The 72,089-nt window shown below is 40.1% G+C and overlaps 1 long non-coding RNA gene across 1 annotated transcript; it reads right to left on the bottom strand.

Moving 5' to 3' along the window:
* Window positions 1-22,384: 22,384 nt before the first annotated feature.
* Window positions 22,385-70,588, bottom strand: LOC131090621 (uncharacterized). Its single transcript, XR_009115329.1, has 3 exons — window positions 70,473-70,588; window positions 69,307-69,419; window positions 22,385-22,850 (listed from the first exon to the last, which is right to left on the bottom strand). It is a non-coding gene; the product is annotated as an uncharacterized LOC131090621 (long non-coding RNA).
* Window positions 70,589-72,089: the final 1,501 nt, after the last annotated feature.

Genomic DNA, 72,089 nt, shown 5'->3' with positions numbered 1-72,089 from the left:
ACCTACTGGATAGTGACTCTTGCCATGTAGTAAGTCCCAGAAAAATCTATTTCTAACTGTAGTAAATATGCATTTACCTCTAAATGACTGCAAACACTTATTTTAAAAAGAAACCAAAGCCTTTGATTTTCTTCTTTTTTTTTTGGGGGGGGGGGGGGGGCGGGAGGGGCGATCGTTTATTTGTTTTGTTTTTTTAAGGGTACAATAACTCAGCAGTTACATCTCCCACCTTTTGCTGTTTCCATAAGACATTAAATGCTCTCAGTAGCTTGTCCCAGACTCTGTGCCTAAACACTAAACACACATAAAACGGTCTTGCCTTTCTCAACTGCACAAAGCCTGTTTCTCTCCTTAAACATCTCAAAGCAGATGTCTGTTTACAGATTCTTTTAAATGTTGGCGATAGGACTGGCTTCCTCCCCACCCCACTTTCCCTGTTTCTCCCCATCTCTCCCACCTCTTCCTGTCTTCCAGCCTCTGCTGACTAGCAAGCAACATGCTAGGAAATCCATTCCAGTGCTGATTTCCCTTCCATTTTCACTCCCTCCTCTCTTTCTCTTTCCCTTTCCCTTCTTCTGTGCAAAGCATTTGCAATGTTTAGTTTGTTGGCAATTTAAGTGTCTGCAGATGTCTTAGAATAACAGTGACACATAATCTGGCTGCGCACAGAACAGATAGGGTTACGCAGCTGATGGGAGAATAAAATCCCTTTGAAGAAAAGCCAAGGACACACAGAAGGGAAAAGTGGGTGCCCCTGTCTAGAAATCTACTCCACAAACAGGGCATGGGCCTCTATTCTCGTGTTAAGAGCCTATTAAGCATTAGGGTGTTGCTGTTGCCCGTGTGGCTTGTTTCATGCCACGCTCTGAATACAGCCCAGCATCTCCCCTCAGTCTCCAAGGGGGGAGGCTTCTGTTGGGACAGCAGGCTCAGCCAGGCATGATGGCAGGACAAGGGGACCGGCTGGAGCAAAAGGCTTTTGGATTGGGAAATACTCTGTCAGAGAAAAGGGAGAGGTTGGGAGAGGGCAGAAAGGGGAGAAGGAGGCGGAGAAGGGGAGCGGGACAAAGCAGGCTGCTGGGTATTCAAGGCATCCTAAACCCTCAATAGGGCATTGTCCCCAGGCGGGGGGGACCAGGGGCTGCTTCCCCCGGAGGTGGCCAGCTGAAAGGTAGCCTGGGGGGCCCAAGGTGGCCCTGGAGGCACAGCCCCCCTGCAGCTAGGCAAGTATGGAGCTTCTTCCCCAAAATTCACGTGGTGCTGGCTGCGTTTATTCAGGCCCAAGCGACCAGCTGTCAGGAGCCAGTGAATGACGAGAGATTTTTTAATGATGGCGCTTTCAACCATAATGATCAGTTTGTGTTGCTTTCCATTTTCAAAGCTGTTTTTTTTCCAAGAGAAAAGGCTGAAACCTTCCTTTAATGAAACACGGAGCCCAAGACCCTCCTTTGCATGTGGGCTCCTCTCCACTCCCAGTGGCGGAGCTCATTATCATGGGCTTTTCAAGCCCGCAAAGACAAGCCCTGCTAATACTCCACAGCCCGTTTCACATGTTCATTCATGCCCTTTTTTTATTATTATTATTTTTTTTATCAGTCTAGTTTCAGCAAACAATCTGGGGTAAGCATTTTTGATTTGGGCTTTAGGAGGAGGAAAGGAGGAGGGAGGATTGTTTCAGATCAGGGGAAGTGGTAAAGCTTTTACTTAACTACAAGCACATGAATATGCTCACAGAAATCACTGGAAATGCAATATACCTGCCAGAGGCTTTAGTACTCTTCCCAGCTCAGTCATTCCACAGTGCAAGTACTACAATTCGCCACAGGTAAAATATGATAAACAACACTTTCCTCTTTTGTACAGTGTTAGGAGCCTAAAAAAAGGGGCCTAAAAAGCCAAGTGACATTACTGTCTGCATCCATAAACTCAGCAGTAAGTTCGAGCACTTTACAGCATTGGTGTCCTTCAGCATGAGAAATGGGTAGAAGGGGAAAAAAACCAAAAACCCTCAGGAAAAATGAGCCATTTAAGACATATTTAATTTTTAACAAAAATGAATGATCCAGGTGATCTGACTGCAAGTACTGCTTTGATCCCATTTTTTTTAGCATGTTTTTTAACATATAGAGGAGGAGAGACTGAAAGGAGACTGAAACTGAGGAATGGGCTTCCAGTGATTCCAAACAGCATTAGGCAAGACCAGCAGAGCCTGTTGCACTGAGATAGCAAAGCGTTGGTATGCAGTTCAAAACTGCTACAAGATGCACAAAGTTAGTGGCAATTTTCAACACAGGGCGTGTGTCAAACATATTCCTACTGTTATTTGAAGATGTTGCCCAAAGTTCAGACTTGACAGTTTAAGGGTTTTTCCTGCTGCACCTTGTTCCTCCTGTGGGATCCAAACCAATGTCCTAAGCACTTTAGTGTTGCATCTGTCAAAGAAGAAAATGGGATTAATCAGAATAAGGCCTGTAACACCTGAGCAGGAAGAAACATAAAAAAGATAGCAAAAGGGTCGTGGAACACCAAGCAGGAAAAGAACCTGACTTTCAGCTGGGAGAAAGGGGTGTTGTCTTGCCAGAAAAGTCCATTCCTCTTGTTTAAAATTGGGGAAATCAGGTGGACAGCAATGTGCTCATTGCTGTGTGTCCGCTACATGGTAATATTTTATGGTGCTGAGTCAGAAGGAACCAAATCCCTCTGAGGAACAGACAGTCCTTTAAATTTACAAAAAATGTTAATACTTTCCAAAATGGCCAGATCATGTTGATCTGCTTGTATGCATTCTGTAAATGAAGACTAATTAAACACTTGCTGAAGCAGAATGGTTTTATTTTGGTTGCTCATGTGCTTAAAATTTTCTGTCTGTTATTAGTTTGCTGAATTGCCATTGCATGCAACATGAACTGAAGCAGAAGCTTTATCAGGGCTGTCATTCCACTTCCCTCTCTGCGGCCTTAATATAAAACCAGTGCAATTTAAGATTGCTTGAATTTAGGCTGATGAATATAAGATTGATTTAATTCAACAAAGCATTTTACTCACATACCAAGACTATCTTGTGCTTCAGTCACACTTCTTCTTCTCCATCAAATCCCAAATCACAAGCTGAACCTCCCTTACCATGCTGGCACATCTTAGAAAACAGTCATGTTACATCAGAGAATTGAGGTTACTGATTTTACACTATAAAAACTTCCACAGTTATGGCTTTATTGCCTTAAGTAGCTGTTTTTCTTATTTCCTTTTTTCATTTTTCTGTTTCTGTTAAGAAAATAAAAAAGGAATACAGAAACTTGAAACATGAACTGAACTTTTCTCTAGATGATCAAACGATGAGAAAAGTCACACCAAGAGACAGGGAGAAGAAAATCAGGTGCTGGGCTCAAAGTGAAGGATCTTCTAAAAAGATTAAACAGAAAGGTAGGACCCAAGAGTCATAGATGCTTTTGTTTATTATTTCTCCATAGCAAGTATCTGGATACAGAAGAATCCTCTAAATATAAAGAATGTAGTGCATAAAGGTGTCTCAAAAATAAACCCAAAAAGCCCAAACCTCTCACTAACCCCCCAGATGAGAGATTGCAACACTGAAATGAACTAATCTGGGCCCCACTGTTGCTTCTTACCAAGCTATGGGGATGTGACAAGGGAAATAATGGGGAGCTGAGTGAGTGAATGGGAGGATTCCAGCCACCAGGGCCATGCTGGGGAGCTGAGCCCCCTCTCCACCTCAGCACAGGCACTGGGAAACTCAATACCCTGCCTGGGGACTGCCTGAGCTTGTTTTTCCCTTGAGTGGAAAACACATAGGGCATGGTCTGTCCTGAAGAAATTAGAGACTGAGAAGACCAATTAAGTCATTCAGCTTGACTCCCTGAGGCCAATTGAAAGACTGTTCTCTCTCCTAGATACTCTATTGTGGTTTTTTTCAGGGCAATTTTATAAGTCCCAAGTGACAATGCTTTCATTATTTCCCTGAGGACATTACTACACAATCCAATATATTTCACTGTGGAGAAGTTTTTCTTGAAATTCCTGTTAAAATTTCATTCTTAATTTCCTTCCATTTACTTAGTTGTGTTTTTAGCTATAGTAAAAAATCCTCTTTGCTTTTAAAATGTTGATGGAATGTCACAATGTCCTGTCTTTATAATGAAAATTTTCTTTTTTTTAATTTTTTTTTTTTTTTTAATTCAGGCCTTTCCTAAATTATGCTGATCCTCCCTGGGCGCCTTTCCCATACACAGTGTATCTGCTGTATGATCCAAGATTCCAGATGAAAGTTCTCACACAGCTTTGATGCATAAGATATTTCCCCTGCCTCTGCAACACATTGATTGTTTACGGTGGTTTTGTTTAACTCATGTCAGCTCACACTAATTTCTCTGTCCAGTCTCATCAATAGCTGTCTGGCATCAGCACTAGTCCCCAGTCCTCTTTCCTTCTGTGTTTGGAATTATATCTTCCAGTGTCCATCAGATCATATATTTTCTAAAATATCACAATTCATGCTCATTTTTTCTGTACTAGATTTCCCAGCATGAAGTAATGCATATTTGTAATAGCAATCACATCACATCATTTTCATGGACAGGGTCTTTTTCTGTGTCCAGTGGTGTAATGCAGGATGAAGAACTCCCTGCTTCATTACTCATCATTACACTTCACTATTGTCTTTTACAGTTTTTGATATATGCTACACTTTCTTCTGTAAAAATATCTCAGGTTTTAGAAAAATATTTCAGGAAATACATTGGGAAGAATTCAGAAAAATGTAAGTCCATCCCAATAAGGTATTGAAAATTCTATAGTTAGACTGATCTTTTTAAAATTTCTTTTTATTTTAGAGATCTGAGGCATTTTCAAGGATCCCTCTTAATTTTTTGTAATAATTGTTGTATGTACCATTCTGCTCAAATTTTTGAACATTCTCCCATTACATGTTTATTTCAAAAGTAGTTGATATTTAGGTAGTAGGATTAGTAGGTAATTCTATTATTATGCTAAGTCATACTGCCATCCAGACTTGTAAACTTGGTGGAATGATGTTTTCAGACTTTTTTTCATCCTTCATAGCAAGTGTTATGTTGAAAAAAACATTTTTTCCCTGCAAGTTTTGTAAAGAGTGTTCCTGCATGAATGCAGAGTCAGTGCTGATCCAGGGAGCACCACAAGAAAAAGCATGTGTGTGGCAGCAGTAGATGTCTGAATGATCCTGATTATTTGCACAAAACAAGGCATCCATATGTCACTGTTTAAGTCCAAATGAAGAAATTGTCAGGAAAAAGATAAAGTCACCCAGATTTGCCAGCCCTGTCTTATTCTAACAATACCCTGCTTTGGCAAAATGTCTTTCTGGACAGAGGGTTCATAATCTCTTATGACAGTCACTGGAGATAGACTGTGTCAATATGAATGACTTTACCTTTTACAAATGCCATCTGTATTATGAATGCTAATTTGAAGGTGACATAATTTTCTTGCAAAACCCATTAGGTTTTTATGCTCTTGGCAAGCAGCTCTGCTTTGATGATTAGACATAGTAACTCTTCTTTTAGCAAGGAAGCTTAAATATTTGTCTCGGCTCTGTAACCAGACATGATTAAACTTAAAGTTGTGTTAATGATCTGACACATCTTTCTACATTTAGCTATTTAAGCACAACACTTTAATTATGGCTATATAATCATCAATATCTATAATGACACATTGTGGGTAATGCTGTCAAACAGGATAAGCATGCTCCTGCTCTTTCAAAGCCTTTGTGATCACAGAGTCCTTGTTATACAGCATCTTTCATTCAGCACTAAATTACACTAAACCCTACCTCTTTGACATCTCTTTCTATCAGATATAGTGATTGGTTCTCGTAAAAAGAAAAGTTTTCAACTCCACTGTATGTTTTCTGGTGGTTGGGTATTTTTGTCTCCAAAATGATCACAGCTATGATGGTCACTACGATAAATCCTCTAACAATAATTTCAAACGGGTGAGGGCTAAATGGGCAAGGAAATTCAGGCCTCCCAAAGATTCAATATGCTACTGCCAAGGTGGGAGCATGGGGGTACATTGCATTTCTTACTGTACAGATTTCAGATGTCTCCAGCTCTAGGCAGCAGATGTGAGAACATGCTGAGGACCTATATTTTAATTCCATCACTTTAATTTTACTTCAGGTAGCTAATTTCTTTGATGGCTTTGGCCCTGGTTGACTAATTACACAAGAGGGAGGAAGGAAGTATTACCCTTATTTTACAAATGTGGAATCCACTATAGAGAGATTAAATGCTTGCCTAAGGAAATGTAAGAAACTTGAGGCAGAGTCAGGAAGGCCCATTTAAGCTGTTCTTCAGATCTAGATCTCCTTAGGCTCTGATTCCAGCATTGTAACAAAAAAAGCCTTTCTCCCTCACTTGTCTCAGCTATGTCAGTTCAAAAATGCTTTAAACTGGACATGTTGAGACAATAGACTGTAGCTCCATTTGCTCCCTTGGTTATTTTGTTTGTTTGTTTGTGGTTTTTTTTTTAATTTTCTAATGAAGTGGCTAATTCTTCTTTTCTGTGTAGGTTTTTGTACCGTGGCAATCCCCTGTTTTGCAAGTGCCATTTAGTAAAGCCTTGAGCAACGTAGCTAACATCTGTCACAGACTGTTTTTATCTTCCTTGTCTTCCCAGGGAAGGAGTGTTGTTTCACTACGATTTTTGCAAATGTGTGTGCTGCCAGGTATTTGTGTCTGAGGAGGCAGGTGGAGGTGAAAATGCACCCTGCCAGCCATGCTGATGAGGTTATGGCAGTCTCTGCTCTCCCAGGGACACTGCTGTAGGCAGGGCTGACTCAAACCTTCTTGGCAGCACATGCAAAATGTTGTGTTTCTCTCCCGGAGCAATGTTGTCAGAGCTGGGCTGCCCCAGGTGTGGGAAGGGAAGGCGGGGAGGGCAGAGCTGGAAACAGATCCAAGAGAGGCCTCAGACAGCTGGCATGTCTTCTCCTCAGGAAGAGGTGTCAGGGGAACAGAGAGCAATTACTGACCTCACGTTTTGGCAGCAGCTTTGAGTCCCCACAGGTCTGGCACAGACAGAGTGGGCAGCATGGCTGTGGTCACTTTGCTGCCACTAGAGCCCTGCCCAGGCAATGGCAAGGGTTGCCTTTCTCCCCACCCTTTGGCCCCAGCCTTTTCCTGTCCTCCAAGGGTGGAGGAACTGAGGACATTCTAGCACAGCAAGAATGGTTGCTCTACCATCTCACAGATGGATGTAGGGCTGTGGGGCCATGAACCTCAGGAGCCGCCACAGCCCTTGAGGCCTTACAGGCTCACTCATGGAAACTGGGATATCCATACCCTGGAGGCAATGGGAACCAGATAATGCCTCTGGCTTTTAGGTGGCAGAGTTTAGGAAACACATTCCGGTAGGGCTGGAATTGTGGAATTGCTCTTCAGAGCCAAATGCACCCCATCGAGTGTAGCTCCTTGCAGGCCTACTGACCATTCACGCAAAGTTTGGCCAAGCTTGTTCTATTTTCATAGAATATATCAGGTTTAGTTGTAGGGTGTTCTCTAATGAAATATAGCTTTATTTTTGAAACACTCATCCACCTCTCTTTTGGCCCAACCACTTCTGTGGTGCTACCTACCTACCTGATGCTGGCTTTTGCTAGCTTCTGGATAAACTCAGAGCTACAAGGCTGGATGCCAGCTGGCCAGAAATGAGGTCTACAATGTAGATTTCCTCAGGATTGGACTAACAGATGGTCAGAAAGAGGAGGCCCCTCTGTTGGAGTGTTGCACTGGCAGCTGCTCTCGGGAGTGGCACCAGCTGTTGAGCATTTTCTTTCCCAGGCTGAGGAGGGGCACAGGCCATTTCTCAGGGCTCAGGTTGTGGCTCCTTGAGGGTGTCTGTTACCAGCTGAGGTGAATGAAAGTACTGAATTCAGCCAGCACAGGTGGGCTCTTCATTGCTGTGTGGAAAGGAGCTGATCTATGCCACTTGGAAATATCCCTGAATATGCCTGATCTTATTGGCAAAGTAGAAGTGGCCCTTGTCTAGCATTCAGCTTGGTTAGGTGCCATGGCCATCCAAGTCTGATGAAGTATTTTTTCATGGTGTTCAGCAATCTGGGGTATGATTCAACATTTTCTTTAGAGATCAACAAGAAGCCTCTCTTGGCTTATTCTTTCACATTCATCTTAACACTTTCCTTCCTGCCCTTCCGGTTCTCTCCTCCATCTGTGACTTCTTTTAGACCTTCCAGATGGGGTGCCTGCAATGCTGAGATGCAAATGAGCCAAAGCTGATCCCAAATTTTACTTATTGTTTTGTTTTTATATAGGAACGTCTTCCAAATACCTGTAAGCAAGCTGAAAATGGTAATCTGCACAGATCTAGCTTCTTCGTAATTCAAGTTGATCAAATAAATCTCTGCAGACTGTTTTTTAACTGAAGCACAGACCTACAGTATCAGTGTTGTGATGCCACAATTTTTTTTTCCTTCTGCTTGTTAGGAAAAAGGTATACTGACATTTCTGCCATAGATAAATTGTCCTTGGTGTTATTTTTAACATGAATTACATCAAAGCTTGGTACAGAAAATATGCTGTCTCCATGCCATGACTTTGGAGGAAAAAAAAAATTGAGGCAAAAGTTTTTTAATTAAAAAAAAAGTCCGTACAGCAACATTGTTCATCATTCACTGTTGAACCCTCAAGCTGACTCTTGAAAGATAACAGCAGGTTATAGGGAGACTAAACTGCATCCCACTCTAACCAGTAGTGAGCCTGATGCTGACTGAGGCTGTATGTCAGGAATACTTCTGCAGATTATCGCTGCAGAGTAGAGGTCTCCCTAGACAGCTGTGGCTTTGGGGAAACACTGTGGTAAAGGAACTTTTATGTCAAAGCCCACTTATGCTTAGAGAAAAGCAACAGCTAATTTTCAAATAAGCTCAAATAAAGACACAGTTAATTTCTCACTTGTTTCACCATTGTAATTTGGAAAAACAGAAGTAAATTCTAAGGTCTCAGTGATTCAGAAACTGGCAGCTCTGTTAGTGTGGCGGAAATCTATACTATAGGCATTTACTTCTCCTTTCCTCTTTATTCCTGTCACCTCTGCCATTGGAATCAGATACTCTCCAAATTGAAAACAGGTATTTGATCCAGAAGAGCGCATTTCCCATTAAATGCAACGAATCCTGATGCAACCCGATTGGACACAAATGAACTGCAGAAAATGAAGGAAAAAGGCCAGTTTGCAATGTAGGTGCAGTCCTTTAATATGTCTAACTGAAGACCCAGGTGGCTGTGTAAAAAGGCCAATCAACTGCTATTACTGCAAGTGCTCAGCAAACCTAAATGCCTTCCAGAATTTCCATCATTAAGTGTGAAGAATCTGGATCAGAATCAATTCTTTAACAGAGCTGTTTTTTTTTTTTTTTTTTTTAATAAGGACTGATACTTGCTCAGAAGAGAGTTTGAGGTTTTTTTCTTTTTGAAGAGCATTTCTGCCCTGTAAGATGGGCTTGACCCAGTTACCACTGACAGTGGTAAAAGTCAGCCATAGCTGTACTGAATACAACATATATGCTTGTGCCCAGGAGAGGTAATGGGAGTTGGATCAAACCCCATGTGTGTGAAAACAGGCCACAGAAAATCTATTGCTTTAATTGCCTCCTAAAAGACTGACATGGTCTAATTTGCTTATGGTTAAACACAATAATTTATGATGAACAGGATGACTACCTTAAGCATTCAGCACCAATTACTAAACCTTCTCTTACCCCACTCCCTCCAAATATTGTTTTACTTAATTATGTTCATAACAACAGGAACATTTTCAATCCCTCAGAATATACCTTTGCTTGAAAAAAAAATAATCATTAGATAAACTAATTCCTGGGTAAAACTCTGTGTTTCTTCCCACATACACATTCTGTATTGAGGTGCAGCATGCTCTGGCCGCCACTGCAATTTGCTGTGTTTAATGGTTGGAATATTTCACCTCCCTGTTAAATATCCCTTTGCCCTTTGTTAAGTTTGTTGCCTAGTAAATTGCATGTCTAGCTTCGAAGCTTATGTTGCTGCACCCCTGCTGCTTTAGCTCCTTATCTCCATAGGATTTGCTGTAGCACACACAGCCAGTGGATGAATTTGCACATATTTGCAGTGCCGAGCCTTGACTTTTACTGCTTGAATGTAAATGAAAAAAAGAAGGGGAAAAAAAAAAAATGAAGTAATTTCCTTTTTGAGATCAGCAATTCATCATCACTAAAGCACTGGGAGGAAAATAGTTATCAGCTTCCCATTTTAGGTTATAACTTCAAAGTAAACCTTTGATTTGAATGCCAGACTCTGAATGCTGGGGAAAGGAGGGGGAAAGACAGTGGGGAGAGAAGGGAAGGAAGTAGGAGGGACTAGACCATCATCTTGTGGTGGTGACAGCATCCACCATCATGGAGAGAAAAACAGCATGCTAAGGCACCAGAAAACCACTGGTTTCTCACTTGCCTTGTTTGTGCTCATTCGGGAATTAAGGGAGACACTACAGAAGTCCATAGTTAAATCTATTCTTACAATCAAAACTTGCTGCGATTCTTGTGGAAATGATCTGCCTTTAGGGCATTAAATTCTTACCTAATAAGAAAATGAAAAAACCTACATTTTCACAGACTTCTGGATGACCGACTACATTGTACCCTCTAACTTGTGCTTTTTTTTTTTTTTTTTTAATTTGGAGCAGTTAGATTCAGCATCCATTCATGGAGATATTTTTGACGAATTTCAATTAAAATCATTGACACTCTGTATCATAAACAGCCCGCTTTATTGCAACATGTTTTTAGAGTAAGGTAGAGGATTTCATTCCCTGCAGAGCTTGTTTAAGGGCTTGGTTTAAGTGCCTGCCTGAGCCCAGATCCATCTTAGAAAGAACCTGTTTTCCCGCTTGTTATAGAGCAGCCCTTCGTGAGCTCCTTTACTTCCTCCTTTTCTGACTCTCTCATTCTCTCTCCCTCTTTTTAACATTTTATCATTCCCTAGCCAGCATACTCAAGGCTGTTTACAGCACTGATACCTTGCTGCATTAGTGCTGCATTGATTAGGGTTGAAAATAATCTCAGGAAGTCATGCGTAACTCCCACTCCTTGTCCTTTCTGCCATGTAAGCACATTCTTTTTGCCTGAATGAAAGGAGAATGTTCTGTATACAAGCTCTTTCCAGGCCTTGGAAATGTTCTGCATAGGTGCCTTTGACGACTTTCTTCGGCCTATTTTTGTGTCAGTCTCCTGAAGCTATCATATATCAAAACTATGTTATTCCTTCATTCAGCTCCATTGTACTACCAAAAATACTGCTTAATCCATTTCCCCTGATGGGAGGAAGTGGGCTGTTTATTTTTGAAATGTGCATGCTATTCGCATGCACTAGGTTATTTAGTAAAAATCCCTATTAAAAGACCATTAATATACATGCTCTGGAAACACCTTTGCAGAAGTCTCTTAGGCTTTTAAAGAGAGCATGGAGAGCCTGATTCCTCAGAGTATTTTGTCATTTCTTTCCATCAAAGCACACCTCAGTGCCAGATTACATCTTACCACAGAGTTTATTTCTACAGTAAGCAGATATGCCTAATAAGACATTGGCAAGATTTAGACTTTAAATCACAGCCCATTCCAAACCCTAGGCTGCCTATTTAGGATCTTCACCCGTTTTCATACAATCCCATCTTTAGTGGAGCAGCACCTAATCCTCTCCTTTCTCAGCAGAACATTCTTTTTGTCAGGAGGGTGTGAGGGGTAATTAAGGGGCCCAGCCCCCAGCTGTATTGTCGGTAGTCCTTTATTTGCAGCCTGCTGCTGCTGCGCTCAGCAGAAGGAGGGATGCTCTGCCTGAGGGAGCTCTGCCCCAGGGATGCTCTGGGACTGGGGCTCGACCCCCCTTCCACCTGCCACAGAAGGGCAAGAGCTCCCCCTGCGCTCTGAGCGCAGACTGTGTTCTCGGGAGAGGATCTCTCCCGTTTCCCCTGAAACCCACACTGTCATTTTGATCAGGCAGTTCTGTCTGTGTGAAGGTGACAAGTCATAGCTGGCATAAACAGGGCCTTAAACTATGTATCTACCATTGGCAAACAGGAAAAAAGGAAAGCAGAATTGCTGTTTTGCTAGAGCCATTTGAAATTAGTGGGGTCATTAAAAGCTTTTATTCAAATAAATAAATTCATAAAATTGCCTAGAACTCAATAGTGCAGGATGTCTAATCAATAGTAATTCATTTTCAGAATTGCTGTCTGTTTCAAAGCCAGGAATTGCAAGAGGTAAATCATGACAAACACTGCACGCACAGACAGGATCCATTATATCACAGCAGGGGTCACGCTGGAATCACTTCATCTGTTTTTAAGGTTTGAAAGCCCAGGATGCAGCGGATTTTCAAACAGGCCCATCTGTGTGATATTTCTGGCCACAGAGCTCTGGCTTCCCTACCAGAGAACAGTGGTAACTAAATCTCTATGATGTACTCCATGCCACGGGCTGAATTATTTGCATTAGGAGTAATCTTCTGGTGACTCTGCAGGTGTTTGTACTTGGCAGAATGAATTAAAGGGCTGTGCCTAAGCAACTTTTTTCTGAACATTATTTTGGCTTGAAAATTATTAGAATGGGTAGCTGAACTTTTGGAGATGTAATCTCTGCCCTGTGCTATAATTAAGGACTAATTTCTTATGCAAAAGGAGCAAAGATGGAGTGGGGCCACTGTTTCTCCATTCTTTTCCTGCTGAGTTTTCTGAATAACAACAACAAAAAAGCTAAATGCCCCTAACAGGAATTTTCTGACAGCAAAATCTAGTTCATTTAAAGTCCTGGTTTTAATTCTGCCCATGAATGATTACGAGAAATTCACTTTTATAGTTTGGAGGCATTCCACCTGGAAAAAACTAGCTCTGGTAAATGAAATTTCCATCTGTTAAAAAATGGGAGGGAGTGGAGGGGGCAGGGCAGGGAATAAATAATGGTCTATGTAGATTAGGACTAACAATTTCAAAAACAGGAACTAAAGTTAGCCTTGTGTATTCATACTCAGATACAAATAAATATATAGTTCTTTGGGAAATTGTGCTAAGCCTCTGCTAGCTCTGCTTGTTTAACCTGACCTCATCATTTCAGGCCACAGTCAGCTGCCCAAATGTGGATGAGAGAGAAACTAGTGCTCATCCTTTTTTGTGACAGCACTGACCCATGTCCCAGGGAGCAGAGCCTGTGTTTCTCTCTTCTTGCAGAGGAGTGAGGTGCCAGTCCAGGCTAGAGCCTGTGGATCTGTTCATGGATAAAGGTTAAAAAATCCATTCTGCTTTGATGTCCAAAAGGCAGACTTTGGTCTGTTTAGGAGACTGGTTCAGAGAGTGCCCTGTGAGGCAGTCTTGCAGGGCAAAGGAGTCCAGGAAGTCTGAACATTCTTCAAGAAGGAAATCCTAAGGGCACAGGAGCAGGCTGTCCCCATAGGCCAAAAGCTGAGCCAGAGGGGGAAAAGACCAGCCTTACTGAACAGAGAGCTTTGTTTGGAACTCAGGAGAAAAAAGAAAAGATTACAACTTTTGGAAGAAGAGGAAGGCCACTCAGGAGGACTACAAGGTTGTTGTAAGGTTATGATAGGAGAAAATTCAAAGGTCCAAAGCCCAACTAGAAATTATTCTCACTACTGTCATAAAGTCTATAAAATATGTTTCTATAAATACCTCAGCAACAAAAGGAGGGCAAAGGAGGATCTTCATCCTTTATTGGATAGAGAGAAAAACATAGGGATGAGAAAAAGGCCGAGGCACTGAATGCCTTCTTTGCCTCAGACTAATATAAAGACTAGTTGTTCTCTAGGTAACCAGTCCCCTGAGCTGGAAGACAGAAGAGGGAGCAGAAAGAAGCCCCCAAATCCAATGGTAAACACTCAGTGATCTGCTGCTTCACTTAGACATATTCAAGTCTATGCAGCCAGATGGGATTCACCCCAGGGTACTGAGGGAGCTGGCAGAAGTGCTCACTGAGCCCCTTTCCATCATTTATCAGCAGACCTAGAGGAAGGGCCCTGAGGAGGATCCAGGGATCTATAGCCCTGTCAGCCTGACCTTGATGCCAGGGAAGGTCGCAGAGCATGTCATCTTGAGTGCCACCACACAGCACTTACACAACAACCAATGCATCAGGCCCAGCCAGCATTGCTTTATGAGAAGCAGGTTCTGCTTGGCCAGATGTGCTGGTTTTGGCTGGGGTAAGGGTAATTTTCTTCACTGTGGCTGGTATGATGTTGTGTTTTGGATTTGTGCTGAACAAATTTTTTTATAAGTTTGTTGATAACGTAGAGATATTTTTGTTATTGCTGTGCAGGGCTTACAAAGAGCAAAGGCCTTTTCTGCTTTCCGTACTGCCAGGCTGGCAAGGAACATGGGGGTGCTTGGGAAGCTGGGAGGAGACACAGCCAGGAGAGGTGACCCCAACTAACCAAAATGGTGCTCCAGACCACGTGACATCACGCTCAGTATGTAAAGTGGGAGGAAGAAGGAGGAAAGGGAGGACACTTGGAGTGATGGCATTTGTCAACCCAAGTAACCATTACACGTGATAGGGCCCTGCTCTCCTGGGGATGGCTGAACACCTGCCTGCCCATGGGAAGGAGTGAATGAATTCTTCAGTTTCCTTTTCTGCGGTGCAAGGCTTTTGCTTTTCCTGTTAAACTGTCCTTTTCTCAACCCACTAGTTTACCCTTCCCTTTCTCTACCTTATCCCTCTGGTGGGAGTGAGTGAGCAGCTGTGTGGGGCTTGGCTGCTGGCTGGGGTTAAACCACAACACTCACCTAATCTTCTTCTGTGACTTGATCTCCTTCTATGGCTTAGAAGGTGAGAAAAAGACTATGGATATTGTCTACCTAGAATTCAGTAAAGCTTTTGACATTTTCTCCCACAGTGTTGTCCTGGAGAAACTTTCTTTCTATGGTGTGGATGGGTATACTCTTTACTGTGTGGAAAAATGGTTGGATGTCCAGGCCCAGAGAGTAGTGGGGAATGGAGTTAAATCCAACTGATGGCTGGAATTAAATCCAGCTGATGGCTGGTCACAAGTTTCCCAAGGCTCAGTACCGAAGCCAGTCCTATTTAATATCTTCATTGATGGCCTGGATGAGGGGATCAAAGTCACCCTCAGTTCAGAGACAGCACCAAACTGAACAGGGGTGTTAAACTGATGGAGGAAGGAATGTGGACAGACTGAATCAATGGACTGAGGCCAATTGTGGGAGGTTCAACAAGGCCAAGTGCCACGTCCTGCACTGGGGTCACGACAACCCCAAAAGGTGTTAGTCTGGGGGAAGAGAGGCTGGAAAGCTACTCAGTGGAAAAGGATCTTGAAAATCCAAAATATAAGAATACCTCTTACTGAATCTTGACATTATTGTAGAATTTTTTCATGGTACTTGCAATTGGGTCACAATGATGAAAACAGCTCTTCATGTGAAGGCTTGCTATGACTGGCACAAAATCAAATATTTAGTTATCTGTCGTCCATTATATACTGAAACATATTATATTTATGATGTAATGAAATATTCAAGCTTAATGCTGAGACAGTTATATCTTAGTCTTAAAATTCTGCGAGTTCCTGAAAATGTACTTTGCATACACAAGATGTATATTTCATATAAAAAGATGTGCACTGAAATATTAATATTTCCCTGAACTCTCTGCATTGTATTCTGCAGAATATGACATACTTAAATGCACTCATTACATCTGGAAGTTTACTGGCTTCCACTAAATTGTGCTGTATCACTCATCTTACTTATGTCATCCATGGTCTGTCATTCTTATTTGAGCTCAAGCCCATTCCAACTTTTCTGCACTTTACCCAGTTGCCCCAAATCTTGTGCTCATCTCAAAGAAAAGCCCTGAGAAACAAGGTTCATTTTATGCCTGTCTCTGAAATGTACTTTTTCTACCAAGCACAAACAAATCTTACCGAAAGTGCTTTTTCTTTTGACAATAATGCTTGCTGTTCAGCTTTCCTGACAAGCAATGAAGATTTTCCTTTTCTCTTCCATTCAATTCACTAAAAAACCTGATTGTGCTAGTTAACAATGAAAGCATATCAAACCAAGACAAAATGTTTAAATAGCTCTTAGCCACCACATTATACCTAACTGAAAAGAATCCTCTTTCTAATTTATGCAAAAAAAAAACTCCTTAGTTATCTCACTGAATAAAAAGAGAAGTGGCTCTTTTGTAGATAAAAACACGCATAATATGAAGTCCTTGTTTAAGTGATAAAAGAGACAGCTCCTCAGCATATCTAAAAATCTTTATAAAATTAATTAATTTTTATAGGAGAAAAATAAAAGGGATACAGGAATTCTAGAATTCTATCACATAGTATCTGAACATACACATTCTAACATTCTATTTGAATTCTATCTTTGGTAATGAATTAGGTCTCCATTAATTGATGCCTTGATAGATTTTCAATAAATGTTTGTCTTTCAGAGAAGTTTTGTTTTGTTTTGGTTTTTTGGCTGTTTCTTTCTTTCCTTTCTTTTCTGCAATTGCCATCATTCCATTGCTAGTGCAGAAGCTGTTATCAAATCACTTTGAAAAATGTGTTTACCCTTTCCAAAACAATTTGGGAAACTGTTTCAACATCAGTAAAATGTGTGATGCACTAACTTCAGTCATTTCTCATTATGTTAGTTGAGTCATGGACAATTGCAGTTTTGTCCTAGTCTTTTCTGATTTGCCCACAAGATGTTTGACCAAGATGTTCAGAAGTGGTTATTGACCCTAGCTACCCACCAGGAGGCAATTTAGAAGGACCTAATTTGGACACAATTTAGCCACCAACCTTCTTCATAACTTAGTTTCACTGTCAAATTACCCCAGTTATTTTAAAAACTGCTGACCTTTTGGGATTTTTATTTCTTTAGTTTCATTTACTTGGCTCTGGTTTATAATGAAAGTTCTGTCTTTGTCTTCATTGTATTGAAACTTATGAAACACTTTCAGAGATGAAGGAAATGTTTTCATAAGTGTGCAACAGTAGCAAATAATTACCTCTGATTTGCTTTTATTTACAGTAAATTTTAGTTCTTAAAGTATTACCAACAGACTTAGATGGAAAACAGAAGTACTGTGTAAAGTTTTCAAGTAACTTGCAATGTCTCAGTACAAAAGGAAAAGTGGAAGAGAGATTTGGATTTATAATTGACAGCTGAATATTACAGCTCCACCACGTAAAAGCTTCATCTCACGGTAAAGGAAGCCAGATATATTGCATTGTATTCCTTGTATATGGAACTGTTTTGACAAAGACATTTCAAATTGGGTACACAATGAATTCCAGAATATAATACACCAAATATGTGGTGGCTTTATAAATATTTCCGTATATCCTGCTGGTTTTATGTGAGGTGCACATTTTCATTAGGTAACATACCTTTTTTTCTTCAGTGTGCATTGTACCAGTGTGGCCTCATGATTCTCCCACTGTAGCTGTTTCCAGATTTTGTGTATATCATACATATGTTTCACTACACAGTGTAAGAACTCACTAAATATTCTTAGGGAAATCAGATGTATTTTCTGATGACTTTCTATGGCTCTGTATAGGATTGTGATCTGCAGGCCTGCAATGGTTGCAGAGATGAAGTGTCAAGGTCAAATATGACACTGACTACATACCCTGAAGTTAGACCTTGCTGAAATGGAATGAAGCTTGAAAGTTTTTTTCATCAGTTCTCCAAGCCTTGTAACATTTTCATGCATCTACCATGTATGAAAAGATCAAGTGTGTTGATGACATCCATTAAAACCCAGACTTGGTCATGTTTTGAAGAAATTCCTCCCAAATGGAGCCCATTCAGGGCTGTAAACCAGAAGATGCCACACTTTATTTTACACTTTTTTTACTAGGCAAATACAAAATTAATAGATTCTGCCCACTGGAAATTCTCTGCACCCGTAACTGGTTTCACAGAGAGAGCCTGTGGCACTGATGGATTGAAGCAGGGGTTAATCTTTGCATTTTGGGTGCATGCAAGAAAAGGATTGCATCTACTGCAAGGAAAATTGTTTTTCATTGATTCCTCCCCTGGTAAGTATCTAGAATGTATCATCCTTTAAAAGCAACAGATAATAATCCTCATTCTCCTAACTTCTACTGCTACATTAATTAGTTATAATAACTAAAACATTAAAGTGCAATTATGTGAGCTGATCAAATGAGTGAAAAAGAGAGTTAGGTAGCCATCATTATGCAGCAACAGAAGTGCTCTAAGGTACTCAGAGCCAAACAAGCCTGAGTCCCATGCTGTAATTCTGACTCCATCCTGATAGCTCAAGTAAAAAAAGGTTGAAATCTTGTGCAGTCTATACCAAGCCACCCAGCTCTGTTATTTCCTTTTTCCCAGAAATTTATTAAAAATGCACTCCTGTTTGAATATAAATACATACATACATACATACATACATACATATATATACATAAAACCAGAGTCTCAGTTATCAAATATGAGCAGTCACTGGAACTGCTAAACACCATAATTTCTCTCTCTGATTCAAACAGAAGAGAACATTTTCCTATTTAATGTGGCCTTAGGCCCTAACTTCTATGCACTAACTTAAAGCTTTGATTTAGATGTGGTGACAAGGGAAGAGTTCTGACCCTTTAGAGCTTTGGAAGACAGAACTAAGTCAGGTTAGTCACTGGTCAGGTGCACTACCTTCCTTTCTGTCTCCATTTGGAATAATAGCCTCTGTGTTTTCCTTCATTGGAGAGATCCTTCTCTTCTCACCCTGCAAAGCAATTCATTCCCTTTGGTGTAAAAAGAGTAGCACCTCAGAAGTCATGGCAACTTGTCAGCCTAATGTCACTTGACCTATATTTCATGTAAAAAGTTCTTTACCCTTCTTTTAGGGCAGGTCCTCCACTCCCTCTTCAGTAAGTGCTAAGGGTCAAAATTCAGCCAGGTATGCTCAGGCCTACTACAACTTTTCTAGTTCAATGGCTCAGAGATACTAGCAAAAATAAATTTAAAATTTCTTTAGGAATCACTGAATTGAGACTGATTCTAACTTTTTTCTGTGCTGTTCAGTGGCTGGATCAGAGAAGACACTCTTGTCTGGACTGTTCCCAATTTCTGTGTATCTCCTTACAGAACAGATATCATTATTGCTGTGACACTTATGCTAGATATTTTCTGTATTATACTCAGTTTAAATTTTTTTTTTTTTTTCAAGATTAGTTTCATTTAAGAACTCCTGAGAAATATTAATATCCTTGGTAAAGGACAAAGTGGTGAACTGCAAACCTAAGTAATCCTCTAGGGATTTGACTACCTGCCTGTTTTCCTTGCTAGCAAATCTGTGCACTTTTCAAACTGAAGGTTACATTAACATTACACAGAGAAAGTCAATTAATTTAGCAAATTATCAATTTGTGCATTTTCTTGAACATGCAGTAACATGTACAGAAAGCAACTCTTTGTGATCCCACAGATGTCCTGTCCTCAGTGCACAGCTTCATTAATCATGTGCTATGCATTTTATTGTCTAAATTGCCATGCCATTTGAGACAGGGAAAATATTGGGAAAGAAGTGTTGCTTACCCTTTGCACACTAGTAGAGTTTTCAAATAAGCAGAGGGTTTAAAAAGACAATCAACTCAGTGCTGCAAACATTAAAATTTATTCTTAAAAAAATTATTTTATTTTTGTATTTTAAAGCCCAAAAATAATTATTTTATGGTTTTGCATCTATTTCTAGAACAAATGTGAGCATACTCAGCACCACATAGTTCATGCAAGAAGGGCTGAAATCTGTAGTTACACCTCAGGAAGGCAAAGGTGCATCCCTAGGTTTGGGTTATGCCTCTGGGAAATCAAGGAGGTGCTTCTAGGGTTCATGTGGTGGTGTTACAGTGATGCTGCACATGATCTCTACTCTTAGTGCAATGTAGACACAGGCGCTGGACTGCATTTGCCTCCTTCCTAAAACTGAGTGGACCTCAGCCAGGACAGAAGTATTCCTTCATACAGAATTTTACCACACCTCCATTCTCATGGCCACTGCTGGCTGCTGGCTGTGGTCTCCATTTTTTTACACTAGACAAACATATAAACAAACGGCTAAATGTAAAAGTCATTTCTGATCTATACTGTGAGAGAGCCTTGGTAATTTGATATGAATTGTGTAGACCCTTTTGGCCTAATTCAAGGGTATCTGTTGCTTGAGGCTAGGACCTTCTGTGTAGAGCCAAGCTGGATGTCAGTGCTTGAACAGCAGAGAGTCTGTGGCTTAAAATGCTTCCATTCCAGCTACATCCCTAGCAGTCATCAGTCACTTGACCTGAATATTTCAAAATGGACTCTTATCTAACATATCATGTCAGAAATTCCCCATACAGCTTTTCTCAGATGTAATTCATGCTTTCCATTATTTCTTTGCCTAGATACCTATAACATTTTAAATAATAATGGACACAGGTTGACAAATATAGGAAGGATCACATTTTTATCTCTAAGAAGGTGGTGAGCAGTTTACTGCTTGAAGGACAGATAAAATTCAGAGAACTCAAGAGCAGATGATAGCATGTGGAGCATTTGCTCAGCTTATGTAAATTCTCCAAAAAGCATCTGCCATTACAAATGTTTGGATTCCTTGTAAAATAGAGAGAGAAAAAAAAAAGGAACAAATAAACTAATGAAGCAAAAATCCTAAGTGAACAAAAATCCTAAGCAAAATGAAGAAAAGGATGCAAACAAGGGGTTAAAGAGAGAGAAGTCACAGATATGGACAGAAAGGCCTCTCATTCAATGCTGCCATGAAATCAGTATTAGAGATACCCTTAGGGAAGAAATGCTACAATTAGGATCCTTGATCTGGAAAGTCCTACTTGTTACTTCAATCAAGATGAAAAGTGAGATCAGAAAGGGAGAAATGTTGTTTGAAATCAACAGTTTTGTTGGGTTAGAGGCTGAGGGAAAGTCATTCAGACACTTCAGGCTAAATGATGGAAGAGACTCTGCACTGTCAGTTCAACCTTCACTTCAGTCTGATGCCTCATCAGAAGCTGTCACAAATTCACCAATATCCTGTGCTGCTCATTTTATTGCTTCTGTTCTGTACAGAGTGTGAGCAAGCACAGAGTGCATCTGGAGATCATGTCCCTGTAATCTTGCTAATAATTCATGCAATGTCTGAAAATGGAGAGAGTTGAAATGGACTTGCTGCGAATGGCTCAGAGCACTGCAAATTGGAGTCGTGGCACATGTTGTTAAAGAAATGGTCACATACCCTTTAGTCCTCCAAGACATTCAGAAGCAAACAAATGAAGGCTCTGGAGATAAGCCACTAGACATGCAGAGGTACTTTTTTGTAGATTCTAGTAAAGCCTTGTGCTTAAAATACGAAATCAGGCAATTGTAACACTCCAGCTGCAGAAGAGGGGTTGGTGCATATCATAAGGGCCACAAATCCATGGACGTGTCTGTGGGTGCTACCTTTAACCTGTTGGTGCAGAAGAAGAAACATACCTCAAAAACCTGTTGCCTGTATGACCTGTGTAGGTCATAGCAATCCATAAGGTGACACATTTCTGGTTTTTCAGGGACTGTTGATGGAATTAGATCTGAAAACTTTGTTTTCACAAATTTTTGCCAATGAAATACACATGTGGGCTTATTTTTCTGCTTGCTAAAATTAAAACAAATATTGTATCATCACATGAAATTTAGTTAATGTCAGCTGTTTTGTTACTAGATATTCAGATCACAGTGAGCTTTCATTTCAAAATTTAAAATTTTGGATATGAAGCCTTTTTTCCAAAGTCTAAAATTTACAAGTTAGATAAGCCAGAACAAAAATGTTTCACATCAGATCAATATAATTTAGGGGAGTTAAATTTTGACCACTGATCAAATCATGTGTCTTTCACACAATTGTGAAAGAATTTTAATTTACTTTTTGAAAACTTTTTTTATGGTCCTGTATGGAATTTTGAAGAAGTCTCCAGAAAGAAGACAAAGATGATACTTGTTTGCAGTGGTTATTCATTCCTCCCATTTTCTCTGTTCTTTTTCAACAAAATAACACTGCTTGAGAAATTATATGTAAGAGACAGTGAATATAAAATACTTAATTCTGTGGAGTGCATTTTTTCCACGGATTATGTGACAAAATCTCTGAATAAAAAATACACATATAAAATGGACACAATGCTTTTTCCTCTCTGTTTTTTTAACAATATTTCAAAATTTAAAAAAAACCCCAGGAAAACAAGAATGCCTTTCTACACATGACATTTCACAATTTTTTATTACCTGGTGAATTAAATAAAATCCTCTAAAAATTTTACCAACATTGCTTTAATTCTTAAAAATCATTTTCAAATTTCTATTTGTGTGAGTCCCTAAATTACATTTCAACTGTCATTTTAGCCACATGGAACACAGGAAATTAATTTTCACATATTTCAAGACTCAAATGTGCATACAAAGCACAACAAACCAGTCTGGAACAGTAAACACCTTTTCAACACAGCACCATGCCCACCTTGTAATTGCACATTTTTTCTAATGGATTCAGGAGTATGAGATGAAACATTACAGAGCTACAGCTAGTGGGGTGAGAGAAACCAAACCCAAATCCCCCAAACCCCTGCATCAAAACCTTTAGTGCTTTAGGTAAATGGGGATCCATTAAGTATGTTTCTGAATTAAATCCTACAGGGAAAAAATGTTAGGCACTGCTTTACAATTTGCCAGATGTTTCCAGGTTATTTTTTCCTTTCCATCAGAGTCAAGTTAATCATGTTCAATAGGCCACCCTGCAAGGGAAAGTAAAAGTAACTTCGTTAGACAGCTGCTTTGCATAAACTGTTTGCTTTCAAGGAATATTGTGCAGCCTGGAGATACTGGAAAGTAATAACAGAATAAAACGGGGAGGGAAAATCTGCTCACACATCACCACCCTACTGAGTATCTCCGCATCCCTCCAAAATGAAACTAAAGCTTTGTTTTAGTGTTAGGGGAGGCTAAATCAAAATTCATTGATGACATTAAAAAGCCAACTTGATCCACTGTGAAATACTGTCATCTCATCTTCCTTTATGACTCTAAGAGTTAGAGTAGGGATACTGTCTGAATGGACCTTAACTTGTAAATAATGTCTAAATGATAGGACAGTTTGGAAACAGGATTTGAAATCTATGGAGAAAAAAGTGACGGTGGCTTAGCTCAGAGTGCAGGAACAGACCCGGGTCTGTTTTCTAACTGACTTTTATATTTTTAAATGATTATATTTTCCATCCTCCAACTACTTGAAAAAGTATTTCAAGGCCTTTGATTACACATGGAGAGATTTGAGACAACTCAGCTGGCAAACACATTTCTATCTGGGAAAATCCCCACATACATCAATATAAAAAATGCAGACATAATTCTAGTGTTGAAAACTTCCTCAGTTTTTATTGTATAATTATTGTTTTTAAAGAATCCAATTTTAAAAGAGCCTTACAAAAGCTATGATTTTATGACAAAATAATGGGGTTTAAATTGGGCCTATGGAGTCCTCAGTGTAACTGAGAATCTTCATGCTCACCATCATCTACTTTTCTAGTTTCTCAGCCTATCTTTGGAAAGTTGACATTATTATAACATTTTCATTAACTTATCTACTGAGTGGAGATTTTATGATCATAGATATCATAGTGAACTCTGACTTATAATTACCAAAGAAGGTTTACTGCATGTTCAGTGATTGCCATGCACAAGCAAACACACATATATAACTCTGGAGAGGCACATGAGGCATACCTGCATAAATATATTTACATGTATATACTTGGAGGGGGGAGGTGGTGGCATTAGTTAGTGGACATAGAACACATTGGATCCAATCTCTGAATTTAATTACAATCTCTTCTGTAGATAGTTTTGAATATGATCCCATGACCCTGACTCAAAAGAAGAAATAATGTTACTACAGAGAATACTGAACACTGAATAAAATATACTGACATACATTGAGTCAGTAATGCATGAAACAGAATTGGTAGTGGTCCCAGTGGATACAGCTGGGTGGTAATTTTGTATTAATATTGCATTAAATATTAATTAATTATTAAATTTGCTGCCTTACCATACCTAGGAGCAGCAACCCAACACCAAAGGGTAGAGCACCCAGGGAGAACATCAGGGACATCTCTTCAAAAGAGAAATCAATTTTCAGTCCTTGCCACTAATTCTGTGTTCATTTAAATTTTCCTGGTTTCTAGTTTTTAATCCTAACAAAGTGACTCCTGCATATGTGTGTGTGTGTGTGTGTGTGTGTGTATACAGAAACCTTCTGGTCTTCCTTGTGGCACTAACATGGAAAAATCTGGATACATCCCCATGACCCAGATGGAATTGAAGGTGTTTTCAGTCTTCATATACTTAGAAACCTTGGAACTTTTTCCAATAGAAGTGTAGGTCAGTAGGAGTGAATATAAACCTCCTCATTACTTTCTGCAGATCTCTTCTAGAAGAATTGCATGAATGAGCATTTGAAAATGACTGTGCTTTATCCCTTTTATCACACAGTCACCACAATTTACTTACTCCCTGGCAGGGACTCCAAGCTGTCTGCCTCCATAAATCAGCAGCAGTCGCCTTAGCCTTCTCCCAGAGGGTTCAGGTTGAGGTGCATGCAGGTTGGGATAATTCATGACAAACATGACAGCCTCCTTAAGGATTTTTTTAAGACTTGATAAATGCACAGATGTGCCAAGGTTTTTGTAGGTGAATGATACTTGGATATTTGCTGCTGAGAGATTATGCTTTGATATAGATGTCCCGTCTCTAAAACAAGTGCATTTTTCAGGATATATTAACAAATGTAGCTCTTGCTGAAGACCACTGCTGTATGTTTTCCCCTCTTTAATCTTAAAAGTAACATATGGACTAAAGCCTGGCATTCATCAAACTGATGTGGGAACAGACCAGACATTTATAAATCTAGTCCACAAGCATGTTTTCTCATGTTTTGTTTAATCTGATTGCAATTATGTTGTGTTGGGAGAAGAACAGTAGGAGCAAAACCCTAGCATTTCAGTGGCACTAAGATCTGACTGGCTCTGAAAATGTGAAGTAGAAACCCTTGCATTTGGCAGAGCTACATGGACACACTTTGCACCAAATGAGCAACCTGCGGAGCACGTGTTGTTGCCCCCCCACCCCACACGCTTCACGCACACTTGTGAACACAGTATGTTCCCAAAGTGCCCCAAGACTACAGGAGGAACAAACAGGAAGAAGCTACTGGAAAGGGATGAGGGAAAAGCAGGACACATCTATTTCTGGGCTGTGAAGAGAGGCTGCAGCACAGCCATCCTGCCGGGCAACCTGCGCCGTGTGAGGCTTGGCCATAATGTCCGGACTCATCCAGGGTGTTTGGCTGCTCACTCTGACTGCAGTAAAACCCCTAATTCACAGTGGCTACTTTTAACCTGGAGGTTGTTCAGACACCAGCTTTGCAGCAGCATGGACCTCTGCCCTGCACCTTATCTCTTCTCCTGGCACCCTGGCTTCCCTGGAAAGATGGGAGCCCCACAATGCTCCCGCTGGCATTTCAGTTTGGCACATGGGCCCATAGGTCAGCAGAGACACAAGCACTATTTCTTTCCAGGAACAATGGAGGTAGTGAAAGAAGCAAAAAGACTCAAAAAAGGAGAGGTAAGGATATTGATTTGCTAAAGAAAAGTGTTACTCAGTGCCTGAGCTGGGATAATAGAACCGCAGGACACGTCCTTACACAAGGAGCAGCTATTCATGGCCCTCCTTGAGATGTATGGATTTAATGGCAGCTGTATCGCCTTCTAAAACTGCCTTGTGCTATGAGATACGTATGTACAGTAAAAATAGCACTCTCTGCACAGCAGGTTTCTATTATGGGATTAACCAATTGTGCCCACGTTGTAAAAACCTGCTAACGACTACCAAAGGCAAATCTCCCCAAAGCAGCCGAGCAATGAAAGAAAGTCACAAACAAAAGACTAATGACCTAAAAGTGAGATTCAAACCTGAAGATGCCGCAGAAAATATTGCCTTAAAAGCTACGGGTACAAAACTGTGTGAATTATGAAATGAAACCCAACTAACAACATCCATTGTTTGTTCCCCCATGTCCTATGCTGCTACTTCTGTTAATGCATATGAGATTGTAAGATGCAGGAGGAAAGACAGCATGCAAAGTGTGCTTATTTATGAATTCCATATTCAATGATTCTTCAGCTAAACCAGAAGAGGCACAGATGATTCTGACTGAACTGGGAAGGTTATGCTAACAGCACTATATAGTCCCTACCAGTTCCTGCAGTAACTGAAGTTTTATGCAACCCATTTACATAACTCTGAAAGAAATCAATTTTGTTCCCTTCTAGAGCTGACCAGGTCATTCATTTAATTAAACTTCAGCAAGTATAAAAAACTTTGCTTTCAATTCAAATGGTCTCATATTATATCTTTTTTTAGCCTATGGTACCAGGCAGATTGCCAGCCCTATATGGAAGGAGAAATTCAGCAATATGTTGCAATAAAGCTCTCTCCTGGCTCCTCAGTCAAAACTTACTTTCACCTAAAATATTCTTTCTTGCCCTTTCTTATTTCTAGGATCTCAACATAAAGTCATCAACATTCATGCTGTAAGATTAGATTTAATGTGTTTCTAAAGCCTCCCATTAACCTTTCAGAAAGTCTGACATTTCCTGATTCACCAGACAACTAAGTCTTTTTCTATTGGGGTAGACAGTCTCTTCTCAAATCACTTGCATGTGTCAATAATGACTCCTTTCTTTCCCCACAAGCTGAAGGAGAGTGGGGCCCCAGCTTCCTTGACTGAAGGGGGTTGCTTTTGCAAAAGCTTGTGCACAAGCAAGGGCAGGGATGGAGAAATAATGTTAAGCAGCTTCACAATCAAAAGCTTCTGCAGATAGACTCAAACCCAGACATAGGTGGATTGGGTAGTAGATAATTCTTTATTAAGGTACTGACAGAAATGTAGTCTTTCAGGATGCTTATGAGCCTGAGGAAAAGCTGCTATTATTCTTGAGTTTCCATTCCTGCTGAGCCAGCACCTGTTTGCACTTTTCCCTCATTCTGGTCAAGCAAAGATTCTCACTTAGCATGTAATAAAATGTTGCTTTATTTCCCCTGTAAGCCAAACACATTGACATCATTGGGTGTGTGCCTGGTTTATGGCCTAAGGATTTGGCCTTTTATACATACACAATTATCTAGATCACTTTCCCCCCCTTCACTCCACACCCTCCACTCCCCTCCCACCCCCAGACTTATGTCAAAACAACAAGTTTCTCAGGTCTATTTTTAAAGTTAATATATGTGAGTGTCATGTGCTTGCAGATCTATTTGATTTCCTCGAGATATCAGGGTGAGAGAAATTCTTTACATTTTAGCCATTAGTTTGTTTTATAAAATTAGAAATCGCCTGGCTTTGGTGAACTGGTCAACATGATATTGGTCAACTTACTTGTCTCCTGCAACTACAAAATGAAAATATTTTCTAGAACCTAGATACCTTGGAAATTCTTGATTGAATTTGACTTTGTCATATAGAATGATTTAGCATTTGACAATGGAGTCCCCATTCTATAATATTTTTGAGGAAGGACAAGGAAATCTTGGTCTTTTGTCCTTGATTTTGTGTTTCCTTCCCACAATCCAAGATGGCTCTCAAAAACATAAATGCTTATGATTTTTCCCACAGATGTGAAGTGCAAGATATACTATCAGGAATTTAATGCCACAAAAGCTGAAACAAAGTAATATGTTTTAAACTTGCTTGGAGGCCACACACAGCTTTTTTATGCAACTCATATGTTGGTTATAGCAAAGAGGAATCCCCTCCTTCTTTCCCCAATGTCAACTCTAACTAAAGCAATTGAGAGGAAGTACTGTTTTCTCTGTCTTATACGCATTTATACACATCTATATATCAATGTAATTATACAGTGGTTTGTACCTATACCTACCAATATTGATATCTATATTGATATGTGTTTATATATGTATTTATAGATAGATAGATTGATAGATATAAATAGGCATATGTACCTGTATATTAAGAGCTGACAATAGGTATCACTACCAATGTGTATACATAGATGTTGGTATCTATTTATACAAACAGATCTTGATAGGTACTGATCCTTTTTGAGCTGCATATTGATACCAATAGGCATGAATGCCTATTGACTTGAAAACTAGTACTGCCTATGGATTTGAATATCTGTTGATAGGTATTGATACCAGTTAACATCAAAACCTATTGGTTATGTTAAGACCTCGATACATAACAATAACAATATTAATGGACACTCATATCTATCAATATTTATATCTATGATATTAATACCTATCACTAGCCACTGGTAATATTAATACCTCTTATTAAGCATTGGTACATTTTTTTGTCAATTGGCATCGATACCTACCAACACAGATCCCTTTTTAGAGCAATATGATAGGTCTCAACCTATTGGCTGGGATACCTATTGGTGGGTACTGATGTGAGTGGGTATTGATACAAATTTATATGTCCAAATATCCATACCTGTTGATAGATATCCGCACCTATTCAATTTGATATCTATCTATAGAGATGGGTATCTATGTCTATTGTTTTGGATATTGATCTGGGTCTCAATGTGCACTATTAAATATCAAGAGCAATACCCTTTGATAATGTTTATCAAAAAGGTTCAAAACAGTGAGCAATTGAAGTGTATCTATATCAGTAGTAACAATATCTATTTATATTTATAGTCACTGGTACTCATTGATACCTTCTGGTATTGCAAACAATGCATGAGTATTAGTATCCATGTATTTGGATATCTATCAACAGGTAGCAGTATCAATAGGTATGGCTATCTATCATTACTTATCAATATCAATAGCTGTTGATAGTCACCTGTGCCAGCCATTACTGACAATATTTTTCATCAATACCTACCTGTATTGATAAGCATAACTGTCTAATATCTATAATTTTTGGTATTGATTTTGATATGAATTAGCATCACTGCCTACCAATATCAATATATTTTGATATCAATTAATATATTTTGATATCAATAGTCATCAACAGACAATCAACCCCTATCAATTTTGATATCTACCAATGATAGGTACTGATAGGGATAGATATCAATAGATATTGACGCCTATCCATATTAATTGGAATTGTTAGACATCCATACTTACTGGTTTCAATGCTGATTTCAATACTTTTATGTATCAATCAATATTGATATCTACTGATTTTGGCATCTTTTGGTAACATGAGGCATACATACCCACAAACACCAGTACAGCTACTCTTCATCATGCTGTGAAAGCTTCTTAAATGTCTAAAATTCAAGTAGTGTCTTTATTCATCCCATACGAACTCCTTTGTTCAACCATTTTATCTGACACACAGAGACACTTTAGGGACTCCTTATGAGAAGTTCTGTCTGCAATGAAGCCCTGTTCTGCACTAGGGTCAAAATATACTTCTTGGAAATGCTGTGCTGATAAGCCTTGATACAACAAGGAGGCCAGGGGATGGCATTGTCAACAAGGACAGCTTCCATAGAGTATTTTGATAATGCAGTAATGTGTTGGAATAAAATGGCCTGATGGCCTGGCTCATATAGTGATGGATAAATTATTGATATGGACTACATTTCTAAGACATCTTCATGTAAAGACTAACGTGACAAATGCCTCCATGGAGATAACTCATGCATAAGTAGCATATATTTTCATTATTGATTTACTAAAAGGATATTATTGCTACTGCAAATGCAGGAAAATTGTCTCTATGGGTCAAATTCCATTTTGATGTTACTGCCAAGAAGGTAACAAATGCACCAGGGTGTTTTTAGCCTTCTCATCCTGCCCATAAGAAGAACTCCAGTTTAGTTGGTGGTTTAACTTTTCCAAAACCATACCCTAATATGTTGTGAGCTGCATTAAGTGTCTCAAGAAGAGAACAATAAAGAGAAATGAGCCCACTCCAAACAACTTAAGCCTTAACAAGCTGGTGACTCATAAATGTTAAACCTTTCTTTGCTGGTGAGCATTTTGATTAAAAGAGAAGAGAAATAAAGAAGGCAAACACCAGATGATGCATCACATGAAGGTGCTGAGCCTGTACTCAGTGCAGAAAGTTAAATGCTTGTTGCTAATTTGGAGGCTCTCCCAGCCTGACTGCAAGGCCCCAACCCCACAGTCCTCCAGCAGAGGAGAGGGACAGATCCAGAGGCTGCAGTCAGGTTCAGCCAAGAATCCAGACCATGGGTCACCTCCCTGGGGATGGACTGGGATGTCAGCCCATGGCTGGGCCGCTGTCAATGGAACCTGTGGCCGAGCAAGGCAGTGGGGAGATGAAAACTGGCATTGTTGCAGCACCACGTCTTCAGGGACTGATGGGCCTAGAGGGTTGGAATAGGGTTCTGAGCCATGGACAGGGTGAGAACACTCCCAGAGAGCTGGGTAGAGATTGTCAACACTGGCGGTGCCCCTGGGACCATGACAGCAAAGCAGCACTCTCAAAGTTGTGTAGCTGGGCATATACCTGATATGTGTCATGCCAGGGTTCCCCTACCAGACTGCAGCAGAGTGTAACATATCACTTTGGAGAACTAGCACACTTTTCTACCCATTCCTACAGAACCTAAACAATACTAAAATAGTGTCAAAAGAAGACCTCCCTTGCCTGTTGAATGCATGGAAAGATGAGTTAAGGGTGGGAATTCTGAAAACTCCTCTGAGAAGGGATTATGTGCCAGCAGGAGCAGAGTCAGTGATGAGACTGTACAAAATCCCCACAGTGATGTACACATGATACTGCTGGAAAGGAATCTGAGCTATACAGCTTGTTTCCTTTCAGATCATGAAGTTTTCCAGCCCTGGAGAGGTTTGGTTTCTGAAATCCTAATTCTGGACCCATTATGGTTAAAACAGAGTGTGATAATCCAAGATAATGTAAGATATGCAGAGTGCATTCAGATTGCAAAGTGACACAGACATGAGGGAAATAAATGCCTTATATATTTAAAATATATTTAAGCTCCCAACTGCCAAATTTAAGTCTAAACATATGATTTTGAAATCCAAGCTATATAATCACATTTTAAAATTCTACGGTCATTATGAAGTATTTATTAACTGTTCATTACCAAAAAAGCAAATCATTATTTTAAAAAGTGCTTAGCTATCTAAAATAATCCGTCTAGATTTTGGTTCTGTTTTCATACCAGTGATAATATGCTACAATACATTTAAAGGTTTAAGTAAAGCTTTAAGAAACTTATTTTTCCATGCACCTAGGCCAATAGTTTTCTACCTTTGGAGGGGCACTTCTAAGGGTTAGGAAAAAGTAGCCAAGAAAAGAAGAAGCTTCTATTTCCAGAAGTTTTATATTTGCTATACAGAAAATGTACACTTCACAGAAATACAAAACCAGTAATATGGCCGTTAAAGAGAGTTCTTGCAAAAAAAATTATTGCACTGTTCTCCAACATTTCCATATAGTAACAGCTGTATTTTTCTCCTAGGTAAATTCCTGGGGAAATACAGGGGCATTCTTTTTGCTGTTTAAGTGACCAGTTACTCTGTCCATGCTAGCTAACACTAGCATCACCCATCATCTCTGTCTTCGATTACCTTTATCAGACCCAGTCATTTCTGTGGTCAGATGCTCAGCGCAACCAGAGCCTGTGCTGCTGTCACTGGAGCTGGGTTTTCACCAGGACTTCAGATCTAGTTGCTGAAGAAGGCAGCCCAGGTGGAAGTGATGGAACCCAGGGGCAGGACTCCAGGGACTCACAGGGCATTGGCATCGTGGTCTAGGTAGCACCTTGCCCTTCAAAGTCCATTTCTTCTGCTTTCTCATGGCAAGAACAGGTGTGTTCTGCCAAAGCCAGGGCCACAGGGGCTGTGAGCTACCCAGAGCTGGGATGCCTTAACAGCAACATCTCTTAAGCAGCTGTGCCAATATCACTGAGAGTGCAGAGGCAGACTTGAGTAGGTAATCCATACTTTCTCTACATGGAAATGAATATAGGTTAGTCAATAAATTGACTTTTTCTTGGTAAGTGATTTAAAACCATGGAGTGAAGGTTGGCACGTGAACTCCTGCAGGAATTTAAGCTACCACTGCTACTACTACAAAAATTCTCCAGACTAGGATTTTAAGGGATTTTTTTCAGCAACTTTTGTATTAGAAAATGAAATAAAAGTGAGAACTAGGCCTTTCTTTATTATTATTAATTTGTGTAGCTGGCAGATGCTTAATGCTTTGCACTTGAAAATACGAGTGACTGAAGGTGAGAAGATGCTATAGGGCAAAAAGATGTTAGTGGTTGAAGAAGACAGCAGGCTACACTGTCAAGGGGGATATCAGCAGACCCTCTAGCCATTCTGCTTCCCTGAGGTGGGTTCAGGGGGATGCATGTCCTTTCAACTCTATTTCTGCAGCTGTGTGTTAGATGTATAAACACATATTCGCCTATCATGCACTCTTGGGAGATTTTTGTTATTTTAAAATATTTTTGGTTGCTTTTTTTTTTTCTTTTTGTTGGTTTGTTTGCTATTTTTTTAAAGAAAATAAAGGAATATATTTCCTTGCCAACAATCAATACAGTATGGAATAGCAAATTAAACTCTAAAGCCTCTTAGGTCTAGATTAATTCTAGCTAATTTTAGGTACATAAATGGGACACAGTTTATGTTCAATGCCAATTTGGGTACTCTCTGTTATCAAGACAGAGAGACAGGATGCCTCTAGAGGACACTTAAGTTTTAAAGTGGCGTGAGATCACCATCACAAAGGGTTTGTCTGTGTCCACTTGGTAGAAGACAAGTGGACGAGCCATAATCTGAATTTAGGTGCCTTAATTAGATGCCTGGAATTAGTTGAGTTGATTCCAGATTTATTTAAGCAGGGAGATGAATAGAGGACTTGTGAATAAAAAGCAAAAGGACAACAAATCAGTAGAACAGTCAGTTTTTCTTTCTACACCCCAAAGGTTGCTTCAAAGACACAGAGAGGAATAAATAAAAAAAAATATTTTAAAAGGCTGAAGAAAAATCATCTATAAAATTCCTTCGAGCTAAGACATTTAACATAACACTCATAGAAAATCAGTTCTTGTTTCTTTGCTTCCCTGCTTTGTATGGCATCCTCAAAAGGACATTTGAAGTTTCAAAAATAATATTTTTCTAATATTAGGTGGATGATTAAAGACACTGCTAGTGGAATCAGATTTTTTCTCTCTTTCTAAAATAATGCAAATGTTTATTTTACAAGAATCACCTTTGGCATGATGGAAATCTCACTGAAAGTTATGGTAATTGTTCAGGTTAGACCTTAATATTCCATGTATTTCCATAGCTTTTCATTTAATTATGTTTCTTTTGAAGCTCTGTTATTAAAGAAAATAAGTGCTACCTTTCAAACACAGCTGGAGTAGTGGCAAGGGACAGGAGTTCTCTGTAGCATTAATTTTTAATGTATTTTCACTCTTAAGATTGACCTTCCATTTATAAGATAAAAGTACGTTTGAGACAAGGAGTCTCCCTGAGTTATTAATAGCTTATTTAATTATTCTCCTTTTCTTGGTAGTAATACTTCAGAAGACATTCAGAGGAGCTGCATGAGCACACACTGCAGCACTCAGAACATGCAGACGTTTGTTTTATTTGCCCATTTCCCTTGATTTACCAACCTGTTTTAGATGCAATTGCCAAACTTGATTGATGTCTTTCATTTTGTGGTATAGAGGTGAAAAGATTACACATTGTCCTCTGAGGCTGGCAGTGGCAGAAATTACCCAGGGTCACATTTCCAAGGTGAAATTTAAAAGCAGTGGAGCTCCTCTCTTGGAGCTGCTTTCTCCTATTTGGGATGTTTCCGGTGGCGCCCAACACTTGTGCCAGAGCAGCAGCACTCTGCCTTCTCCTGCTGCCAAAGAAGGAGCTTGTGAGCACAGTAACACCTCAAGACCTGGCTTTCCAAGGATGTCTGGTGCTGAGCAAGCCAGGGAGGAGGTGGTGGTGCCACCTGCAGAGCCCTGGAGCTGTTGGCAGCTCTGGGATAACAGCGCATTCTCATGCTGCCAGTGATCATGAAAGCCAATTGTACTGAACAGGGCCAGGCCACTTCCACCACAGCCTCAGGTGGAGGTTAGCTTGGTCCAAAGAGAGGGGAGATGTGAAAAAAAAGCTGTTCTGGGCACTGCTGGGGAAAGCAAATAAATTTGCCCTATGATATTTCATTTACCAAGAGAAACAGATGGGGGTGGGTGAACAAGACAAAACCAGCTTTAATTATTGCTCCTTTGAAAAGGAATGTGCATAGGGACTTATGCTGCAGTAATTTGGAATCAAGCTGGCAGTAATACCTCTGTCTTTAAAAGATCCCCTAGTACTTGTTCCAACAGCTCAGCCTATTTTGCTTTTAAACTCCTTCACCTACAGCCCAATACAATTCCATGACACTCAGGCTCCTAAATCCACGGAAGGATTTTAGAAGAATACAGCTGAATATGTTGCAGACATCATCTGTGGGGACACTCAGGCAAATTTCATTTAACACTGAAATTTGTTTTCAAGATTTGACAAAGACTTTCCTTGTATCTGGACAGGTAGATGTATTACCATTGTGGAATGTCACTTTCAGAGCAGAGAGAAAGCTTCACAAGGATAGATCTGTGCATAACAACAGATTATTACTTTCTCTAAATGAACTAGTTCAATCCAATGGAAAGAGAAGCCAAATTGGTTCAAATTAAAGTTTGTCTGAAACTACTTCTACTTACTGTACAAACCTAATATTTTCTTGACTGCTGTTTAGGAGAAACATCACACTGTGATACCTAATGAAGCTCAGATGCAAATTATTGAAATAACATAGAGCAATCAGGTGGGAATTGAAAATTCAAATTCATTCTGTGTCTGCTGAGAAGTCAATATTAAAGAAAAAAGAATAATTCATTTCCACTGAGTTACTTGGAGACATTAAACACCACATGACAGAGATTATTCACATTTCACTAACATCTAGGACAGCCAGCCTTTCTAGTAGGAAATATCCACCCTATAGATGTATCTAAACAAAGGCAAACTTGAGGCACCTTGAGGTGAGATGCCCTAACAGAGAACAAAAAGCTAGAAAGCTAACAAAAACAAAGCTGATTAACTCAAACTTTCCAAATTCCAGCCTAGTCCCCCAGGATTGATTCTCCTCCATGCTATGACTAGAAACTCGGGCTGAATCATACAGATTATGCAACCTTTCCTCTTGCTGTCAAGCAGCAATTTTAACTTTTCTTGTGTTGGTTTTTATTTTTGTCTTTTGTAGTCTGATGAGTGTGTGCATGAATTTGTTAGCCTCTCTCCTCTAAGGCTGCTCCCCCTTTTCCCCTGCTCACCTCCTGGTTGGTTTTTTAAATCATATGTTTCAATGTTAACATTATGCTGGTTGCCTGCACGCCTTGGTCCTAGGCACCAGGAAAGCCAGACTGGGAAGATTGCCTAAGGGAAGGCAGTATGGTCTCCTCTTCCAAGAAGCTGAGTAACATCTAGTTGCATAGCTTTCAGTGAAGGAGACCTTGCAGATTCCCAAGCTGCTCCACCCCTGGCAGGATCAACCCATGTACAGTGTGCTGCTCCTGCTGCACGAGGTCAAGGCTGCTAATCTATTATTTTGTAGAAATTTAAATGCAGGAGATGCAAGAAGCTAACAGTGGAGAGACTTGTAATTTATATCCCACTCTCAACTCACTGCAATAAAACCAGGCCAACAGTGCAGGAGGGTTTTGAGACTTGAAAATGCAAACTGGACACTGGGATTTATTTTTCTATGGTGGTTTTAAGAGACCAAAAAGAGTCTACAATAGGTGTAGGCCAAATACTGAGTGTCTGTCTGCTCAAGTTTTGATTGCAGTGAGAATAGGCTTGGATAGAAACCACAGGAGTACTTCAGGATCTGGCCTCATGTAGGGTGTTTAGGGGAGACTGGTTGTCAGCAATTGGGTCAAGCCAACAACTTCTGTCTACTTAAAATAAAGTCATTATTCTCAAACCCATAGCAGTGCCTCCTCCTGATGGCTGCTGCAGTCACTGATTGAAACCAGAATTAGCCAAAGTCTTTCTTGGTCCCTGCTTCTAATTTAACTTCCCAGCCTTGTTATTTCTGGCTGTAAACGTTTTTATTTTTTTACTCTGAGAGAGAGTTCAAAGTTTTTAACTGATTGTGCCCAAGAAAGTTTTCTAGCCAGGAGGCTGTACTGCTTCTTGAACTTGAAAATAATTGGCCCAGTCAGGGATTTCTTGAGAAACACTGGATAAAATGCTCTGTAGGCATTTCAGGGCTAATCATAGGCTAACCTGTCCCAGGATACTTAATCTGTTAGATCATATTTAATATTTTTATCATGATAGCATGCAGAGGCCCCAGCAGGACCCCCAGTGAGATAGAAATTTTAGAAATGCAGATGTTTACATGCTCTCTTTCCCGAAAGCTAACAACCTAAAAGGAGCCTATAAAAAGCATATTTAGAGAAAAACAATAAACTTGGTAAAGCCGTCACTGTAGTGAATAATCTTATTTGCTTGTATTAAACTGACATTTGTTATCTGACCAGTGATACCCAGCTTGTGTCAAATCAGCTAGCAAAGAAATGGATATTTCTGTGCAAAACTCACAGGAAATCTTGCAACATCACTTTTTTCCTATACTTTTGGATAGCTGCAGTTATTCCCTGTTAAAATTATTAGTAGTCTAAATGAATGAGATCACCTACTGAATAAAAGCACAGCCAAGCCACACTCATAACATGATCTCATGCAGGCATGTCTTCAAGAATGCCCCCCTGAGAGTTTTCAACAATTGTTCATCCAATTGTTGTATGTAACCTCTGTTCAGAAAGGAAATGTGGCTGACAAAATCAACTAAAAAAAGAACCCAGTGGTGCCAAAAAAAATATTAAAAAGTGTTTGTGCCTGGGTATTTTAATATATATTCTTTTCTCATCACCAAAAAAGAATCTATTCATTTTAAACAAATCTACATAATGCTAATTTTTCACATACAAGGGCCATTATTTCAGTGGGGGCTCATGAGACTAGGTCTTAAATAAGTTATGCATGAGTGTCTCCATGCCCTAGAGCCAAATATAGCAAAACATTCTCTCGTCTTACGGCACCCACATAGTGCAGCACTGTCTGCACAGCTCCAACACCAATAATATTTTTGTCTCATCTACAAGGCAAGAAATCACTGTTTTTCAGAAAGGAATGGAGGAACCAGGAGAAGGAAACCTCCACCAGCTGAAGACCATTTTGGTGCAAGCCAGATGATTTCTTGTCAGATTTTCATAATTCATCATCCACTTTTGAAAAGTCCCCCGTCTGCATTACCTGTCCTAAAGTACAGAGGATTATAAGGGACTTATAGAGATGAACTGTGCACTGGAGAAGGCACTTGAACCAGAACCACCAAATCCCCAGACTAGCCTCATAATCACAAGCTCATCCTTCTTCTCCAGTCTCTGCCAAGGAGATCGCCAGGAACTCAGACATTACACAACATTGACTTTCTGTCTCTTTGAAGAACTTTGATCCTTGCAGGCAGGCTTTTTCTACCCAAGACAGCTCATTGCATTAGTTTGTCCCCTTGCCAGCTCTGTGCAGGGGCTGAAGAGAAATTTTGCTGCACAAGACAGAGTGAAACATGAAGATGTGGTTCAAATGGAAAGCGTAAGTGGTCAGAAAAAAGAAAAGAAAATATGGGGGAATGGGGGAAAGAAGAAAACAGGACATGGATGAGAGCCAAAGAGAAAGAAACAGAGGCTGGTTTTGTGGCATGGGTTTTGAAAGCCTTTCTGTGAGGACTAAGTGTATGGTATTACTGGCATTTAGCACTAAGAAACGACACCACAGTTGGTAAGCACCTCTGGACAGCAGACAGATGTGGTACCATGCAAAATACCTTACAGATTTTTAGCGAGTCCACTTAATGATCTTTTATTGTCTGAGTCATAAATCCCACTGACACACTGATATGAACAGTCAGTGCTAGTGTGAACCACCAGCATGTTTGCACAAAATGCCACCAATGAAACTGCTCCTCTGAAGCACAGAGATTAGTTTTTCATTCTGTTAGATGGTCTTCTAGACAAAATAGCCTCCCTACACTCTCTCCAATTCAGATTTTCAGCATATCACTGAAAAACAGGTTTTCTTACACTGTCACTGGCATTTTGAAGATCTTTTTTGTTTTCATTTTGCTTACTGAGGGATAATGCCAACCAAGCGTGCCCACACTTTTTTAATGTTTCAGCTAGTAAGAAGTTACCACACAGCCATCCAGAGCACATCCCCCAAAATTTGAGACCCATGTAAAGGGACAGGTACAGAGCAGTGACACAGGAGGACCACAGTGCTGCAAGCCTCCAGTCATGTTTGTTTGCCTGGCACACGTGGCAGAAGGGTAAATGGGCACACTTGGTCTGCTAAACCAAGCAAGGGGATCTAACAGAAACAATGAATGGGGCCAGGTGCTTTTTATTCTCTGACAGATGGTATGAAAAAACCTTCTTGTATGCAATTCCAGCATTTCCGTGCCTGTGAGAGAAAAAGTCTGAATTTGTATTTAACTTCTCTTGAGCAGGACTGACTGCCATTTTCACTTCTTTTTCCTCACTGGAAAAAGTGGGCCTGGGCCTGATTCTCAGTTGATGTAATCTGGCATTTTGCCACCCAAAGCAATGAAAGTGCATGGGCACAGGGGAAAAGACAACAGTTTGGCCAGAGACTCTTGAGAAAGCTCCGCCTTTAAGTGCTACCACAGACTGACATCCATGCAAAGCAAACAGGATGTCCAGTTTTAAATCTCTAACAAGCCACATCCTGTAAACTGCATTCTACTCAGCTGACCCAGGAGATAAAATGGTTGGGACTGATCCACAGCCATGATAAGGCTGGTTTGCTTAAAGTTACAGCTGAAAATGCCTCCTGAATGGAACTTTGTTCTATTCTACCTGCCCCACACCCCACCTCAGGCAGGCAACGAATGAAAATTGTAGATCAGAAGTGAGATTGTTGTCCCAGCACAGCTCAGATGTTCCTGGTGATTGTGTCCATCACCAGCCTCAGAGTAATCATCATCTTACCCTTCACTGAACCCGATCTTTGGACAGATAACAAATAAGGGGTTTTCCTTCTAGGGAAAAAAAATATAGCTTAATTGCAAATATCCATTTGCAATGAATTCAGAAGATCACCAAGACCTGCCAGCTCTAGCTGTTGAAAGAGGCAGCTTGTTGGTCTTTCACTGCTATTCCACTCTTCATTCACAGCACATCTGCTATTAAGAGACTTTTAAAGCTCATCCAGGTTGTCTGAAGCAATCCTGGCTAACAAACACACGAAAGCTATGTGGGAACATTTGTTGCTTTCAGGTTTATAAATCTGTATCAGTGATGGCCTAGTACTCTGAGGACTGGCTTTAGTCCTCAATTTTCATTCACCACAATATTTGCAAGTATGTCCATGTGAGAAACTGCTAATCAGGATCCACAAAGGTCAAATAATTTTGAGTCTATACATGTGTGTGGCTGTGCCTTGTGGCCTAAAAACCATATTCTTTAATGTTATATGTTACTAGAAACTTTGCATATTTTTTTTTAAATTAGGAGAAGAAAAGCTGGCATTATCAAAACGTGACTAAAACTGAATGAGATGCACTTTTTGGACTATTCTCCTAGACATAATATCATCACAGCACTCTCAGCACATACTTTGTTGTTCATTTACTTGCAAGACTGGCAGTACAGGCTAAAGGCTTCTGCTGTACTCTATTTTAGTCTGAAAGCTATGAGGAGGCTGGCAGAAAACTCTTGTTTTTTGACTGTGCTCCACTACACCCATCAATGAAGAGACAGTCCTGCAGAGACTGCTGATATCTCATCCATGAGACAGGCAGAAGAAGCAGGATGGGGAGGATGCAGGAACAGGTTGAATTTTGCTGAAGTCACACATTTGATCACAGCCAACCCAAGTCCTCAGAGCAGATGCCAGTCCCTAAGAGTGACTCCACGGCATTACCTGTAGGTATATTTTAATTGTACAGTGAATTGAGACTTATCTGGGGCAGGTAAAGCAGGCCTTAGAGCAAAGTCCTACTGCCGGATTAGAACTGCACCAGTATGGATTTCAGCAGGTTGGCTGGTGGCTCGTCACGCTGCATTGCTTTGTGTACTGCTCTGTAAATCCATTTGTGGCAGACTGTGGGAGAATATGCCTGTTATTCGTAGGCCCTTGTGTGCAAGTGCTCTCTGCTTGCCAGCACAGTAAATTAAACTGCTGGTGGAAAGACACAGATCCTACTCTAGAAGATGAACTCTTCCAGCTGTTAATGTAAGTCAGATTTTGGGACATGGAGCAAAAGGGAAAAAAGAGGGAGATGAAGGGTATGAGACTTGGTGGAAGGAATTTTGGCAGTGGGTTTTGCCCTGACAAGCAGCAGGGTTCCTTGCTAAGGAGATCACGTACGCTGCATGCAGGCCTGGAGTCATGGAGACAGCTGATGTGAGTTTAGGCTTTGCCAGACAATAGCATTGTAGTACACACACCAAGAAAAACTCATCAGATATGAGTGGAAAAGTAACTTTCTGGAGAATTCCCTCATGGAGTCATTACTGAGCCTTCCCACAGCATGCTAGCACATGTGCAGACACATGGACAGAGATTCCTCTTGCTATGAACGATGCCACTGGGTACCCTACGCCGTAGCATATTCCAGAGTGTCCACCACAAAGTATCTCATGGACACCATAGCTCCTTAGCTCTCCAGAATTCCTGCCTATAATCTACTTGTTCAGCCATTCCTCAGGAATAGACTCGTGTTCCTCAGTGAGGTTAACTACCGTTGGAACAGTGGTATTTATGGGACTGTATTAGAAAAGAAGGAATGAGCAGAAGGTGCAGGAGGAATTGAGCACAGCCCAGAGATGGGTGCCCAAATTCTATCAAATACCATTGATGAGTGGGGATCCTGCACTGCTCTTCACAGCTTTTAAGTACATGCTATCAAAAGCAACCTAGTCTGCTTTAGCAAAAGCATAGCCATTAGGTCAAGGGAATAGATCCTTCCCCTCTGCTCAGCTCTGCTGAGATATACTCGTGGTGCTAGCTCTAGTTCTACGTCTGAAAAGAAACCTTGACATACTGCAGTGGGTCCAGCAAAACAACCTCAATGATAATTAAGGGATTGAAGCATTTTATATAAACAAGAGGGGGCTGAGAGAGCTGGGAGTCTCCAGCCTGGAGAAAATAAGGCTCAAGAGGGGATTTTATGCAAGTGTAAAAATATCTGAAGGGGAAAATTGCCAGGAAAGAAGATGGAACCAGACCCTAAGTGGTGCCTATTTGTGGGAAAGAGGAAGTGGACATTTGCAGAAATACAAAGAAGTCCACTTAAATATAAAATAAAACTTTTTTTTTTTTTTCCTGTAATGATGGTCAAGCACTGGGAGAGATATCCTGGAGAGTCTGTGGAGTATTCGTCCTTGGAAATATTCAAAGCCTGAGCTGATGTGGCACTGAGCATCCTGTTGCATTTTACCCTGCTGAGTGCAGCCAGGTCAGACTGGATGACATCCTAAGGTCTTTTGCTTCTGCAGCTCTTCTGTGACATTCTGTCCTTTGAAATAAGGACAACGGTGCTAAGCCAGCTTGTCTTTCCACAAGGCTACTGGAGTACAAGCAAAATTCCAGAAGTGTACAAGCTTTTTCTTCATCACTTCTTGAAGCAGCAGTCAAAGGAAGTTGTGTCCCATAATCAGATTTTAGCAAGACACATGACAGCTTGGCTATCTTTAACAACTATCCTTCAACACTAAAGCCAGCATGCTTTATAGCCAATGATGTTAGCAAATCTGTGCTAAGGAAAAAAGAAACAATTGCAGAATATTTCCAGTCTCAGGCCAGAGGCAGGATGTCCAAGACTGAATCTGTTTGAAAAGTAATTTCCTTCTGATGTAAAAGACATTTTCTTTTTAATTCTCCCTCCTGCAAATACCATTGCTTTCTTATTTACTAAATGGAGCCAAATATCAGCCAGCAGAAAGTGTCCAACGTGTCCCACAGTAAGTATCAACTTATACCCATTATGGAAAGCTTTATGCAGGTCTGTAGAAAATAAGTGGCTCTTAAATGAACATTTTCTAGAAACAAAATAATTCTCTCAACAATGTATTAACATTTTCTATGGAGAGGGAAAACAAAAAATCCATGTCTATATTATCTCCACTGAAAGTATGCAAAAGGCTCTGCTACAGTAGAGGTTGCTCTCTCTCCTTGCTCTCTTCTCGTACTGCCTTATCTATCTATAGAATGGTAATGTAGTTGTTTATTTCTCTAAAGAAATTGTTGCTAAATGATTGTGTGAATTGTCAGTTCCCTCACATGGTGTCTCAGCTGACACTTCAGTTGTGGGTGCCTCCACCCTTACAGAGCAGAAAAGGGTTGGTTCAGGAGCATTCCTTACATAAGGGAATCAGGAAAATCTGTCCCTATATTCTCTCTCTGCTCACATAAATAGGTGTTCTGTCCCAAAACATCCAACTGAGGTCTGCCAGCCACACTGCATCAATAGAGGGTTTGCCTGGCTCTGTAATAGTTTCAGGTTGTCCTAAGCACAGCCCAGCAATTCCTGGTAAGATGCTTCTCCTTAAGTTATTTTGCTCTGCAAACTGCTGGCATTGTGCTTATGTCATGCCCAAGGATGGCACCACAGCCCAAAAAGAAGGTAAAACTGAAGAGCCCTGTGCTAAACAGAAGATATCTGCTCCTTGTGAGCTCAGAGTGCCCTTTTGGCTTCAAGGCCATTTGACATGAGAGGATCTGAGAAGCCTCCATGCCTCCAGTAGGACTGGAAGTTGTGGTAATCACAGGGTCTGCTCAACTCTTTGTGCAGGCAGCAAAGAAAGAAGATACAAATGCAAATGAGGATGTCTTCCGTGACAAAGGAGACTAACAGCACCCAATGTCTGGCTTGTACAAGTGATTATTAGCACTTTTTTTGTGCATTTCCAAATGCAGAATGGTTGCTATTCACAAAAATGAATGACAATAAGGTTTACTGCTTATTATTTATATCACTCATTTATAATACAAACTATGGAATACAGGATATAGGGAAATATTATAAAAAATGTTGCAAGATTGCCAGAAAAGCAGATGAACATTTCTCATACAGGAATATGGAATAATAACAACTATAATAAGTTTGAAAAGCCCCAGGTAGTGTGCAAACAATAAAATGCTACAAAAGTAATAAATCCACAAGGTTATTAGTACAAGAACAATGATGCAAATGGTTTCAAGTCTCATTTGGCTTTGAGCATTTTCTTCTAGGTCAGTGATTTGAATAAGAGGTAGGCAAACACTGCAGAAGATTTTGTGTAAATATTTGTTCAAAGTTTTTAATGAATTCACTTAGCTTGTATTTATTTTCTACTAATATTTTAGTACCGTGGTTCCCAATCTGCACTGCCTAATATAGAAAGCCTGATGCTGTAAATGGGGAAGGTGGATCAACCAGGCCATACACCCTTGTCACAGTGAATGTGCTTTGTGGCAAGTTCATGAATATAATTCATTTTAAACAAATACTGGAAAACTGGTCAAAGAAATCCAACTCTGTATTTGTTCACATGAGAATTTGTACCATATGCTTTGGAATATGGGAATAGGATACATTTATTCTGTCCAGGAACAAGCTTGTACACTGAATCATCACTTAGCCTGGGAATTAATATTTCAACTTCAAATATTCAGAAAAAGAATGTGATTCACAGATACCTGCTTTTACTGAGAATTATTTGAAATAAATATAGGAACATTAATATTTTCACCTTTTACTATTTCACTTTACTATTAGTAAACTTTTTACTTTTTCATTTTACTATTAGTAAAATCAGAAATATGCAAAATACATTTAACAGCTGATGCACAATTGCTGACCAGACATTATATTACATTTTAGTTATTACTTTCAATACACTTTGTTCAAAAATGGATCCTAATATGCAACGCCTGATGAGAATTCACAGACATCTATGGAAAGAGTTTAGCTCAGCTTCTACAGGAACAGTTTCACAAACACAGCACTGCAAATGCAATCTGCACTGCGTGGCAATTTAGCAAGGAAGCCATGGGGAGGCAACAAACCTCACTTAAATGTTTACTCCCCCTCCTCTTTCAGGTGGCTGTTGGATAACTGCTGAATTGGATAGTGCTGCCTTAGGAAAAGGGAAGAATTTATTATACGTTAGCCTGGTAACAGCCTGTAGGAGCAACATAATATATTTAAAGGAGGTATGTTGCCACTCTGCTAGAACAGCACTACCCATGTTCCCTGCCTTCCTAAGTCCTGAACATGGGTAGTGCTGTTCTAGCAGAGTGGCAACATACCTCCTTTAAATATATTATGTTGCTCCTACAGGCTGTTACCAGGCTAACGTATAATAAATTCTTCCCTTTTCCTAAGGCAGCACTATCCAATTCAGTTTCAGGTTTAGCAATGTCCAAGTTCATTACACAGCTTCATCCCACCACCTGTCCTGTGGATTCTTGCCCAGCAAATTTCCTTCCAGATTTTCATCTTTTCACCATCCAGTGTGGTTAAGTTTTTGCTGGGAAGTGAATGTTTCCAAGGCTGGAAAGAAAATGGTAGTGAAGTTCCTGCTAAAATAAATCTTGCTGAAGCCAAGGATACTGGAAAATGAACGACTAATGTCTAACCTACTATGTTGGCCACAATCCTGGGTAAAAAAGCTACAGGAATATCCAGAAAGCAATAACCTAGATAATACAATTCTAATCAGGATTTTGGATGCAGAAACAGTAATAAAACTCACCCTTCCCATAATCACATGCAATTTATTAACCACAGTGGCTAAAGAAAGCCTTTTGTTTCTGTGTTGTTATAAGAACTGCTGTGGTATAAGCATGTATTTTAAAAGGCCATTAGTTGCTGCTAAAACATTGGTTTCTCAAATACAGGAATCCATCTCTCAGTTTATGAAACTAAAAGACTTTCCCAATTTTAAATAATATTTTTACAGACTTATAACAAATCTGCTGGTTGCCAAGAAAAGATAGTTCAGTCTGTTTGGAGACTAGCAATTCAGAAACAGATGACAATATAAGGAACTAAGTATAGTATCCATATCATGACAAACCTACCACTCTTTACAAAAATTCTTGTGTCTTGTAAATTATGTCCATCAAAAAAAATCCTGGACTTTACTTCATTCTGATGTAAATTCATGTAGAAATCATACATGGATAAAAATCAGTATGATTTTGCTGAGGCATGGCACTATGGAATTGATAAAAGGCTTGAGGTGTATTTGGGCTGGTGACTAGGACACACACGTGCACACCTGCATAAAACCAACATTGAAGTACATCAGGCTGCAATTTGGGAGATGCCAGAGTCAAGTTGGTCTTGGAAATTCCAGATTCAAATTTCCTGCCGGGTGAGCAGGTGAAACACCAGACAACTACAGCATTTCAGATATTCCATTCTATGAAAGGCAAGTATGTAAACGTATACATATAAATGCATACATTACCTCTATCTGGGAAAAAATGAAGTTATATTTTGAAAGAAAAATGCTGTATTTACTTCCAAATCTCAAGGGCTGTGAAGGAAAGAATGTTACAACATCACAGACCCTTCCAGACAGCCCTTTCCTCCTCTGGCCCCCACCAATTCCTACCCAGATGTTAGAGTGCTACCCTCCCACAGGAGAGCAGTCTTTCCTGCTCTCTGTCTTTGTAATGGTTTTCCCACACTCTTCCTTCTGCTCACTGTTCCACTTCTCTTGGACTTGGCCAAGACAATTGTCTGGTCTTCAGACATCCCAGTCCTTGTTCACTAGGTTGCTTTTCTTTCCTTTTAACCTCCCAATATTGACACGATTTCTCCAGTCCTACAGGTCATATCCACTTCAGTCCAAGCTATACTCTTCTTCCTCTCAAATTTTATAATGTCTTTTGCCTTCTCCTCTTCCTAGTTTGCTTCTTTGAATACTTTGAATACTCATACTGAAAGACCCTCTCAGATCAGACACCTTTAGCCTCTGGCTAACTGCCCATTTCTTTTCCCAGGAGATTGAAATCCCTCAGATTCAAATTGTAGTGCTCTTGCTAGACCTTTCTCTTGCCCCATTCCCAGCTTCTGCTCATTCCAGCATTTTTAGCACCTTGTAGCACTATGGTTACAAGATAAATGCCAGTCACCCACAGCTACCACTGGACTATCATTAATGTGGGAGAAAACTTCAACAGAATTAATTTGCAGGAAGTACCCAGAAAAACATGTTTCATTTATACCCATGAAATTTCTAAAGACATATTGAGTTTCAGGATGACCTTTCATGGAGGTGTAAGGAAAGGAGGAAAGGCAGATTAACTAAAAATTGAAGGAAAGGCAGATTAACTAAAACTTCTGCTCCGTGCCATAACAATTGTTAAAAGGAACACACGGGCAAAGCAGGGAAGGCAACAGATTTTACCCTAGCCCTGTTCTAGGAAATGCCTGAGCATTCCATTAGAACAATAATCATAAGAAGTGATAATAATAGATTTTTGGGTCCACTGAACATAGAACTTTTCAGGCCACAAAGTAAAACTTTGAAAATTTATTTACAATAAAATTACTTTTTTGCCATGAAGAGTGTTTGGCTTGCCAGCTTGGACATACTGGTCATTGTGTGTTTGCAATTATGGAGCTTTAAAATTTATTTTTCATTCTTCGCTTGATTTGTTTTGTCTGTGTTTCTTTTTATTATGTGTCACAGTACTACTGGCATGATGGTAACATGTTTAAAAGCTCTTCATATTTCAATGTTCTTGACAAAGCCCATCACTCTTCAACTTGTAGGACATTGTCCAGGCCCTCTCAGAATCATGAGGAACAAGGCCACTGCTGCTCTCAGCTTCTGCTGAGGCTCAAGTACAGCAGAAAACAGACAGTCCTGCTGGCATCAAAGAACACACCCTCTGCTACTGAGACTGAAGATTCTCCTTTCTGCATTAATTAGGTTTGTATTGGTGCTCTTCATGAGTCATCCTTGGATTCTAGAACTTTCTACAACACGTGCATGCTCCTGCGCATGGTACACGCGGAGTCTGCAAACCCACAGATTGTGTTTCCTCTGCTCTGTCAAAGACAGATAACTACCCATTTCCCCACTATGATAAAACTGTAATTCTAGTGACTGATACAGAGAACTGTTTGAATTTAGGAGAAAAATGCAGATTTGTTGAGGGTGAACAAGAATTTTGTGTAGACATGCTGTTTGATTAGGGAGCTGACTACGATATCAATTATCAGCTATGACTGACTCAATTCTACCATTTCAGATATAATCACCAGCAGTCAGACCTGGCAGCTGTGATGCATTCCTTTGCAGCAATATAGCTGTGTATAAAATAATGATATTTTGGATTACCCAAGCAGTTGGACTGCAACTCATAGCTGGAACTGAAGAAAGTAATACACATTTAATTTAGAGCAAATCTCGCATTTCAGAGTACACAAAAGCCTCAGTTTTAGCAGAGGTAACCAACATCTTGTTCCAGTATCGCTTCTTTTCCTCCTAAAGAAATAATTTCTGAGGTTCTGAAGAATAGGTCATAACAACTTTATCAAATGTGCCTGGGACTTTGCAGCCAAAGCCTTGTTGAAAAAGCAATGAGGCTGATATTTAATCACCATAAGCAAAGCTTTCCTATGAGAAAATCTGTAAGTTTCTCAATCTCTATTTATTCACACACCATGGCCAAATGATGTCTTCAAGTTAAGATCCTTATAGATAGAATTGATTATTCCAGTGCTTGGCAGCTACATGGATCAATTTTCTTCTTTTTTTAATTTTTCTTTTTCCTTTTTCTTGACATATGGAAATGTTAAGTATTGGAAATATTTTGGGCTAGCCTCAAATGAAACATTAATTATGTTGGGGAATTCATTAGGTCATTTGAAAAGGATTTTCTTTTTTAATGGAGTATTTGGCCTGCTATATGATATAATGATCTTAATAAAGCATGATTGCAAAATGTTAATTTCAGAATATCATAATCAAGTTAAATGATAAAGCCAAGAAGTTTCTGGAGATGTCTGCCTACATCAGTTGTATGTAACAGGCACAGTAACAGGTCATTGTAGAAAAAGGTCTCAAATCCATTTGCAGCTGTTTGGATTCAGCATTCCTGGTGCAAAGCCAGTGGAGCCAGCTTTTCCTCCAGTCCTTTCACTGCAGTGCCTTTGGCAGGTGAGGAATGAGGCTCTGCCACAGGCATGGCTGCTTTCTCTTATCAGACACCAAAGGAGCTGCAGCCCCAGAGCAGTGGAACCACGGGAGAGCAGACCTGTCCCATCACTATTTAAGTCCCAGGAAGAATGGCAAAAGTGGCAAGGGTAAAATATCCTAAAGAGAGAGAGAAAGAGCAACCTGCTTCCCAACATCGGCTGAGCACTGGCAAGAAGCCAAGGCTGTCAGAGCACATGGAGCGGTCCCAAGGATGACATGGGATAACAATTCTGTGTCTGCAGCCCATCCATCCTGGCAGCACACAGGCATCTGTGCATTCCATGCACAGGAATTTTTGTAGCAGCAGTTGTAAGGGGATTAAACAGGTGCCTGATTCTGAGGTACATAGGAAGGACATTAAAAAATATAATGATATAAAGTTAAGAGGACAACAATGTGAGAGGAATGAGAAAGGAATAGGGAAAATACTACTAAGCTTTTCAGGTCCTCTTCCCCTCTGAACTTAAAAGGAATTACTCTGAGGTGGAATCAATGCCTGACAATGAAAATAAGAAAAGAAACAAAAATTGTTTACTCTGGGCAGCATCCTGGATATCCAGATAAAAACTCAGCATTTCCACTGTCTTGTATGTTTCAGATGTTTTCACAGAGGCAAAGATATGCCACATGTTTTCATCTGTGCTTTCCCTATTGTATTTCAACAGCATTAGAAACTGAATTAAGCTCAAATGGAATTTAAAGCAATGGAAATTTGTCTAGACAGGATTTAACTATATCTGTGAACTCAATGGGACTTTCAGATAGCAAAATAACAGTATGAAAGTTCCCACAAAGAAGCAGGAATGACACTTTAATTTGGGTTCACAACTTTTCTATTTCAAAAAACACTGAACAGACAGAACATCTTTGGAACAGAATACTTAGTCTAGTCAGGAAACAAAAAGGTTGTTTTCCAATAATTAAAAATTGTACTCTTATTGTCATATTTATATTTTTGGCCACAAATCCCTACATATTTTATTTTCAGTCAAGTAGAAGAACTTCTGAAAATGTACCAGATTTGTTTAATCACCTACTTCAGGCTCTGAAGGGAATGAAACAGCCACAAGAAGACAAGTGACTTTTTTCCTTTCTCTAAAGCAAGTCCATGAAGCAGGTTTTTCACTGGATTTAATCTGGAGCTGGATCTTGATATGGCCTAATGGGATGGGTACACCCTCTCCACCCAAGATGGAAAGCATAGCATGGAACAGGACAGACTGTAATGTAGCAGAACACGTTTTCAATATATCTCTACACACCTTGTGGCTTAGGAAAGACAAAGACGGAGAAGCCACTGCCAAAATGCCCCTGGAAGCATTGACCAGTGCTTTGGAGCTTTGTGCTGCAGGTACAGGAAGAGGGGTTGCTCACATCTCTGCAAATCAGGATCACCAGGCTGACTCCTCCACTCACTGTCACTTTTTGGATCTTGCCATCAGCACCTGATTGCTGGCCATGCTTGGTTCATATGGCTGTGATCGTTTCCTTCCTTAAAATAGTGCTTCAAACTGAGTCTGCACACCTCTTATGAGTGACTCCACAGATTCATTTAGCATCTGCCACTGACTTTCCTTCTCTCTGCTGCCCCAAGTAGCTCAAGTTGTGCTAAATCTTGTAAATCCTTTCTGTCTTTGTTATGCTTAATTATATAGCTGTCAATCTTAAAACACACAAAAGAGGGAAATTTGAAAACATTCTGGGATTTGTATTATACTGTTGAATGAACTGGGTTTTTTCCTATTGCATGGGAAAGACAGATTTAAATGAACTTTTCACAGACAAAAAGATGGGTGAGTCTTTAACAAGAAAGAAAAGAATTGGCAGGTGTATAATTATTTTACTGCTTCTACTTTTGTTACTTTCCTTCCTTATTGTCAGTCTTCCCCCTCTCCCCAATCCAGTTAAAATAACAGCAGCAACAACAACAACAACAATAATAATAATAATAATATTTCAAGCCTCTTCTTTCTATCCTAACTTTGTGGAAAGAGCTACAGCATCCACACACATATACAAAGAGATGCTTTCTCTGAACAAAATTATCTGGTGCTAACCACACATCTCTGGACACTCGCACTGGAGTTGAGGACTCTGCCACATAAATGAGCTACATCTCAGTTACAGCAGCTTAACAAAGTTTGGTCAGTCAATGAGCCTGGTAAAGTTGTCTAGCTAAGCAGTTAATCTGCCTCTGTTGCAAGGTAAAATGCATCAGCTTAAGTGACACACAGGACCCATTATGACAGCCCTTATGACAAATGGTAACTGTTTATTCCCCAGTAACTTGAGACATTTGCTCCAGTTAATCAAGGGGAAAGAAACTGTCAGGAATGCAACAACTGATCAGAAGAGAATAGTCTGCTATTACTGCTGGTGAAGAGACAGACTGAAGAAAAGAGAAAAATCTTATTTAACTTGTGCGGCTGAAATCAGACCTGTACAATATCTGCTTGCTGGGAGGCTTGGCTATGACCATGAAGAATACAGTCTGACAGAGAAAGAGCACATGAATAGGAACGTACACATCAGGACCACAAAGAGACTAAACTAAAGCCAGTCCTGCCATGGGATCAACATTGCTGCTGCTCAGTGTGTGATGCCCACAACAAGCAGCATCGTGGGGCTTTGAAAACAGAGAGAGTACAGCAGGATACAGGGGCAGTATGGGGCCCTGTGGCATCAGTGATTGTGGAGAAAGAGGTAAAATGAGCAGAAACACCATTTCTAACATTTACATTAGCATTTCCAATGTGTAAGATCTGAGCCATGCAGAGACAAATAATATAATAATATCAACAATATAAGAGACAAATCTCTTATAAGAACATATTTCCTAAGTTCACTCAGAAAGTAATCAATGGGAATAATTTTAATCCCTTTAGACACAAGTTTTCATTTTCTGAATGCCGGTGATAGTGATATGAGGCACCTTAACATCTAATCATGTGTTCAAATGTACTGTGCTTTAGGCATCCTGAAGATAGAGCAGTTTGTGTTGAATTAATAAAATGTTAATGCAGGAGGAAAGGTGCAAGTGGAAACCTTAACCTGTTGGATGAAAGTTACTGTCTTGTGGTCTTAGTTTGGCCAGTTTTCCCTTTCCCCCAAACTCATCTGCATGTGTGAAGAGAACTGAGCATAAAACACAAGTGCTCAAACCTTATGAGCTTCCCAATGATGTTATGAGGTCTGAGAGGCCACAAAAACCAGGCCTTCATTTGGGACAACATTTCATGTGGTGATTTGGTGTTTCCCCTCAGCAAATCCTTTCTCTACTCCTGGGACAGGCTTTAAGCTGCATCTTAACTTTCAAAAGCTTAAACTGCTTTCTGACAGCTGCTCATGTCTTCTTCAAGGAACTCCTTGAAAGTTTATTCTTAGGACATTGATTTGTTGCTATTAAAACATAACGAGCTTGTGTTTGTTGTGAGGTAGGTAGTCTGTTTAAAACTATTGCCACTTGGGAGTGGCTGTAAATAAAACATAATTCTTGCAAGGGAGCTGTCATCCAGAAATCATGCACAGAGCCTTTCCAGATGATAAAAACATTTCTAAGACATGAAGGACAAAGATGACTTACAGTAAATAAATACAGCCCCGAGAGTGACTCAGAGAAGGCAGAACCAGGGCCCAGAAGGAGAGAGCGCTGTCAGCATGCTGCACTTTGTGCCTTGGTCATGAAGAGACAGCAGCTTCCCAGGCTTTGTACACCACTTCTCCAGCTATTCTGGCCTCCTTCAAGCAGACCAGAATTGACATGCAACCCCTCCTGGCCAAAGTGCCTAACCCAAACATTGATTCTGGAAGTTATTCCATCCATGACTTGATAAAAGCAACATCGTTATGGTTACCCACTGCTTTCTGTTTGCAAGTTTATATCTGCAATGATCTCTCAAGCTCAGCCTGAAGCCTATCCTCCAGAGGTCCTCAGGCACCCTGAAACCGCTGCTACTTAGGCAATAATAAAGCTCCCTTTTCTCCCCTTGCAGGATGCTATATTCCCCACAGCAGCAGTTTCATTCATCCACAAAACATCCCTTCTCAAATAAAATCCAGGAATTTTGGAGCATGGTGCTGAGCCATGTGCCCGGAGAATGATATGCCTCACTCTCTCTTGCAGCACACTTAAATGGGCAGCTGTCATGGCACAACCAAACTCCTTATCCAAGTCTGCCACCAGGCAGTTTTGTACCTCAGACAGTTCCACAGGATTGCTCACAAAGAACAGTTTAGTTGAGGTTTGATCCAGCTTAGGACTTTTATAAGGCACTGGGCTGTGCACTGATGTCCTGTTATAGTTAACTTGTTGTAAGACAGAAACCACACTAGACTCCTGGATTTGCTCAGTTGCCTCAATAATACAGATATACATATAGACATTTAATATAGCACAGAGTGTATAGAAAGTATATACACATACTATATGTATATATCACCTTTCCATACAGTTTACTGTTACAGATACTTGGTTCTTCTGTATCTCAGACAGATCAAGAGGGATTTTTTCCCCTCAAGGAAGGGGAATATTTGTGTATCTAACCACATTGCTGCTGCCCACTTCACTGAGTTATTGCTTTTATCCTCTCAGCTCACAAAAGTGTACTACCTAGCAAAAAAAACAGCAGACACAGAATTTGGAAAAGAGGGTGAGTAGTCCTCTCATCTATATTGGAAATAAAATCCCTGCCAACTAAATCATAATGAGTGTATGGATCCATTGCCAAAAGAGAGAAAAAAAATCAGATTTATGCTGCTTTGTTTTCTCCTAGTAGAAATATTGAGCTGATTGAACATGAACTTCTAAAAATAAATTTGAGCAAATCCCACCAGTATTGTTACAGACAGACTCCAACTTCTGTAAAGAAACTGTTGGCTTTTCAGTCCCCCATATTTCATGATCTTTCTCCCAGTGGGTGGGAAACACTGTGCTTACAGTAATGCCTCCCATGCTATGGCAATTCTGCCAGCCGTCTCAATGTATGCAAATAGAATCATGTGCTGAAGATTGCACTGCCCTTTTTAGGGGGCTGCTCTTTGGCTGTGGATGGCCTCTGACTTCTCCTGACACAGCAGGCAAATTGGCCAGCAGCTCTACCCAGTCACTTTTAAACAGAGAATACACAGACCTACAAAACCTTACTCCTACCTGAAACCTGAGTATCATGATACTTTGCAGTGCAGATGGGGCTACAATGTGGGGAACTCACCCTCCTTAAGGTAAATTTACCATTCAGCAGCCCTTTGCTGTGGAAATAAGGAGGCTTACCCTCATATTAGTTACTGAGGTAGATTGGAGGCACAGCTCTTGGACATTACTAGCCAAGGACCAATCTAAGGATGGCAAAGCTGAATGAAGCTGTCCTGTGTCCCTCCTGTACTTCTTATGCTAAGGCATGCAGCCTAGGAAAGTTAAACTTACTTATTTCCTTCAGAAGGCTTTCTTACTGTTTATCAATTCTATCCAGTGAACACAGTAGGTATTCACTGCATTTTACTTGTCCTCATGAATACCAGCCACAGCTCTGCCAAAAAATAGCTTTATCCAAGTGAAAACCAGGTGCAGTAGAAAAGAAACTTCTGGGAAGCTTTAAGAAGTATTACTGCCCAGGTTAAAAAGGCATCTTCAGCTTATAGATTTACCACTCTCATGCCCTTCTGAAAAAAATGGATCTGTTTGCTTATAAACAACACATTAGGCAGAATATTAGTATACTTATAAGATTAGGCATGCAGAAAATAGCTTCAAAATTAGATTTGTCAATAAATACTTGGAGAACAAGAACAGCTTTTTGGCGATAAGTTGTCCTGGTGGATGTTAGTCACATTTCTATCCAGAGATGAAGGATAATGAAGGTCATTGTTGTATACATTGATTCAAAATGAAGGACTTTGTCAAAGTCACAACCCACGATGATACTGGAGGTGAGCCTTCCAGCAATCTCTCCTGCAGCCCAGGGGCACAGCTGTCAATGAACAACCTGCTGCTCTTGCCACCATGGCCCCTTCTGAGGGCAGGCCAAGCTCTTGAGCAAAGACACACCATGCTGCCATTTCTGGCTACATTTCAGAGTGTGTGGAAGCCCTCTTTCTAAACCCCAAGTGAAGTCAAAAAACCAACCTCTCACCTGCAGTGGCTAAATCAGGAGCTGAGGACGGTTGTGCCAAGCCAGCTCCCTCAAAGCGGCCCACCAGGGCACCCTGGAGGAGGCCTCAGCTTGCTTTCACTTCAGGGCACCACCAAAGCGCACAGATAATGCAACTGTTCAGCATTTACATTAAAGTCACTCTCTTCCACATCGTCCAGAAGGTTTTGCCACTGCCTTTGGTGATCTTGAGTTCCACCTCTAAACTAGATTCTGTGAGTATTATGGTGCTCACTCAGTAGGATCATGTACTGGTGCTTCTGGACAGGCCCCCTAACAGCCATTGTGGATTTAAACCCAAGAGCACACATGCTGTGATAGATCCATAGACACACAATGCAGGCATTTAAAACCAAACAAAACCCACATAGGCTCGAGAAGCACTCCTTTGAGAGTCTTTCTTCCCTGTACCTCTTGATAAACATCTCTTTTTTTCCCCCCTACCACTGACTAGCAGTGACCTTTGCAATATTTGTCAGACCTTAGAATCAGATGTTCAAAAATATGTAGTAAAATTGTCAAAAATGTTTGTGCTTGCTGCAGCATTGTCTATTCCCTGAGTATGAGTGTGATTAACAGATGGGATGGCTCTGCTCACACTAATGTGCACTATCTGTGCTTTTACCTCCTCCAGGCTATAAAACTATGATCTTCACACCCCAGCTTTCTGTGCAACTCTGAGGAGTCCCATTTTTCAAAATAGGCCTGCAACTTTTAAATATTTGCTTTTGATTTGAAGCTAAAAAAATCAAGTCATAAAGCAAGTAAAATGCAACAATTTGCCTCTCTTGTGTCAACAGAGAGCAAAAAGGCCTATGCTCAAAGAGAAGAGTGATGTTTTAGTTCTTTTCCCCCAGTGACACAGAAATGGCTCTTTGTGTATTCTGTCAGGAAAGTCTACCCGAGTCACACCTCATTTAAAATGATCTGGACTATGAAACTCAAATTGGCTGCCAAGGGAAGTGCAAAAGCTAGGATAATAAGTGAAGCCCTCAGACCTCCCGGGGAAAGCATCAAGTATTTGGAAAATAAACAAAACCCAAAAGATAGAGATTCACTCTAGACCTATGAGGAGGAATTACCAGAGGCCTTTTTTCCTACAGGGTTTGTCCTTTCCATAGACAACTTATGGAAATTTTGCAAGCTTTTCAGAAAACACAGAGGACCATGATGTTTGAAATGAAGGTTGCCCCACCTAATGCTTGTCCTCCAGTGCCATGATTTAGCACATGTACAGCTACAGCAATTGACACCTGCAAGCAACCAAAATGCAGATTTAACTTAGTTCAGGTCAGGTCACTGATTTGGAGGGAAATATCTATGAATCATTAAGGCAATTATTTTCATGTAAGACAAAATCCTGAAGGGTTCACACAGTCCTTTCTCAGATAAATGTCTATCTTGAAATCACTAGAAATTTTAACCAAAATTATTTGACATTTCAAATACAGGGGCCATGAAATAACCACCTCTTCAAGGCTTGATTAAATACTTTTGCCTTCATTGAGTTCTGATTTTTTTTCCATCTAATTCACAAATCCTGATATTTTTCGTGCATTGCCTTTTAGAAGACTAACAGATCTTGTCATTAGTGGGAAGGAGTTTAATTTAAAGCAACATAAACAGTGCTGCACAGCTGAACTAAAAGAAGTGGCAATTAAAATGCATCTGCTATGATGGAATGCATTTTAATAAAGATCTTCAGAATGACATTAGAAGTCATGCATAAAGTTTTATTCCTTATGCATGGAGTAACATCAGAAATAATAAAAAATCTTGGCAAAAATAGGAAACATGGCATTTGTAAGCCTGATGGAACTATGGTATTGCAAAAATTTTTATTGCAACAACAAGACAAATATCTCTCCTTGATAGCTTTTTTTGATTTGAATCAATTTAGTCTAAATTTGCTTTTTCTTCTGTTAAAGGTCATTCTTTTGTAAAATGATTTTTATAATTGTTGTCATTCTAGATCATTTATGACAAGTTTTGGCTAGATTAATCTTGAGAACAACACTCTAATGGATGACTAGCTAATAGATTCATATAACCATTCAGGCACAATACTCACTCAGAGGACTGTCTACAGCACAAAACAAAAATTAGGCAGAACTTCCCACCTTTAGGTGTGCATCTATCTGTACTGATCTCTACTGCAAGGTCTTTGAATGACTGCTGTCACCCTACTGAATCATTCTGTCCATAAATTATTCTCCACAGATTTTTTGCTTTGGCTGTGTGTATCAGAAACAAGGCATTCTTTGAATTGTTCTGGGAAGCAGGCAAGGACAAATGTTTCCACAAGGTTGAAATGGTCAGCTGGTCCTCTGAGCTGATTTCCTGTTTAAGTATTTAACCCACAACACAGCAAATAGGAACTCCAGGAAGGCACATCAAAAAGCCAAACAAAATTAAATCAGCACACTCTGCCTGCCAGCTCTCTTCCTGACCTGTGTGTATTTGGCCGAGTCTACCAAGTACAGTAGCTGAGTGTTCAGTATGAGATGTGAAATTGTGGTATGACAAAATTCTCCCTGGATCCGAGAAGTTGCCACAATCCTGTCCTCATTTATGCTATCAGCTCACTGGGATGTCAAAAAAGGCATTCAGTCTTTCTGGGGCTCAATCTCTGATGCCATTTTTGAGAGTATGACTGTGCCTGGGCCCAGAGTTATCTGTGCTAAGCCTTCAAAAATCTCAGTTTCTGCAAGGTTTTGTATGCCCTCTGAAGAAGAAGTCCCCTGCTCATAATTTTTCACCACCTGGTAATCTGTCCATTGTTTCAATTGCACTGCAGATGTGTATCCAAGGCAAATACACTGGGAGGTATCCTCAAAATTAGCCTTTTTCTTTCATATGTAAAACCTGGAAATTAAAACTGCTCCACTTTAAACTGCACAGAGATGTTTTGCCACTTTTTACTTGATTTCAGAGACAAACTCATTGGAGCCAGGTAACTGGGTTTTTGTGGCAAGGTTTTGGTAGCAGGAGGCGTGCTACAGGGCTGGGCTCTGTGAAAGACATTGGAAATTCCTCTTGCAGCTCTGAGTGGAGCTCAGACTGGAGCAGCCTGTTCCAGAGAGACTGTACCCTGTAGAAGGGATCCACAGTGGAGCAGTTCATGAAGAATGCAGCCTGTTGGGGAAGTTTGGGAAGGACTGTTCCCTGTGGGAGGGACCCCAAGCTGGAGCAGGGGAGGAATGTGAGGAATCCTTCCCGGAGAGAGAGGGAGCAGCACAGATGATGTGATGAACCAGCTGCCAGAGGAGGTAGAAAATCTGAAAGTGAAGCTGTGTTTGGGAAGAAGGGAGGAGTGCAGGAGATTTGGTTTTAGTTACCTTAATCCTACTCTGATTTGACTGGTAATAAATTAAATTAATTTTCCCTAGGTCAAGCATGCTTTGCCTATGACATTAATTGGTGAGAGATCTTCCCCTGACCTTATTTTGACCCACAAGCTTTTAATTTTATTTCCTCTCCCCTGCCCAGTGAAGAGGACAGTGACAATGTGGTGACGGTGGGCACCTGCTATCCATCCAGGATTTGTGGTGTCCATCCACCACAAATAGAAAGATTGAAAATAACATGCCATGGTTCTCTGAGTATTAGGGTAGCAATTTCTGGCCACATATGGACTCCTTGTGGTGGCCATTAGTACAATATTTCTTATTGTACTCCACGCCCTTATACAGAGTGGATCAAGTGCTAGCTGAGGCAGTTCCATGTTTTAAAAAAACCCCAAAAATTTACAAGGACACTGATGACTCCATTTTCAGATTTTTACCATCAAACTGCACCGGGCACTGGATTAATCCTTAAGCAAGTTAAGAGCTCAGTTCAGCAATGACTTGAGCTGTAAATCAGCAAATAATCTCACTGAAGTGAGCAACACCATTTTGTGCTCATGGCTGTGCGCTAAGCCAGGCACTTGATCCCAGCCCTATCAGAGCACACACTGACATGCCTGGCTTTATGTGCTGGGCCCAGCCTTCCCATCAGCAACACTCTACTGTCAATCAGTGCACTTGGATGCATGACTTTTTGCTAACCTTATGAAATGTCATTTTTATTTTTTCTACTTTAAATTCTGTTATTTTTTCCACTCTGCTTTCTGGTTTTCGAACATTGTGAGAGCATTTGGCAGATGTTTTTTGACTTTCCCAGTAACCACAAGGGTTCAAATCATGCTATTTTTGGTTATAGTGGTGTTTAAGTGAAAACTGGGGATCCTATCCAATTGCCCAGTTTCAAAGGCTGGGGTTTTAAAAAAAACAATAATAAATGCCACAAAGCCTGTGATGAGATCATGACATCTGACAATACAGGGTGTGATAGCTGTGAAAAAAAAAAGTTATTCTCTGTCACACTGGTAGGAGATAAAATCCCAAAAATTTATTAGGGACCACATATTTTGTTGCCCAATATTTCACAGCTACCACAAAATTCCCCTTGGGGGGAAGGTGGGCTGTTTCTGACCCTTTGGATGGCCATATTTTCTCATTTATTTTTCACTTCCCTTCCTTCTAGCACCTACTTAGCCTGTTTCCCACTTTTACATTAAGAAGACTGAAGAGTTATCAAAACTTCATCTTCCTGCCTGTCCATAACCGCATAAATTCATCAAATCCATAAATTCAAGGCAGCAGTGTGTACATCCTGTCTGAATGTAAAGAGCTTTCAGCTTTCTGGACATGTTGATTGAGGGGACTTTTTTTTCTTTTTCTTTTCCTTTTTTTTTTTCTTTTTTTTCCCCCTACTGGACTGAACGATGTTGAGATGCTGCCACCTTCTGATAGACACTTGAGCTGCCAGTGGGCTGCAGAAGCACATTCCCCCATTTCCTCCAGACTTGTAAGTTGATTTATACTGATCCTCAACTGCATTGCTGCAATATATAACATGACAAGTTAAACGCAGTGCCTGCCAAAAAATCTTGATAGGCTCAGCTTTTGTGCAGAGGCACTTGAAAAGACCATTACTGCTGCCATCCAACTAAAGTATGCTCAATATTTTTGACAGTGAATTATCTGAACAGCAGTTTATCTCAATGTTCACTTGGTGTTATAACAATTTAAAGATTAAAAAGATGGGAGAGAGAAAAAAGAAATAAAAGGAAAACCTGTTTTTTTCCAACTATAGAAAGTGGAATTACTTTTTCTGTGAATTTTAGATCCATTCTGTACTTGCTCCCAAATGCATTTCAGAGCACACACATATCAGTGGGCTGATAATTAACATAGTTGTAGATCACATTTATTTTTTGTCATTTGCTGTCAAGATCTTATGTCTTCAAAAATCCACCCATGGTTGCATCTTCTCAGAGAAATCTTGTGTGAGATCTTCAAGGCAGTGGCTTCAAAACTGAACCAGTGAGGGACAGATCTGAGTTTCCCATCTGCCTCTCTGTAAGGCCTGTGTCCTGCTCTCTGAACCTCTTTAGAAGATACAAAATCAATAGCTGCATGACTGCTGCAGTGATGCAATGCACAGCCCCATCTCAAGAAAGCATCATTCTCACTCACTCCTTGTTTTTTGCAGCTTTATGCTCAGGAGAGCAGATTATGTTTTCCTCCACTATATTTCTGTAGACCAGAAATCACCTCTGGTTGCAATGCTAAGACTGTCCTAAAACCATTCTCAAATTTCAAAATTGACAAAAAGATCCTTCTGCTTATTTATCTGCAAATAAGTAAATTTTTCTAGCTTAAATGCATTATTTAGGAGATAAGGATTTGAGTCAACTAAGATGTTTTGTAAACTCTTGTAAATTTCATAAAATTATTCTGGCTTCATAATTAAAGTAATTGTTGTAATAATCAGAATATTTTGGCCATTTTCTAAACCTAAGGCTTTGATTTACCAATCTACAATTATTTGCTAATCTTAGTTTTCAAAGATTGCTAAAACTTCAGAAAGTTTTTTTTCAGTTACGCTGAAATTCTCATTTTTGTTTTCTGAAAGTCCAGCTGAACCAAAAAACCGTGTTGTTTCCTACTGAACATTCAAAAGCACCTTGGCCAGAAACTATCAGCAATTAGTGGCTTCAAGGTAAAACATCCCCAAACCCAGAAAACTCCAAAGCAAACAATGTGATGGGAGCAACACCACAGTGTGCCCTCTCTGGCTGGCGTGACATGGCCAAGGACAAAGTCAGGAGGTGCCAAAGGCAGCATGGTGCCTCAAAGCTGTGTGCAGGAAAAAAGGGGCTAAAGCAGAAACTGGAATGTGGGCTTTCAGTGTTCCTTAAGCTACTGCTAAGAGGTTTGTCAAACCCAAAGAGGAGGGCAAGTCCCATGTCATTTGGCTTAAGTTACTTAGGCAGGATCTGCACCTCTATATTTAGGGGCCCATAAATCAAAAGGAGTGGCAGATTACTGGCCTGAGCTACTTATTATGATAGATGCCAATCACTTTGATATTTAAGACAAAAAAGTTCAGCTTCATTTCATGTTGGAAAGTGTTTCTGGTGGAGAAAAAACATTTCATGTGAGTTAAACAAAGCTCACTACACCAGACTCTGCCAGAGTGTCTTTATGCATTCATACATGAACGTTTCATTCCTCCAGCAATTCAACACTTTCTTTCCTCTACCATAAACATTACTCTGTGATGTTATAATTCATTTCACCACTCTACTGGATAAAACTGATCCATTCTTCAAGCCACTTGTGGTTCATTTTCCTAAGTAGTGAGGTATTAACAGAATCATGAGCAAAACAAGACAACAAACTTTCATGTATTGCCTATATTTCTTTGGCCCCCTTAAAAGTACACCACAGTGACCAAAACTCCACACTTAATGGCAGTGCAACACAGAATGATTTAATGATTTTTCTACATGTGAATTATCTGAATTAGGCTCCATATTCTGGCCTGGAGGAAAGCTTTCAGCAAGAACTGAGCAGGAGACCTGACAGCAGCTACAGAGAACTAGTGAGGAAGAAAAATTCTCTGATGCATTCTAAGAGATGTTGTGTCACCCGAAATGAAGGCACCTGTTGGAGTCCAAGAGAAAAAGATGAAAAAGATGAAAGAAAATAAGTGAGGCATATTTACTTGAACTTCAAAAAAATTTGATCTTATCATGGTATGAGAACAGGAGAATGTAGGAACTTCTGTATCCTGATCCAAATCACTGTGAAATTATGTTTTCAAAATAAAAGTCAGTGATTACTGTTTCACAGATATAAGAAACATCCTGACAGCAATGAGTAGGCATGATAAAGCAGGTCAAAATTTCTACTGCTCTCTGCAGGCTATGGCAATTCCTTGGGGTCAGTGGAGAAGGAGAGACCCTTTCTTTGTCAATACTATGTCATTTCTGAATTACACTTCAATTGTACAAACTGTGTAGTTTAGAAAAATGGTGGCTATTCCACTGCAAAGCAGATGACATTTTAGAAATACGATTTGACACTTGAGTCTTTCTTTTAAGAGTGAGTTCCTCCTTCTGCTAATGGCTGGGAGAAATTCCCACCCATGTCACTTAGTATTATCATATCAGTTCCACCTTCCAGACCCTTACCCATCTTGGTACCTATGGCAGCAATATATGGTGCTGTGACCTACAGAGCTGCTACAAAACTAGTTTAAAAATTGTGCAATAAATACTCCTGGGTTTTAGAGAAATGTTTTAATTAACTACAGTCAAATTGATCAGAGTCTTTCTATTTCTTAATCTAGCCATGATATAAATTATTCTCTACCTTACCAGTGATCAGTCTGAGTGAGGCAGAAAGAGAGGTTCCAGCAGGGCTTTGTGATCATTTTGAGCTCGGATGCCAGCCAGCCTCAGACTGCCTCAGGGATGCTTCTTTGCCCATCACCCCTCGGCCAGCCTCCACAGAGGAGTTCACATCCTTCAGGCAGTTCCTTTCTTCACAATGTGGAGACACAAATATCTTCTCCTCTTCACCTGGTATTTCAGATCAATACCTTGTCACTTCATTCACCGGTTGCTACTTTAGGCAGTAGTGAATTTTCTGGGGTGTTTGTGCTTTCTCATCCCTTTCTTTTTTCTTTTCTTTTTTTTAATTAGTATTTTTAGCTCAGTCCTTCACCTTTCTTTCACAGCACTGATTACCTTCAGTGTAGTTCTCTCCTAACTCCTTTTATCACTTCTTTACCAGAGATTTCTTAGAAATCAACCTTAGCATTCTGAATAAAAACACAATCTGGCCTTTGATTTCTGGAAAGTGCTGTTCTATGGGATGTCAGAGTACCACAACAATGAACTGTTGTGTGATCTGCAGCCGGCCTTTGCTCAGTGCCTTGAGCAGTATTAGCTCTGTTTTCTGATTTTCCATTGGGACCCTCTTTGGGTGCTGCATTTCTCAAATGCTGGAACATGTTGCTAGAGTGCAAACATTGCAATACCAAAATCAGCTGCTCCTCCATCTGTAACTATCATTTAAACATCCCATTCCTGCTATGCAAGAAGAAGAAACATGGGCAGATTTGAGGGGCATCGCTAGCAGCGCACTGCTGATAAGAACTCCTTGCATATTGCAGCTAGAGGTGGGAAATCACTGCTCCAGGGAGAGGTCACTTCCCACAGCCATGGCTTCTGCAGATGTCAGCCCATTCCAGCTCTGGCGTTTTGCCTTTTTTTTTTTTTTAATTAGGACACATTGTGCTGAGAATTCATACTTAGAAAATGAAAATCAAAGTTTCTGGACATGTGTGAACCTGGAGCCACCATCACAGGTTTGTGTGCAAAGGGACATGGCCTCACGGGCCAAAATGGGAACCAGGTTGTTTTCATCCTCTTTGCAGAAATCAAGGTAATCAGTCACCTCCTGCTCCTCAGTGCCTTTTCTGCTCATGGAATGTGTCAGTCCCTTACTACCCTTACTTTAAGAGAAAAGTTAAAATCACTCAAATCACTGAAGAATCAGGTGTTATGCTGAGGATAGCCATGAAAGTAGGTTGGGAAGTAACATCTAGATGTCAAGTTTCTGACAGAAAACAGATGAGAAATGCAATGGAACACAGATAGCACTCAGGCCAAAATGCTGTCCATATTGCCAGGAAAGAACTTTGAAAGGAAAATTGTTACAAAGATTATTTTAAACTTAATCTTTTGTCTTAGGCATGTATGGAAAGAAAGGAGATTTTTTTTAAGCTTGAAAAAAATATTGTATTAAAATATTATGCTAACCTTTGACAGCATTTCCAAAATCAAAGATTTTGACCCTTTCATTTGTGCAAATTTTACAAAATGGATGACTATCCTGAAATATGTGTTCTGTGTTGTATAACTTGCTACTACCTTTTTTTAAATTTGTTTTTGAGTGGGTTTTAACTTAATAAAACTGAGGAGGTTCTACCAAATTTTACTTGAATAAACAGAACTTTCATTTGAAAACTTGGGGGAAAAAATACTTGAAAGAACCATTCATCCATGCCTATGTAAACCTTCACTCCATCCACACTAACAAGCAAGAGGATGCCAATATAGAAACATAGGCACTTGGCTCTAATCTGAGTGAGACTAAGAGGACAAACAGTTTTTTGTGAGGAGAAGACTGCCCATGAGACATTTCTGTACTACAGATGCCTATGCATACTAGGGTGAGCAGCAAGAATCTGGCCTGCTTATTTGAACAGCAGTAAGGTAAATACAAAAGCAATAAGACAAAATACTATTAGTTTTTCACTGCTTTCCCCCCCTTTCTTATTGAACTTCACTTTTCATTTTCTATTAAGGTCAACTGGGCAGGTTTTTCTGAAACTCCTATATGTTGAAATGTAAATAAAATAAACCAAGTAGGGACATGAAAAGAAATGACTGGTCCTAATGAGTGTAAGTTTATACTCTGCGCTACAGAGCCGACAGGAACATCCCACAGGCAGGGTCAGATACTGAGGGGGATGTTTACAGCCCCACTGACATCAGCTGAGGGCTCAGCCTGGCTGTGGAGCCTGGTTTCTAGCATGGCAGTAAGCGTCGGCACGCTGCCTTTTGGCCGCTCTGCAGCATCTGCAGAGCAGAGACGCTGCTGCACAGAGGTGGCTCCAATGCTTTCCCTTCTCCATCCCTCGTGATGCAGCTCCCAAAAGGATCAACAGGAAAGGATGTGTGTGGCTGTCCTCTTCCTCCATCAGGCAGTGAGAAGGAAGGGGGAGAAAGGAGGGGGAAAGCCCTTCATCCCCATGCGTTTCTCTTTCTGCCAGCAGCTGATGGGGAGTTGCCACCAGCCTTCCCATTAGAAGTTTACAGAAAAGGTGAGCTCATCTCATTTGATTAGGACTGTCACCATCAGACAGTGTTTGCAATTAGTCCACGCCAACCTTATTCAGGCTTTGGATGCCTTTCAGCAGCGAAAAAGGGAACACTTGAGCTCCATTGAATTGGAGCGTGGCATCTGCTGCATGCTGGGGGGAGAGGTTGGGGGTCAGCGCTTGATTTTGATAAAGCGTGCCAGATTAATTGTCTTCGGTAATCCTGTTTGTCATGGTAGATGTGCAGAGAAGTCTTTGTGGCACAGCCTGACATATGGGCTGGCCGGCTGCTTGCCTCTTCAGTCCCTCCCAGCACATGCTCTTCACAGTTGGCCTAGTTCCCAGCGCCTTGTTTTCCCGGGGAGCCAGCCTCCTGCGCCTATTCAGCTGGCCCCCCGCTCCACAAACAGGCTCCCTAATCTTCAGGCCTGTCTGGGCTATTCAAAGTGATTGCATTATTCAAAGAGATCAAGAAAGAGAACGGGGCGGGAGGGGTAAGCGAGAGAGGGGGAAAGAGAGCGGTGCAATTTGGAAAAGAAATAAGCAGCCATGTACTTCAGGCAGAGCTCTTCAGGAGGCTGATTATAGTCCCTCTCCAAATCTGAATCTATCGTGAAATTATACCCTGCCTCTTTGTAAAATAAATGCTAATAAGAGGTAATTTGGACCCTGCTGATTATTAACTTCAGTGGAGATGGTCTTTTTACCCCATGTTTTGTTATGAATTCTTGGATTTCTCCCCCCTGTTAGGATCCATGCTCCACAGCAGAGGAAGAAGCAGGAAAGTTAAGGAGCAGGACAAATGTGGCATGAGAGAGGATAGGGGAGCATCTAGCTGGGCAGTCTGGATTTACTGAGAGACCACAAGTGGATCAGTTTCCTGAGAATGGATCCACCACACCCGTGTTCCCACAGCTTAAGTGCAGAGTCTATCTTGCAGCTGTACACCCACCTTACAACAGCTTGTTTCGCCAGGGAACGGGAGAAGGGAGGTGGTTCTAAGCTGATGTGAAAATGAAACAGAAAGAAATAGCTGAAACTACCCTTACCTGGGTTTCTTAAGTGCTATTTGATTATACATTTAATTACATGTTCATAAATATTACTTTACAAGAGCTCTTAGGATACATAGTGTCTAGTTTGTTTTTTTTTAAATGGGAGCAGCTTTGGAGAGATGCTGAGAATTCAGTATGTCAGTCAAGCCCTGGACTTCTACAGGCCATAACCTAATCTATTTCAAACCCCATCTTGACTGGGCTAGAGTCAAGTCTTCTGCCAAAGAACAATCTTCTAAGTATACGTGTAACATATCAATAGGAAAAACAACAAGCCAAACCCAAAAGCAACCAACCAACCCAGCAAGAAAAAAACCTAAACAACATCCATCCCCAATTAGAAATAAAGCACACAATTTCCTTCTCTACACTTTTGCTTTTTTATGATTCAGAGAAGCATCAGAAAGAAACAGATGCTGCTGAAATGTATGTCCTGTATGAACACGCAGAGAACACATAAACTGCTCTGACCCAGAGTGCACATACACCAGCTATTTCCTGTACCAAGATGGCATTAGTGTGGTGTGATTTGCGTGTGCTGTATGGTCATCTGGCAGATCTTCACCGTCATTTGCCACATTTCAGCCAATGTTGAAGAATTCTCTGAAGCTCTGACTGATGCACTACTAAAATTTGGTATAGTGTCCTGTAAGGAAACAACAAAAGCATTGAAGAATGACAGGGAGTGTCTAAGTTTAAAAGATCTTTCTTTGATATTTTTTAAAGCCAGTTTTACTTCTCTATGCTTCTCCCACAATGTCTTTAGAATCATCCTCTATCATTGCCCAGAATTTTCTGATTAACAGCTTGACATACCAGTTTCTGGCTTCTCCTGAGCCCTAGAACTTCAGGCAAGCTCATCACAGTCACATGCTGTCTTCTGCAAAGGCTCAGCACCACCCAGATTAATTCAATTCAACATTAAGGGAGCCTTTGAGGCCTTTAGGCTTTTGCTGGGTGTGTGCTGAAGGAGAGGGGTGGCATGCTCAAGTCAGCAATCTCATTTTTAACCACAGTTTGGTTGTTGTAGCAGAAGGATAGCTCAATTTATTTTTGCAACAGTGTTGGTATGTCTCTTAGAGATACACAAATCTTCATCTTCAATAGTGCCACTTTTATGGTCAACTGAAAAAAGGGATTTTTGTAACTCTGAATTTATTTGTTAATATATCTGCAACAATATAGGTTATTTCCCCCTAAAAAAACTTCAGAAATCCTATTTGTTGCAGTCAGATTTATTGGAAAGAGGAAAAGCATTCCAAATATTCATGTTCAAGGCAAGTGTTTTCCAATTCCCTGAGAAACTGTAAGTTTCATCCATCCTTGATAAAATATCTTGATCTAACATTTGTGAAGACAATTATCAGAGAAATTAGTAGAACTTCAAAATTTGGTTTTAATGCTGCACACCAACAAGTTCATTCAGAAGATAAAATTTTACATGACCATTGCGTCATTTTTTCCCCGTAATTTCTGAGAAGAATGAGAAAAAATATTAGCAAATAATCCAAACTGAATTGCTATCATTCAGTGAATTTCAGCCAAGGTGAAGTGGTCACAGCACCAGCCTTCCAGAGTTCAAGAGACATTTGGATAATGCTCTCAGGCACATGGGGTGGGGTGAGATTTGTGGGGTGGTCTGGTGCAGGACTAGGAGAGCTTTTTTTATAATGATCCTTGTGGGTCCCTTCCAACTCAGGGTAGTCTAGGCAATTTTAGCTATTCAAATGATTCCAGTTACATTTTAAATAGGAGTAATTTAAAGAATACGTTAAGCCTTTCTTAAGAAAGAGGGAGCAATCTTCTTTCCTCCAGTGTCTCTGAAAGTTGGCCATGGGCAGGTGGCAGCAACAAATAGGAGTTTCTAATACCAGCCATCCCTGATGCACATACATCTTCCTTTTCCTCTTGTTTAAATCCACAAAGATTTCTGAGGAATGAAACATCTTCTTGCTTTAGGGATAGTTTGAATGATTTCAGTATTTTTAGCAACCAAATGCACAGCGAGAGATCCTTCAAAGATTAAAATAAAGTAAAAACTGGGACTTTACTTGTGAATTTAGCAAAATCCTTTAATACATTTTGAGTAATTCTTGCCATGTATTTTGATGGAAACCAAGGGCAAACTTCTGACTTACTGTGTGACCTAGTACAGCTCACATAGAAAATAGCAGGGAAGGAAGGGAATGAGCTCATCAGTGTCCTCTAACTTGCAAGTTAAGGCCAAATGTGCAACATTGACAGGAAGATGCTATATGGAGATATATTTCACAGCATCAAGCAGTTTTTAGAAGAAGATGGTTGGAAGAGGTTTGAACAATGTCACCTCTCAAAAAATAGCTGTTTTCAGTTGATAAGTCATAAGTAGTGTGTTTGTGTCTCTGCCACCTTCTTAATAATACTGTTCTCCTTCATACCTTTTGCAAAATTAATGTTTTATTTCTACAGGGAATAAACTAAGTTCCAGGTCCTTCCTGGGTTCTTGGGCTTATTAGTTACCAAAACCATCCAAGAACTGTAGTTGAACTGGGGAACACATGCATGTCGTTATGTTGTATGACACTGATAGTAAATGAAAAACTGTAACATGTATGCAGTGAAGGGTCATTTACATGGCAAGAGCCTCATGTTACTAGAGACACAGCTATTATTTTCTGCTTTTCTCAGTACATATCTACAATTCCATTTCTCTGGAATCTTTGAAAAAATCCAAAAGTAAAAACAGGAATTGAAATGAATCAAGTCCCTACATATCACACTACCTCTTCTACTTTTTGACATTAATACTTAAGTACCACACCAAAGAAAAACTAAAATTATATTCCAGCCTTATGACAACTACATCAGTTGCCTGACATCAGGTAAGAACTAGTCATTTGCATGATAAAGTCCCCAATGAAGACACAAATAACTCCCTGTATTATAAACAGATTATACCTTCTGTATCTTCATGAAAGGAATACATTTTATAGTAATTATATGTATTTTGTATTTTTACAAGAAGGAATAAATTTGGACTGACCCAGTTCTTCATTACTGTGAATCTATATCCCTATGAGTAGCTAAGAGAAGTGCTGCTATCTTGATATAGGACATTCACTACATTCCTTACATTTGGAGACTGAGTATATTTCTGTATCTTATTCTATACCACACTCTTAATGTCCTGTATGGAATGGGGTAATGAAACAAAGAAAATTAAAGTAGAACAATCAGAGTGCAGGAGAAGCTTTTCCTAAGCAGGGAATGTTCTTTCATTTGTATCACTCACAAGATTACTGAGTTAGAGAAGAACAAATTAATCTCAGCACACTGTTTTACATTCTTGTTCATGCCTCCATTTTAAGGTCAAAAAGGTCCCAGTCATCTCACTGAACGTGTCAGGAGTGAGAGCAGGTCTAGGGCTGTAAGGACACATACCTTTGACAAGTAGCACAGTTGCTGTGGCGGAGACTTCTCCCTTCTCCTTTGGTCCCTGTGAGAGCAGTACCCCCTGATCAGGAGACTTCAGGGCGAGCATCATTGTTCCAGCACTTGAAAAAAAAAAACATCAGAAAGATTTACAAAATATACAGGATTAAGTAAAGATCCAAACATGATGACACACACAGTAAATGTCAGCCTAATGTTCTGCCATGCATTTTTAAAAATAATCCTGGGACAGAAGCATGTCTTTTGGGTTGGGATTCACATCATTTAACTTCAATAACCTAAAAGTCAAGTGCCAAACTAAAGCTCAGTTTTAGAGCGCACAGAATACCCAGGAGGAGCCACCATCTTCTCCAATTAGTCCTGTTCTAAGATAACTGATCTCAGGTTTAACCTCTGGAATGACACTTTCTGTATTAGCTATGAGGGATAAAAGTGGGTAGTGTAGTTCAGATGGATACATTCCAGTTCAACGAAAACCTCCTTTAGTGTTACCAGTGGAATTTTTTCAGGCAAAAGACATTAGGATTTTATCTGACTGTTGTTATTACACACTTCTATAATGCTGTGGGACCATAATGTTCTCCATAGTTCATAGAATAGAATGTTATTCTGCCCAATGAGGACTTGATATTTTCATGGATGCAGTTTTTACTTTAAAATAAGCTATTAAAGTAAATTTCCATGCGCTTTTGTTATTTGCTAAAAAATAAAATTATTCTCCACAGAAATGGCTCTGGTTTAATAAGACAGGTTGCAGTAAACCTGTATGCTCTGGTTTGATAAGACAGGTTGCACCATTCAAAGGAGTATTTCAGATAAACTGACCAGCCATTGTAAATGCTTTCCAAGAGGAAGAAGTGAGAACAGAGGCCCCACAAGTCAGAAAGTAATGCTAATTCCTCTGTGTTAGAAGGCTACTGAATCTGCATCACCATAAAATCTGAAGTGCAATTAATGTGACTGAATCAGGAGACATATGCAATTGAGTATTTTTTTCCTTACTGATATCCACCCTAATACTGGAGTAGGCAATAGAGTCTTCAAAGAGTCAAAAGAAAAAGTTGTCCATTTATTGCCAAATTATGCAAAAAAACGTGGAGTGCATAAAGATTCTGTCAAGCTAAGAGAATGTTCACATGTAGAACAAATCTTACCAGTGATCAAGGAATCTGAAAAGAAGAATTTATCAGTCTTTTCTGGACAAGGTCTCTTTTAGCCCCCAATCCTTTTCTTTCTGGCTTCTCTCTTTCCCCTTCCCCCAGTCTCTTCAAAGCTTCCAACCACTGTCATCATTTCCCGTGTTTGCAAATGGATAAGCACAGGGCCCTGCTTCTCAGAAATGCCCTGCAATCAGCTGGCTCCCTCCAGCTCCCCACCCCCAGCCACTGCTCTCCCCTCCACTGTGCACAATGTCCTGGTGACAGGTGGCTGCTGCTTTCTGTAATTCTGGATACAGCTCCACTCAGACTCAGTGGCCTGTAAAAAAACCTAGAGCTTATGAAGAGAAAAAGCTCTGGCTCTGAAAGTGCTGAGACAGGCTGGTACGGGGACTCAGTACAAAAAGCATTCAGCACAAAAAGCCAAACCCAAATGAAAAGAGCTGCTGCCAGGATCATCACGAGGTCCTCTGCTGCACAGATGTCTACTGAACTAAGCTGAAACTGATGAGTCTTTTATCACAGCCCCCCTCCCCCCTCCCTGCAGATACCCACAGCAAGACTCAGCTGCCTGGCTCAATTATTATTATTCCAAGGGACCCAGTATATGTGATAGACATACGACACTCAGAGAATTAAGCTCAGATAGGACTGTCTGGCAGAATTCTTCTTTCTTTTTTTTAAAATTTCCTTTTTTTTCTTTTTTTTTTTTCTTTCTTTTTTCTTTTTCTTTTTTTTTCTTTTTTTTTGGGGGGGGGGGGTTTTGGGGTTTTTTTGGGGGTTTTTTGTGCTTTTTTGTGCTTTTTTTTGTTTGTTTTTTTTTTTTTTGTTTTTTGTTGTTTTGGGTTGTTTTTTTTTTTTGGGTTTTTTTTTTTTTGGTTTTTTTTTTTTTTGTTTTGTTTTTCCTAGTCTGCAAAAAGCTGATTAGTTAGTTACAGGAATGGAAAAGATTTGGGTGCACTAAGGGAGCAGTAGAAGCAGTGTTTTAACAAACATTGTTTTCAGTATACTCAGGCAGGAGAGAGCTAACACAGGTGGCCTCTGCAGCTTGGTACTTACATGGGTGCTCTGTGGTTTACTGCCTCTCTTGCAGCATTTTGCCATTCCAGTTAAATAGAGACAGGACTGTTAACTGTGTGTTAACATGATCAGTCTGATCTGTGCACATTTTACCCCTTTACCTCGTTCTATGAGTGAAAAGTTTATTACACAGTTTTTTTCCCTTGTATTATAAAATGGGTTTATAAATTCTGAGCCAGTTGCAAGCTCGTGATGGGCTATATCTCAAAAAGAATTCAGCACCTAAAAGCCCTTTGCTCTCCAAGGCTCACCTGATGTTTACTTTTCAGTAAGTCTGAAGAACATGCTTATTTTCACTGTCGTGTTATCAAACACGGGACATAGACTTTGTCATGTCAGAGTGCCTGTCAAACACCTATTAATTTCACTGAAAGCAGCAGGCATATAAAGCAAGCAAGGGCAATGGAAACTGGGCACTCAGCACCTTATGAACCTTGGCAATAGAGGAGAGAATGAGTGAAAGAGAGCTGCCTCTGGTTACTGCAGGTGCTGCAGTTTGCTAAAGAACAATTTTCAAGAAATGTTGAACAGGCA

The sequence above is a fragment of the Melospiza georgiana genome, chromosome 1, assembly GCF_028018845.1.
Source record: "Melospiza georgiana isolate bMelGeo1 chromosome 1, bMelGeo1.pri, whole genome shotgun sequence".
Lineage (NCBI taxonomy): Eukaryota > Metazoa > Chordata > Aves > Passeriformes > Passerellidae > Melospiza > Melospiza georgiana.
The sequence above is the reverse complement of the archived record's forward strand: the minus strand, read 5'-3'. Positions and strand labels throughout refer to the sequence as shown.